A 72,089-nucleotide genomic window follows, 5' to 3' on the forward strand; every position below is an offset into this window, starting at 1 on the left:
GCTGTGTTTTCTGTCAAAGGGTGAAATAAACATGCTTTTCAGTATCATCACCCAAGGGATTTTACTTTTGACCCTCTGGGTCTGCCTCAAATGACTGCTAAATAATGGAAGAATGAAAAAGAGGAAGCCTGAATAACAGTGAGAACAAACTGTTAGAGTAGGCAGAACTATACTAATAAAAGGGTAATATGCTAATTAGACCAGGTGACTGGACATCTTCCGGATGTCTGACTTCCTTCCAGGCAGTTAGGGGGCGACCAGGCCGGTGGGGGGCATTTGGGGGGTGGCCAGGCCGGCAGGGGGGCAGTTAGGGTGTGATCAGGCAGGCAGGCAGGTGAGCGGTTAGGAGTCAGTGGTCCCGGATTGTGAGATGAATGTCTGACTTCCGGTTTAGGATCGGGCCTAAACCAGCAGTTGGACATCCCCCAAGGGGTCCCTGATTGGAGAGGGTGCAGGCCAGGCTGAGGGACCCCCCCCCCAATGCATGAATTTCGTGCACTGGGCCTCTAGTAGGAAGATAAGAGCTGGGAGAGGCTGGGAGAGGCAGCTGGGGCTTGGAGGAAATAAGTGTGTGACAAACTGAAAATAGACAATGGAGGTGGCAGTCCCCTATGTGAGCAGGAAAGATTCAGAGCCCTCCAGCATGTGGTCTAACCCAGTGGTCGGCAAACTCATTAGTCAACAGAGCCAAATATCAACAGTACAAGGATTGAAATTTCTTTTGAGAGCCAAATTTTTTAAATTTAAACTTCTTCTAACGACACTTCTTCAAAATAGACTCGCCCAGGCCATGGTATTTTGTGGAAGAGCCACACTCAAGGGGCCAAAGAGCCACATGTGGCTCGCGAGCCGCAGTTTGCCGACCACGGGTCTAATCAATGGCATAGCACCTAGGTAAAAGAGCCTCAGAGCTCAAAGATACATTTTTCTGAGACATGAGGGAGTGGGTAACTAGCTCCTTGCCGAGGGGCACTCCAGTCTAGGGATATAAATATCCCAAACCTCACCCAAGTGGGGCACTCAGTTAGGTCTCGGCCAGCTGAGTTGTCCACCCGGGTCCTCTCTGAGTGTATAGCTTTCCTACAAATAAATCCTCACCTGCTTTTGCTGTTATTTGGTGTCTCTTGTTTGAATCTATTCCTACCAGCAAGACGAGAACTACGGGGCACAGAGTACTATCTCTGGCCAGGGGTGATCTCCAGCCTGAGACCTCATCCACCACTGACAAAACTATACCCTAAAAGAAACAATAGTTTTCCTAGTTTATCTCCAATGGGGATAAAGGCTTAATTTTGCAATATCAGTTGCTGTTCTGTTAAGCAACTACACTATAAAAACGTTATCTTTCTAGATATCTGCACACATCTCTACCCACAGCACCCTCCCAACACTAAGGCAAAGGAAAAGTATATTGATTTTCCTGGAAACTTACAGACCTTTAAGTCGACTAGCTGGAAATCTGTTTTTCAAATGGGAATCTATGTCCTGCTTAGGTAGCTGAAGTTGACAGAAGAGCTTTAATTGATAAGACATTCAAATACAAAAGCACTCGGCCAAAATCAAATACAGGGGCACCTTCTTAGGGCTGCTCTGAGATGAATGGCAATTATTTACACTCTACATTACTGCTCGGACACACAAAATAAGGCCAGACAAGAAGAGCAATGCTATCCATGGAGAAATGAGAATTACAGCATTCTAGATGGATAGATTTTTATTATCCTTGTTTTCAGATAAGTAAATTGTGAATGGAGGGCAGTGGAAAGCCTATGCCCTATTTTCTTGTCCAACTTCAATATCTTGTGCTAGAATTTCAAGGACACTTGAAATCCTCTTGCATTCCTCCTTTTGCCCATTATATTCCTTGTCTCCAGTGGGCATTTTCAGCTCTGCCAAGAGTGTCTGTGAATCTGTGCTCTGTTTGTCAGGACCAGCGGTTTGCTAATTATCCTAACTCCCCCTGCTGGTGGGTTTAACTACAACCCAAACTAAAAACCCTCTCATTTGAACAGCAACTGTTAAAAAACATTTTTCAAGTGAATCCACGTAGTAAAAGAGCAGGTCAGGAGAAGCAGAAAAACTTAAAAAGATGGTGAATATTACAAGAGAATGTAACTCACTATAATATACATAAATTGCAGGTTTGATATTATTTCTAAAATGAGCTTTTGTGATTAGATTTGTGAACCATAAAATAGATCTGTTGGTCTAATTTTTCCCTTATTCTCTTTTTTGTTCCCACATCCCTTCTCATTTGTGGTTTGTGATATTTCCCTTTGTCTCTAAGCTCTAGACTTCTACTTAATAAGTACCAATAAAGATTGGATGTTATCCTTAAACAGTGGTAGCATTCCCCACCTGCTAATTGCTTTATTTGTACTCACTGTTTCCGCCCTCTCATCAACAGGGCTTTAGCATAAAGGGCAATGAAGTAGAATGTGATGAGGCGAACAGGAGCCAGCCAAGTGAATGCTTCTATAATTACACGGTAGCCTGGAGTAGCTCTTCTCAAATCAAATTATGAGCCTGGATTACCTAAAACTCTCAGGACACAGCCCAGGTTTTCACTTGTCTGTATGTTACTGTTGACAAGCAGCCCTCTTTCTTCTTGCCTTTATTCTTCACAGAGATTTTCAAAGCTCCAGTTCCAATAATATTCTCAAAGCAATGAAACATGGTGCAGAAGGTTGTTTTCTTAGATGGCTCACCTGACCCTGTGTATTTTATAACTTATTTTTAAAAATTTAAAGAGAAATAAATGTTTCTCATGTTTATAACCACCCCTTCATTTGCATATCAAAGTTTAATCCTGGCTGAGTTGATTCATGATTCTTTGGCAAATATTTATGCCTTGTCAACATCCCAACCACCCATAAGGCAACTGGAACAAAAGTCACTAGGTCTGGGCAATGTTTGGGTCCTTGTTTGAACACCTGACTGTCCCTTGGGAAATGTACAATGCACCGGAAATAACAGTAATAAGAGGAGTAGACTCAAGGTCAGGCCAGCTGGAATAGGTACTCAAAGCTTCAGCTGACTAGCTGTGTGGCCTTATACCAGCCACTTAAATTCTCATTTTCTCCATCTGCAACCCAAGGACATTGAACTAAATATCTCTAAGGCCCCCTCTAGGTCTGTGGTTTCATATATTCATAAGTACTATATGGGTAATATGCACAGGAGACAGTACATATTTAGCTGCAGTAGCTAAGCAAAGCAAGATAACAATCCATTTCTCAAATGGTTTAAATGCTATTAAATCAAGATCTGGTATGTCCAAGATCAGGTCAACACATGAACAAAATGTGGTAAGGCTTGGCTGGTCAATGGCTCCTGGAGAGAGCGCTGAGGTTTAAGGTTTAGTTCCGCGAGGCTCTGTATTGGGTTAGTCCAGTGGTCGGCACAATCATTAGTTAACAGAGCCAAATATCAACAGTACAACTATTGAAATTTCTTTTGAGAGCCAAATTTTTTAAACTTAAACTTCTTCTAATGCCAATCCTTCAAAATAGACTCGCCCAGGCCGTGGTATTTTGTGGAAGAGCCACACTCAAGGGGCCAAAGAGCCGCATGTGGCTCGCGAGCTGCAGTTTCCCAACCACGGGGTTAGTCCAACAAAGCTTCAGTTTCCAACACTTAAATTATGGCTCAAACAGAAAAAAATTCAAATCACCTCATTCCTATCCGTAATGTTCAGTGAATTTTACTCTATATTCTTGAAAAAAAAAATATGGGACTGAATAATTATGAAATAAGTATTCTCTGTGCCATATTACTCTGTACTGAAGAATACTCTATTGGTTTACAAATATGTATTTAAAGCAGGCATCCTGGTGGGAAAGACAAGTAAGAATATAACCAACACAAAGGTAAGGACATTTTTCAGAAATGGTCTTCATAGCAATATGTTCTGATATTACACGCCAATTTGTTAAGGTGACTCTTAGCTATCACCAAAAAGATGATGACATTTTTATCTTCATGGCTAAAATCTTAATTTGGAAAGTCACATCAAACTAAACAGAAAATATCATTTGCATGTCCATTTTTTTAAAAAAGTATGTTTTTAATACCAACACCTTTTTGAAATCATCCATTAGTTTAAAAGTCACAAAATATTCTGAGTTTTAATTGATTTCATTTGAAAACTAAAAGACTTAGTTAATGATGCAAATTTAATTAAGGTTTCCATATTATTATTCTTAAATTAAAAATTATAAACATAAATGCTAGCACCTTCTGAGTACTTTCCATGTTTACTTAAAACACAAGCTATATCCACAAGACTAAAACACCCAACCAGTAAGCTCTCAACAGAGCCACTCAATGCATGAAATGACAGTGGCCCCAACATGGACATGGACCTTGTCCTGAACCACGGTTGCCTCCTTTGTGAAGTTAACTGAGATGGATGGGCAAAAGAACACCCCTCAGGAATGCATTAGGTAAGCAGATTACAAAGAATTTAGAACTTCCAAGTGCTCAAATTATACACAGATAGGGTAACAGGAATTTGATTTCTGGTATTTCAAGTCAAACCTGAAACCCCGTTCCAGAACTTTCCTGAAACATTTGAAGAACTTTTAAACCTACTTTGCAAACTTGAAAGGCTAAGGTCAGCCCATTTGGGGTTTGCTCTTAACTACTGCTTTTCTCTTTTACTTGTAGTTGAAGCAGGCAGAAAAAATAAATGTTACCAAAAGTTAAGTATATAGTATTTGTCATTTCCAATTATAATATCCTCTCCTTTCTATATCATTTACTTGCCATCAACAACACTACATTTAACTTGTTGGTCTCATAAAGGTGGAAATTATGTGTATATGGATATGTGTATATGGATATGTAATATATATTTTATATATGTACAATATGTATTTTACATACACACATACATATACAGCAGAGAAAAGGAAGTATTACTTGGTTTTTAAGCTATTTTAAAAAAAACAATTTACTGTTTTTTGAGCCTCCATTTTTTAAAATGTTTTTATTAATTTCAGAGAGAGGAAGGGAGAGAGAGAGAGGGATAGAAACATCAATGATGAGAAAGAATCATCTCTATACACCTATACACCACCTACTGGGGATTGAGCCTACAGTCCATGTGCCTCCATTTTTTATTCAGCAACTTACTCTCAAAACTTTCTCCTAAGTAAGCCTATAAGATATTCTTGAACAGAATAATGGTTACACACCCAGTATCTGAAGCCAGGCTATGGTTGCAATCCTAGTTCTACTTTTCCTTATTGATAACCTTAGAAAATTGCTTAACCTCACTGTGCCTCAGTCTCCTCACCCATAAAATGGAGATAATAATGGCATCTATTTCATTGTTGTGAGGATTAAAAGCATTTATATGTACTAGTAAAACAAATTTAGAATAGTGCCTAGCATATAAGAAGTAGTAGTTATTATATTTTATTTGAATTAGAATTAAAAGAGCCATAATGGCTAATAGGGCTAATATATTAGACTAGAGGCCCGGTGCATGAAATTCATGCACTGGAGGGGAGAAGGTCCTCAGCCCAGCCTGCCCCCTCTCACAGTCCAGGAGCCCTCAGGGGCGGGAGGAGACCTGGCGATCAGGGGAAGGCGATGTGCCATCACACCTCTGCTGCTGCCACTGCCGGCAGCACAAACCTCAGCCAGGCCTGGTTACCTGAGCCTCAGGCAACCCTGGGTGGCTGGGGGCCTGGGGGAACTGAGGGATCCGGACAGAGGCACACGGGGTGGCCCAGCCTGCCTGCCACCCCGGCGGGGCTGAGGGGACTGGGCGCCGCCATCTTGTGGTTATGGGCACAGCCATCTTTGAGGGGAAGCAGTCAATTCGCATATTCCCTCTTTATTAGATAGGATAGCACCATTATAGAGTATTTTGGAGTTACGCCTAGATTTGAATGCAGGGCTCTGAAACTTACTACCTGTATGACCTTTACTCTCTTTATAGTTCCTTAATATGTAAAGTAGAAAGAGTAATACCTATCACCTAAAATAAATGTAATTATATTTGTAAAGGGCCTGGTATGTTGTAGTTTATAAATATTATTTTCCTGATACCCTCCTCTAAATTGGTATTATTTGGGCAGAACAGCTCTAAGAAGAACCAGAAACAAAGCAGAGAGACATTTTTAGCTCTTTCTATATTTCAAAATGTAAAACACCAGTCCCTCAATGTCCTCACTTCCGTTACTGTCACTGTCAGTCTTGAATGAAAATGTGATGTTCTGTTTGACAGAGACCCTTAAAATGCCTGAGCATCTCTCAAAAGGCACAAAACTAGGAGAACTCTCAGGACCCTCTCACACTCAGAGAGCTGTATGTGGTCCCAGCAGGCTGTGGTCATAGAGAGCCCATTTGTATGTACTTGCCTAGATGGTGGACCACAATCCAGTCTGCCTCTTGTTGTCCCTATCAAAAAGCAATCACTGTTGCCCAGCTGGTGTGGCTCAATGTTGAGCATTGACCCATGAGCCAGGAGGTCACTATTCGATTCCCCATCAGGGCACATGCCTGGGTTGCAGGCTCAGTAGGGGGCATGCAGGAGGCAGTCATGGATGATTCTCTCTCATCATTGATGTTTCTATCTCTCTTTCCCTCTCTCTTTCTCTCTCTGAAATCAATAAAAATATATCTTTTAAAAAAAGCAATCACTGTTGGCCAATGTTCCAATAATCTCGTGATCTGGCATCTATAACTTCATCAAAAAAAAACTGATCTCAAATAGCTGGGGGTTCCCAGGATAACCTCCTTATATTGAAAATTCCTCAGAGTTACATTTCTAATAGGTGGTAGAAGAAATTTTCATGCCTCATGAAACAGAAGTGCAGTCTCTTTCAATACCTTCCAGGCCATGTTCATATCATGAGATACACAACATCAGGGCATATCTGAGCAGAGTGGAAAATTTTGGAAGTATAGATTGCAGGATCAGCGTTCCTAAAATTGGGACCTGACTTCAGAAGGGCAGGATGGGGTCCAAAATACTTTGTCAGCAGCCTCAGTTCTTTTCTGAAGTTATCCTCTCTCGTGAGATAACCTTTTACTATCAACCTTGTATTTGATGGTTTAAGAATTTTAGCCAAATTGGTCCCTTACCAGCTTCTGAACATAAAGACTTTCTGGACATCCATAACTTTGTGTGAATAGGTATCATAATTATAATCCAAAAATAGGAAAGACCACATATCCATTCAACCATTATAACCTGTATGCCAGATAAATTGGGGGAGGGAAGAGTGGAGAAGAGATGCATAGATGAGAAATACTGATTTCATCCAACTCTGAGGTAATATATACTCAAAGGGGAGAGAAGCCCCCCCACCAAAAAAAAAAGATGCCCAAATTATGTGATACACCATGATACTGTACCAAAAGCAGTGGTTTGTTGCCACAGACTCACTCCTCATCAGTGACTGAGATCTGGGTCCAGTTACTTGGTTTTTTAAGCCTCAGTGTCTATAATATGAGGATAGTACTACTTTATTTTGAGGAGTATAAGGATTAACTAGACAACATGTAGAGTGCTTAGCACAATAACTACCATGGGATTGATAGTCAATGAAGATTTGTCTTCTTCACTCCTTGGATATTCTTCAATGATATTATGAGCTTTCTATTTAGTGTCTACTGTTAGCATAGCCTATCTAAAAGTATTTATTTAATCTTTCACCAGATTTCAAAAATTAATGTCATGTATTAAGCTAGGATGCCAATTTCAGTAAATACCAAAGTTTTGACATTTAGTACTCCTAGGCCTCAAATAAAGTTCAGGTAGCAAGGATTTGATTTTTCCCTAATGCATAAATTAGAGGAGTAAGACATCCATAATATAGGCATTGGGCACCATTTGTCTAAATTAGTACAATATCTTTTTCACTGAATAGCATTTTATCATTGTTACGAAAGACATATTTCCACTGTGGGTTTTGACTACATCAACTTTCACCTCTTCTAGGACTTATTATTGCATTTGAATAAGAAATATTATTAGACTCAAGGAGAGCGACTAGCTGTTCTCATACCTGCCTGACCATCATCTTATTCCTTCACTACACAAACTCATCTCTGAGTAGGCTTCAATGTTTTAGATAGAATTAAACAGAGTAGAAAGAATTGAAAAAAAAAGTGATTAGGTCCATTTTTCAGGTCCATTTCAACCCTGCAATGTTGTGATTTTAAAGTTATAAAATCCAATTTTCCAAACTATCACTTCCTCCTCCTCCCACCAGATTCCTTCTATTCTTTTCAACAAGTACCAAAATGAGAATGCACACACATCCCCATACACCTGCTTCCACAAAGCCTTATCCAGAATAGAAAGTAAACCTCTTTACTTTCTCATTACTTAAGACTGTGATTTATAAAAATTCTTCCTGATCTTTAGCCACTTTCCTTGTACAGCACCCAAGCCCAGCACTGAGCATGTAATTAGCACACCATAAATACCTGTTAATTGATTGACAATGTTAATATTATTCATTCTTTTCATTTCACATACTTGTTCAGTGTTTTACCTGTTGTCTATTTATCCTCTACGCCTACCTCCATTGTTGTTTTCTCTAAAACTACAAGCTGCAAAGTGTAGGAGCCACGTTTCTTTGACTCACTGTGGATAATGGGCTGTAGAGAGATGCTTAAACGGGCTTTTCAATTGATTGATTAATAGAACGATTGATGGATGGATAGAGGAAAGGATGAATGCATTACAGCACTCTCCATTTGCTATTTCAACAGACTAAATTTACCAAAGGGGTCCCGTTCTGCCCTTGCCCCCTGAACAAAGCAGCAGAGGTAGGTGAGTGAGAGGGTCAAGGAACAGCCGTCCCTACCGCACACAATAGAGGAGGGTGTCTTGCAGTGGATACAGCTTCTTCTTCCACTAATTACTGCAAAACATCTTTTGAGGCAAGGTGGTTATTTTCTATTATTTCTTGGTCATTTTCTTAGGATATCTTGTATTTTTTTAAGTTATAAAGGGGGGGGGGGGGGACTAACAAGCACTCTACTTCTTTTTAACCCCACACTTTTTACCTTTGAGTCGCAGTAAGTGCAACTAATTCCCGTCGTTGATAACTTACTTGATTTTCTAGCATACATTCCGTCTATAAATGGACTTTCATAAATCTAAAAGAAGGACTAAAGAGATACACAAAATTTCAAATCTTTAAACTGCAAGATTTAATTTAGAATGCATGCTAATTTCAAGTCCAAAATAAGGGTATTGGATTCAAGTATATGAATTTTTTTCCCCAATTGTTTTAACCAGATAGAGGAGCAGAGAGGACTAGACCCATGGAAGCAGGCAAAAGATCTCCAGGTTTTCATGAATCCTGGCTAGAGATACAGAGACATGTCTCTGCTTATGTTTATTTCTACCAGGGCTACACATAACATGCAAGAAAGATGAGTTCCCCAGGAGCTACATCCTGTGGGCATTCCTGGGGCACTAACTAACTAAAAATCCATTACTCTTTTTTGCCACTCAAGAAAATATATCAGAATCTCATAAGCGAATACACTAGCATAGAGTCAAACATTTTACAATTATTTATTCATTTACTTATTCAATCCTCATCAAATCCTCAATGTTCATTATGTAGGTGAGACCAGCCACGGTGGTGCCTGTGCCCTTCCCTTTCCCGTTGGGACCATCATAGTAATAAGTGAATTGTTTATTCATTCATTTATTCAAAAATATGTATTGAGGACCTACTACTTGCAAGGTATGATTCTAGGCCCTGCAAATACATAGGTGAAAAGATATACAATTTCTCTGCTCTCATGAAGCTTCTATTCACATACTTTGGCCCATTCTTTGCTAGTAATTAATTGGATACAGTGCACAACTGGTTCACTCATTCTTCCTCTTTGGCTTCTTAACAGTGTCCTATGGGCTGTCTAGAGAACAGACAGAAGTAGGATCTGAGCTAATGGGGAGATATAACTCATTCCTCAACAAATCTTCAACGTCCACTATGTATGTGAGACTGGCCAAGATGGTGCCTCTGCCTTTCTCCTTAGCATGGGGACCATCATAATAATATGGTTCTATAATCACTCTAGAAATCTTCATTCGCTGTCATGGTAATTGAGACATTTATGAATCCTAATGAAGCTTAGTATGCCATTGTAGAAGAATAACTCACAATAGATTTATGTTAGATTATAAATTTTTTAAATCATTTTACAAAACATACTATGCAGTATAATAGTTTTAAGACAGAGTTTTGTTGCATAGACAAATATGGCTAGAATATATAGCAACATGTTGGCAATGGATAGCTCTGGGTAGGCTTGCGGGTGTTGTGCATGTGTGAATACATGTGTGCATGTACTTTTCAATGTTTTCTAATTTTTCTACAATAAAAGTATTTATTGAATTTTCTAATCAGTGGAAGAAAAAATGTTGTTGCTCCCAAAGACTATCCTATCTAATAAAGAGGGAATATGCTAATTGACCATCACACCCTCACAAGATGGTAGCACCCATGGCCACAAGATGGTGGTGCCCAGTCCCCTCAGCCCCACCTCATCCAGCCTCAGTTCCCCAGTCCCCTCAGCCCCGTAGGAGATGGCAGTTGGGGATGATCAGGCTGGCAGGGGAATAGTTAGGCATCACTCAGGCTGGCAGGCAGAGTGGTTAGGGGCAATCAGGCAGGCAGGCAGGCAAGTGGTTAGGAGCCAGCAGTCCTAGATTGTGAGAGGGATGTCTGACTGCCCATTTAGGCTCCATCCCCCTGAGGGGACCCAGATTGGAGAGGGTGGAGGCTGGGCTGAGGGACACCCCCCACCCCCCATACACGAATTTCATGCACTGGGCCTCTAGTATCAAATATTACTGCAACAGAGGAGGCCATCTCCTTGTCCAGGTAACTTATGAGGTGAAGGTATTTTGTAACGTATGAGGTGATAATTATATTTGGCCTTGCCATGCTTGGAAGAAAGCCCTGAAGTTTTTCTTATCAAATTTCACTTAGACCTATTAACCAGCAGTAACCTACTGACCATAATTTTTTAAACCCTGCTATTAGGTGTAGCCCATGGGTGGTACATCATCACTTATCAATAGTTGGTAATTTTTACAATAGCACTTATTCTACTGAAATAAATTATACATTTTTTTTCACTAACATCATCAAAAGAAACTTATCACAATGGTATCAAACACAAGAACTTTCAACAAGTAAATTTTTAAAGGGTATGGTAGATTTCTAAGTCAGCCAAGGTACTATCCTTGCTTGAGAAATATACATTGAAAAGAGTCTGCTAAAACAAACACAAGGACATGGCATACCCTCTTTCCTTTTAGTCTGTCTCTTCCAAACTTAATCACCCCCTTCCTCTTGGAGAAAGTGCAAGGCCATTCACCAGTGGAGAGAAAATAAATGATTGTGTAAACTCAAAGACTCAGCTTACCACAAATTGGCAAATAGAGTTAATAGCTAATTGTCGTCAAAGACTTCAGTCTTGTCACTTTTCCATGTTCTGGTCAGCATTTTAAAAAAGGAACCAACTCTAATTAGTAAAATAATTTTTCAGGTTCTTATAAAGCTGATTCTCTATAAAGCTCTTGGCAAAGCTTGCTTTTGTTTTGTGTTGTGGTGTTGTTTTTTTAAGTAAACGTAATTCCCTTATTCCTGTATAAGAGCTAAAAGCACTTGCACACTTAACCCACCTCCTAACCAGGAAAATATCTTTTTAAAGGTTTTTGTAAAGCCCAAATCTAGGAGCTCTGAGTCTCTGCTGCCATCCATCTTTGCTGAATGGCAAAAAGAGCCTAGACTTCCCAGATTGAAAGTTGTATTGGAGAGCTAGTATGAGATGATCATGCGAATTATCTCATGATATAATAATAGAATCTGAGAGTATATATATATATAAATATAGCTAGTACAGAGTCAAAATTATAGAGATACATATAGATAGTTCCAATTAACTACTGGTTCCATTTAGAAAAGAATCTCCTCCTGAGAAAAGAGAGTTTGAGTGTATCTCCCTGTTCCTCACTCCTTTACCTTTGAGCTTTTGGGGGGCCAGAAATGCTAACCTTAATTAATGGAAGATCCAGTAGACCCCAGGCAAGGGTTTGGGTCCCAGGCCCGGGTCTCCTCCTGTGCCTCTCCCTGGAGTAACGAGCAAGCAGGCTTCATTACTGGCAGCTGAGGGGAAGGGTCACTGGGAATGGATTTGCAGGGCCCTCATTGAGCGATCACTCCATGCTGAGAGGAGCTGGCCGTGTTCTCGGACACCTGGTCATTAACATTGCTAATTAGCAGCCATTAATCAGGGCGCTTGCTTTTTTTTGTTGTTGTTGCATGTCACCGGCTCAGAGGGACCAAGTGAATAAGAAGATTGTTTCATTACCTCCACAAGAGGTGGAATGAAAGCAGTTCCCATCAGCTCAAGATGAGATGGATTAAGGGAAAGGTTAGACAACAATTTGAGATGAGCTGGGGCGGGCGGGGTTGTTGGAGGGGCCAGGGAAAATCAGTCACCTATAATTAATGAAATCTACTGCAACCTAATTCTAATCATCGTGTAAGCAGTCCAACAACCAAATTTTTGTATTAAGAGCTTTATTTTCTTCTGTTAGTGCAGGGACTTATCTTTAAGTCATTTTAATTGTTTGAAACTTAGTATTTTTAAGTTTGATATTTTCTGCCTTCTCATTATAAATTCATTTTTTCCTTTAAAAGATTATGACATAACAAAATTTTAAGTAGTTAAAGCTAAAGCACTTTTAGAATATCTTCACATACTTACTTAAATGGATACATTCCAACCAACAGTCAAAGGATAATGAAAAAAATAATTCTACAGTTTTTAGAATAGAAATAATAAAAATAAGTGGTTTATTGTTACTCCTAACTGCCCCTAAAAGGCAAGAGGGAATGAAAAGGCTCTATATTGATTTGTATATAATGACACTGTGAAGAATAATGTCATTAAAAAGGGCTAAAGATTGTGTGTTTGTGTGTGTGTGTGTAAATTGGTTTTTGTTGTTGTTAATTCAAATGCAATGTGATAAACATGTTTCAATGGAGTGTTTTCTATTCTGGAATGTGGGGTGTTATGTGTGTACAGCACATTATATTTACCTTACTTTCTAGAAAATGGAAATCTTGGTAACGGATTGTATGTCCAAGTGTTCTTGACATCGTCAGCATATTTTATCTAGAAAAAATATTGTGAGGATACTTATTTAATTAGCAGTTAGTTAGCTGCTATGAATTCATTCGTTTATTTATTAAAATGTGCTCACCCAAGAGCATGCAAAGCAGATCTCTTCGACTTTGGTGGGAAGTTCTCTTTATTAAGCAGTGAGCACTTCAGCTTTTGGCTGTTTCTGCTCTAGTCTCTCTGTAGTGGGTTACAAAATGTGGTTTGCAGTGGCACTAAGTGACTAGGAAGCAGAGATTGCCTAAGTATTTATTAGTGTTGTGGCTTCATTTGGACATGCGTAATAAATACACATCTGCACATGTAATATGTACCCCTGCACTTTCAAAGCAAAATTATTCATTTAATATGCCCTACATTTCCAAACAATAAAAAGCTAAACCTTTTTTTTTTTATGTACTAATTTGCTCTGTTTGCAAAGAACTATGAAGTTGTTGGGGAAAGGAAGCAAGAATGTAAAATTAATCTGAGGAGTATTTCAATTGTGTTGGAAATCCATAATATGATTTCTAGGACTTCATGGGAAAGTTGAACGCTCAAGGGGAAGTTACACAAAGAACAGCTGAGAAAAAGTTGCATTCTGGCACAGAATCATGCAAATGGGGCACATTCTTCAGTTTTCTCATGACGGATTGCTTCTGAAACCACTGAGCCAAGCTGCAGCAATGCTAATGAGGGAGATGCATCAATGAACAGTGTCATCCCAGGGGCTTCCAAAGGGGATGGGGGGTGAGGAGGGGGCCGGAGGGAGTGGAGGAGGAAGGAAGAAAGGAAGAAAAAAGTGGTGGGGGGAGGGGAGGAGAAAAAGAAAGAGAAGCAAGAGCAGTTGAACTTTGAATTTTTAAGGCTAGACCATTCAAAAACAAAACTAACTTAGCAGGTAGCTATGGAAGGTACAAAATGAACAGCATTATAATTATATCCTGTTAAAAAAACAATTTAGGATGGGGGATGGAAAACTTTTTAAACTGCCTGTTGGACTAAAAATGATATTAAAGTTGAGAGCTAAATGCTTCTACCCAGAGACTAGCTTGTGGTTTCTTTATTGAGGACACTAGGCTATCGTGGAAAAGACTGGGGGACCATCGATGCCAGGAAACAAAAACTAGCAGTTTCAGTCTTAACTTCTTTGTGGTTGCAGATTTCTCATTTGAATATTTTTTTTTTCATTTCTGTAAATGCATACTTTTGTAGCTCATTTACTACAAACGAAAGACAGTTTGCCTGTCATTCTAATTGTGTTTTAAAAGACTTTTTCTCTTTAACCACATACACACAAAGATTAGTTTTTTAAAAAGAATGTTTCTCTTGAGATTAACAAATGATTACTTTTGTGGAGATCTGTGAGATTTCCTTCTTGAATTGCTAAAACCACTCACTCACTTCCACCCCACCTAGTGAATGCAAAATTAATTTATTTTCCATTTGCTTTCCATTCTGGGCTTCCAATACAAATTTCTCATGGAAATCTAATCAATTGCTATTTATTGAGCGCTTATTATACGTAAGACACTTGAAAGTATTCTTAGAAAGAAACCGCTAGAAAATACTTAGCACCGTTAAGTTTCAGACCTTTTAAAGTGGTACAAATTTTCCAAACATTATGAATCAACTCCCTTTATGAGAACACCTCAGTGAGAACAGCCAATTTGGTATGATGTGAATTGTGTGGTATACTTCCAAAATGTCCCACTGAAACTTATTCAGTGCTGGTTCAATCAAAAGTGTAGTTAAAATGTATTTTTTATTTCAGTATCTTACTTTATGACCATTGGGTTTTTAAAATATAAACAGCTAACTGTGCATTCTCCCCTCCCCCCGCGACTTGCTAGCTATTTCAGCCCCTTTCACTAGGTAAAAACATAAAATAACTTAAATGGAAAAAATAATGAGTGGTAAAATTTAAATTCTTTAATCAATGAGGGGTATATAAGGAGCTCTGCTCTAACCCATCAATACAGACTGAGGCTAAAATCAGGTCCCTTTCATTCTTTTCCTCTATTTCAACCAATAGGATCTGTAAGATTCAGAATTAAAGCTCCCCAACTCACTCTATTGTGTATTACAGTTCATATGGTATAGTTTCCAAGACCACCCACAGTTCTGAGACTGCCTAATGGAAGATTGTATCGGCTGCTGTACCTAATGACAACTAGATGAGTTAAGAATGAAGTGTTAGCATTCATAATACTTGTGGGCATGAAACAGATTATTCACATCATTTCAAAGATAACCTCTGTAGCAAAATGCATTCATTCGTGTAACACATTTCTAACTAATCAAGTACATTATCTATTGAAAGTGGCTTTAAAATTTTAAATTTCTCAGATAAAAATTGAAAATATATTGCATTAGAGGACCTGTTAACATGTATTTAGACAATTTTAAATTACATATTCATGGAAACTGCAAAGCATGTTTCTGGCATCTCACAGTGTCATTTAACAGCATAATTATGAAGTGTTATTAATTGGTAGTTCACTATTGTCCATCACACACCTGAGATTCCACAGTGTCTCAGGAAACTTTCCCTCTGAAAAATCTCTAAAGGCAGAGAGAACACATTTGAACCACAAGACATCTGGGAGTAAAGGCTGTTCTGGCTCCCCTGCCTTCCTTTCCAAGAAGGGACATTTATTTGAGGTCTCCTGTTTTATTTATTAATTCTCTATGATATGCTCCACAATATAGCCACATTCATTTTAATATAAAATTTAAATTAGAGTTTAGTTTGCTAGCTTGCTCCCTTGCTTGCTTTTGAGTCTGAGAGTAAAAGTGATACTCCGTGTTAATCCCCCCAGAATATGTTATCCTGAGTAAAAGGGTGCTGCGATCACTGAGCCTTCCTTTGAGCTAAATGACCCTGGTGTGAAGCCCTGCTGCAGACCCTAAGTTTCTTAGCTGCTTGGGTCCTCAGCTTCCTCGTGTGTAAAATGAGGGGGGGTAGACTAGGTGTGTTCATCTTTCAAGCCTTTTCACTATTAGTATGCTATAATAATTCAGGTAACACATTTTGTTTTTTCAATGGAGAGGAATAACTACTAAGAGATTAATGTAGATTAATTATGTGAATCTTTTCTAATAAGAGGATTTTAAGAGTTTATGACCTCCATGTGTGAAATCCTATATAATGAAAGCCTAATATGCTAAGTGTCTGACTATTCTTCGACCTTTCGACCAGTCGCTATGACGCGCACTGACCACCAGGAGGCAGGCGCTCCTACCAGTAAGTTAGCTTGCTGCTGGGGTTCAGCCAATCGGGACTGGGCGAGACTGGCTGGACACGCCCTGGAGCCCTCCCGCGGTCCCTCCCCAGCCCTGATTGTGCACCGGGCCTCTAGTATAAAAATAAAACCTACTTACTGTTTTGGCACATTTTATCCCTAAACTCTTTAAAAACAAAACCTGGGTGGGGGGCGGGGGGAAAAATATCCTGTTTGTATTACCTCTTGTTTTTGCTTGTTCAATAAAACTGTGTTTAACTGGATAACCCTTTTTTAGTCAAATCTTTCTCTTGGAGCATAATTCCAAGAAGAAGATGCAGAAAGAAACCAAAAGTCTTTATGACAAGTTTTTTTTTTTCATCATTTAAAAACATCTAAATTATGTACACAGTTATTCATGAGACTCATTGTCCAACATACCACACATCTTTAACTATGGCATTTTGGTTTCAAGCTCAGGCTCTGGAATCAACTCTGGGTTGAAATCATACCTCCACCATTTAGTTATGGACTTATTCATCCTTCCTAAGTCTCAGTGCTCTCCTCTTTAAGGATAATAATAATACCACATAGAGTTGAGGGGGCATTAAATGAGATAAGTCAAGTGCTCAGTGTTTGGCCCAAGGTAAGTGCCCCTCTAATGTTATTGATTATTAATACCATTACTAGATGGTGGGAATTGATATTTCCCTTCACATTAACGGCCCATTGTCAAGTTAAGATAGATATGTGGAGCATACCAGAGATTCTATAATAGTAAATTAACCCAAACCACTTAGCCAAATGTTGTCCAAATTACCCTCCAAAAATACCTTCTTTGACCAAAAACAAAATGCCTCCATCTTCCTACTCTTCTCCTGTGCATGACCCCAACCTCCATGCCACTATCATGGTGCTCAGCCTGTATAGACAGTCCTCTCTGCTGGTGTGGCCCCTGCACATTCAGAATCAGTCCCTGTGGATCATCACCAGGTTACTTCCTGTCCTAGCTGACACACCTGACCCACCATCAGCACCCTCAGGCTCAGTCTGGCCAGGTTCACCCTCACCTCGCTTATAAATCCCCTCCCTCATTCCCCTCAGGGGAGTCTCTTTCTTCCCAGATTTCAGTTTGGCACTCTTCGCCCCTTCATTAGCTCCCTATTTCATTCAGTATCAAATCTAAACTCCTTCACGTGGCCTTCCAAGCCCTTCTTTCTTTCTCAGCCTCATTTCCTTCTCTGCCCTCCACCCCACTACCCAACCTCCAGCCATATTGATCTACTGAAAGTTCTCAAAACTCATCATTATTCATCTCACCTCCTTCATGGGTTCTCTCTTTTTTCTAGGATGCTCTTTCTCCCTCTACTTGAATCTCCTCCTTCAGACTCCCCATAGCTAACTTCTGTTTAGCCTTAAGTTCTCAGCGTATACTATATGGGAGCCTTTCCTGACTGTGGAATATTTAATTAGGGACCTGCTCAGATGTTCCATGACAGTCCAGTCCTTACCTTGTCAGTTTTATCAAATATCATTGTGATAGGCTTATGTGCTTATTTCTCTGACTCCAAACAATAAATTCCCTGACAGCAGCAGTGGGTTTACCACTATGCCCCCAGCCTGGAGCCCGGAGCACAGAGCCTTTCCCATATTAAGTACTTAGTAAATATTTGTTACATAGATTTAATTTATATCTATCTTCATTTAGTCAACTTTGATGCCCAACCTAAAACATGTACTAGTATATTAATAACAAAAGTCATTTTTGCCTGGCTGATGTGGCTCAGTGGTTGAGCATTGACCTATGATCCAGGAGGTCACAGTTCAATTCCAGGCTGAGGGCTTGATCCCCAGTAAAGGGCATGCAGCAGTCAGCCGATCAATGATTCTCTCTCACCATTGATGTTTCTATTTCTCCCTCTCCCTTCCTCTCTCTGAAATTAATTATATATATATATATATATATATATATATATATATATATACATATATATATATGTCATTTTTAATAAATTGCATCAACATTAGAAACTGCCATTAACTAGCCAACCACAGAAGTTGATATAGACCTAATGAAACACATCGACACTCACCTTCTTGCCATACTGTCCTGGAGAACATTGCAGAGGGATCCTGGAAGAGCTACTGAATTTTTATTGAATAAAAATTTGCTAGTTTATTTATGCATCTTCAAGGCTGTTCCTTCTATCCTAGAGGCTAAAGAACATGAGGGAAGAGTGTTTGGGGAGATAAAGAGCCCAGAACCATTAGGGAAAAACAGGGAAGATTTATATATTGAGGTGTTAATTGGTTGTGTAGAAGAATTTGGGACATGTACCTTTTTTAAATGTTCTGTTTATGATTAAGAAAAGTGAGGAGGTTTTCCAAACCATGTATCTCTTTAGTGTGTGGGAGTGGGGGTGAGATGGGCAGTTTTCTTCATGTGTCTTAGCACTCATACTAATCATTTAAGAGCTTTCATCTCTGTTTTACTAGAAATAGATATTCCATATTCATCAAGCACCAACATAAGAAATAAATAGCATTCTAGAAGCAAACATTCATGGTGAACTTTAGACCCCCTGAGCCCTCGGCCATACAATGGCTGGTGTTTCCCCAAGTATAGGACATGCACCAGCCATGGGCATACCACTGGAGATGATCAGTATGCAGGTGGCACACTGGCATGGCATTGAATACCAGTGGTCCACAAAGTGGGTGTGGAAGTCATTATTTTCCATTTTCTTTCACTCCTTCTGATTAGAGTAAGAACAAAGTCTCAGCTAATCTTTGACACATTTCCTATACTTTACAACACCTTTAACATAAAATGATTTAATAACAATTGTTTTCATTTGTTTACTTTATTATGTTCTCTATATGGCATATCAGATTTGTTTACCATTTATTTCAGTCATAGTGTGATATTTTCATAGTAAATAGTTTTCCTTGCAACTAGATTACATTTAAAAGGTAAGTCCATGTAAAATATATTATTTTAAAAAACAATGTAGGTACAGGAAGTATGTGGCCATGATAAAAAATAACAAAACATGACAATGGCCATGAATCGTTAAATTTCGGTAAACAATTAAAAATTAGTCCAAAATTATAGATCAAAATTACAAATTAGACTTAGGTCTCCATAATAGTTTAGGTATTTTCTGACCCTCAAAATGCCAGGTTTTCTTTAAATCAGCAATAAAAGCGTTTCATTAATTTTATAAGCATTTCTTAAGGGCATTTTCTAAAACATAGAATCTCCCATACTTTCATTCCTGACCCTTTCTTTCTCAAAACCATGAAATGATTGTTACATAGACTATAGCACTCATGGGTCAACCAAAGGGGGGGGGGGGGGGGTGCGGCAGGAGGGAGGGAAGAAAGAATAAAAAGGATCCTTTAGTCCCATAATTACCAAAGAAATAAGCAGAACCTTGAGAAAACAAGCTGGTGTTCAAGAAAATAATTTTCATTGCCAGCACCTAACCGCTGGCCTCTTTCTTAAGAAGAGGATGAGGCCCACAGGGTAATAAAAGGCCCTATAGAACCGCATAAAAGTTCCACATGTGCTACCCCCTGAGTGGCCTTCAAGGGGGTAAGGGCTGGAGGGGGCGCAGGGGAGCAGGGCTAAGAGCAAGACAAAAAGAAATCCTGCTTCTGGAGAAGCAGTTCATCTTACACACAAAAAACTAATGAACGTGACAGGTTCGCGTTCGCAGAAGATGTTATCGGTGAAAAACAACCAAAATAATAATCCTAATAGTAGTAATAAGATGAGCCCTAGCAGTTGGGGTTTCTGCAATTACAGTGTGAATTGCATGAAAGGATTATATGAAGTGCTCTTGGCTTGGAGGGGGAAGTAAGAGCTTCAGCTTGCGAGTTGCAAGCAGCTGCTTTGGGGCCGTGCACCTGCCGGGTCCAAGGCTGTTTTCACCTCGAGAGGAAAACAGGCCCCTTCTCTTTCATTTCCTAGCCCCCAATCCGAAAACCACCTCTAAGAAGCGGGAGGAAAATAGAGAAGAGAGAAAGGCAGAAAAAAAAAAAATAAGACTAAAAAAGTTCGTCCATAACAGCAAGAGTGGCTCCAGACTTAGCCAGACAATCGTGGGGTTGGAAAGGCGGGGAAAGGTAGGGGTGGGAGGAGGGCGACAAGTGGGAGGGGATGACTTCATTTTAATGCAGCCACAGGCAGAGCGAGATCTGATATTGGCAAAGTTTCAAGGAAAATGGGGGGCGAGGGCGGGAGGAGAAGAAAGGACTCTTTTACTGTTTCAGGCGGCTAAGTCTTCCCGAGGAGCATAAGCTCAGCGCGACATTCTGGGAATAGCAATGAGGCACACACAACAATCAAAACACACTAAATCTGCTGGATGATTCAAACACATCATGCATCTGCACCCACCAAACAGGACTTCAATTCAATAACCTTGCAGATTGGAACAGGAAAAGAAGGGGGGGGTGAGGATTTTTAATTAGTAACTCCAAATACAAGCGGTTCTGTAAAAATTAGGTGTTTGCACTACACTTTATTCTAAAGTGAGTGGTAAGCGTGTGCTGCTAAAATACACGAACAAATCCTCTCTAACACCGCCTGGAGGTTGTTTCCTTCAGTACCAAGTAGTAGGAAGCTGCTTCAACGAGGCCTTTACCGGAGAGTTGAGAAGAATCTGCCTGGGGCTTTTTCACACACATACACACAAATACATGCATATACACAGACCTTTTACAGTAGTACAGGAAAACTATACAGTTTATTAAAACAAAACAAAGCTCACACACACACACACACACACACACACACACACACACACACACGAAAAAGAATAAAAGCCCGTGTCTCCAATCAGGTCATTGTGCAAACTACAATTCTATTGCCAAACATTTTTACCTACAAGGATTTCTATTTCTATGGCAGGGATAAATTATTTCACTACACAATTATTACGTGGTCTTTGAGTGTATGATCTATCATATATGTTTGTAATCCACGCTGTAGAATTGCACACAGTGAGCTGTGAATGATGTGCTTGAGTGCCCTGGAAAAGGCCTTTTTTTGTTGTTAAGAGAGATCCAAATTCAGTTATTTTCAGACTGACTTCCAAATAAGCTTGGCCTGGCCTCTGCTTGCTTTAAAAAAAAAAATCAAAAGAAAATAATTCATATTGAAGAGTGGGAAAGTGTTTGTGAGGCTCTCTCTTTGGACCCTTTAGAAACACTTCTCTCTTTTATTGAAAATTTATCCTACCTTCAACCTAAGCAGAAATTTGGAGAAATAAGAACAAGTTTTTGAAACTTCCTAGACTATACTACACAGAGAAGAGAGAGAGAGAGAGAGAGAGAGAGAGAGAGAGAGAGAGAGAGAGAGAGACTCCAAATGTATTAGTTATCTGACAAAATATAAATAAAATCTACTTGGACTATAAGCATTTTTTTCAACATGAGTCTCTATGGTTAATGCAAAAACTATTTAGTAGAACAAGAAAGACAAATTTTCAAATTATTAAGACATAAAAATTAACTCAATCATTCTTTAGAGCCTAAACGTATAAATGAATCACAGAAAGGAGGTAAGAAGTCAAGAGTAGAAGCATGAACACAAGATGTCTCAGCACGTTCATATTTTCAAAGAATCATTTGAGCAATTGGGGAGGTTCAAGCCATGGCAGCAGTTACACTTTTTAAAAAGCATACAACATTGAGTCAAAAAACAGAGTTCAAAAGGAACTCAAACCAGAGTCACTGGAATACCCATTGGTCCTAGTGAAAATATGGCCCTCCCCGCCATGATTGCCCCACAAGGGAGGCGACCGGCGGCGGTGGGGGGTGGGTCCAGCAAGCAGGCAGCGCCAGGCCGGCCAAGGCAGGTGCCAGCAGGGGCCCCCTGATTGCCCCACCGATCACCCCACAGATTGGCCCTGATTGCTGGCCAGGCCTAGGGACCCTACTCATACATGAATTTCATGCACCGGGCCTCTAGTATGAAATAAAAGATGGACAAGTTTATTAATCATGTAAGTGGGAATTGCCTGGACTTGTGGTAACCTGTGAAAGTGGAAAAGTGTAGAGACTGTCCATAGCATCCCTTAGTCAGTTCCCCTCTGAACAATGTGTCCCACTGTAGAATGAAGCCAGATTCAGGATGAGTTCTTCCCTAATGGGAATGAGGAAGGGATTTGAACCCGGGAGGCAGGAATCCTGAGTCTCAATCTTAACTCAGTATACCTTTGAGGTAATAACTTGCTTTCTCTGACCTCAGTGTTTTCATCTGTGAAATGGGGGAGTTGCATCATTAGTAAGTCTCAGAAATGTCATCCAGTTCTAAAATCCTGTGATTCTGTGGGTAGAACCAGACAAGACCAATAATATATTTTGTACCAAGAAATAGACAAGCTTATTTATCTTTCTCTCCCCCTACCATAATTAAAATCCTCCAAAAGTTGAATCCCCAACTTTGATGGAAGCTCTTCAATTAGGCTGAGTAATCTCACAAGAGTCTAACAGAATAAAAGTGAATTGTCAGTTATAGAGCCCCTGGAAGTTCTGACCACTCACTCATCTTTAAAGCCCCAGGTGAGGTGGGGGTTCAGGATCTCAGTGGAGAAAGAGGAGGATACTTGTTTATCCCACTCACAAACTCAATCCACATCCTACAGTGAGACACTGCTATTAATGGGAGTGTGTCTTAGGTGCCAGGAGAAAAATATGAAACACTATAGTGCTACCTTACCTCCCACCCAGTCAGATTTCATCTGTTCTTCAAGCTTCTGCTTTACTTCAAAAAGGTTTTGGAGACCATTTCACATTAATCTTTGTTCTTTACAAATTGGTACCATAGAGAGTTTGGCACTCATCTAACATTAATTATGCCTTGTGACATCTCCTATTTTTATTTAACTTTTAAAGCAGCATTTCCTCAAGTATGATACTACTTCGGTGTCCCTCGATATTATTCTGTGGTCAGAATCTATATAGGCTGCATTCAACAAAGTTGAACACATTTTACAGCAAAATGTCCAGAACAATTAATTAATGAACTGATGTGCATTGTGACATTCCAGTGATCTAGAGATAGCACTTGGCCTGTATCAGAAAATACTGTCCAATTTCTATAACAGGTTTCACTTAAGTAAGAATTAAGATTCAGGACAGGAGGGAAGATGGCTGCCAACAGGAAGGCAGGCCGCAAGATAGTGTGTGAGTGAGAGAACGAAAGGAGGATGCGTGGGTGTGCGTGGAGTGTCTATTTGTGAGTGAGGGACAGCTATATTCCAAGGGACTGTTGTGGACTGCCGGACTGGGCTCCGCTGATGGGGCAGCCCCTACTGTTGCTGAAATCTCTCCCAGAGCGGCCGGCTCTGCCGTAGAGACTGCGCCATCTTGAAGGAGAGAGTGGCTGTGATTGGAAGCCTAGCCTTACCATCAACCGGGAAGAACTCGGATACCTCTCAGGACCCTACAACCATAACACCCAGGGGCCAGCTGCGAACCCATGAACACCGGGTCTCAAGCAGTGTGAATACGCAGACACGGACAAGCCCTGCGCCTTCTCACGGAAAGGTCAGATATCACCTAGAGAAAGATGAGATCTGTGATCCAGGTTGGAGGGAGAAATGCACACAGCGGGATCTAGAGTTTCAAAGGAAGTCTGCACCCCACAAAATCCGCAGTGGTTGGGGTCAGCGTAGCCCACGAATGTGGAAGGGGGTCCACAGGGCTGCTGGCAGAAGGGAACTCTAGAAATCAACCCACAGCTGGGCTGGGCACAAAAAGGCAGCCTGAAGCTGTACCAGTAAACCGGATGTGCTGTGCCAGGGGAAAAAGACGTGCACAAACACGTGCAGTGCTGGGGGGGTGGGGGGGGGGTGAGTCGCGAGTCCGCACACTTATTCTGGCTTTTTTTTTTTCTCTTTAAATCCTAGCTTTTGATTACTAAGCCCAGTACATAGGATCACCCAATTAAAAACACTCTCAGAGACTGCAGGAGAAAGTTGGTTTTGTGGAACCTGGGGATCAGAGCAGGGAGAAATGATCAGAAAACAAGCTCTGGGGCAGTCCATTCCCCCAACCCAGTATTAAGCACGGCAGGGAAAACAAAAACTAAATACTGGGTAGAAAGGACTTATAGCCCTGGATGTCAATACAGACACACTGCCACCCAGGGATTGAATCACAAATAGACTATTGTGTAAATACAACTAAAGGCAGGCTGAGAAACAAAGAAATACCGCCTGCTTGAAAACAGGATTGTGGCTACGACACAGAGAAGCAGTGGAACGCAGGGAACTTCAATACTGTCCTGACTACCTGACAGGAAACAGGCATGCCAAACAGAACAATAGAGGAAGTGAATGACCTGAACTACTGCACATTTTTATTTTTTACCTTTTACTTAAGAAACTAATTTTTTTCTTTTTTTCTCACTTGATTTTACCTTTTTAATTATTATATTTTTATTTTTAATTAATATTATTACTACTATTATTTTACCTTTTTTAAGTTTCATTTTATTTTTTCTTTATTTTATTTCATTTTATTTTGGGATTAGTGTCCTACATTCTATTTTCATTTTTCCTTTAGCATCATTTTACTCTATCTCAACTTTACCTTTACGCCAACACTCTCTTCCTTACTTTTCCCCTTTTGTTATTCTGTTTCTCTTACCCTATTCCTAGATTTTTCCCTATTCTTTCTTTTTACCCCCTGTTAAAAACTCATTCTAACTATATATCTAATTTCTGCTCCCCTGCTCCAAGTCCATACACACTTCTCTCTTCTCTATCTTCACTATACAATTCTTTTTCTCTCTTCCCTTTTTATTTCTTTTTGTTTTATGTTTTTTGTTTTATTTTGTTTTGTTTTGCCCTTATTTCTCTCTGTCCTATTATTGTTTGTTTGTTTGATTGTTCATTAGTTTGGGTTTTTTTGTTTATTTGTTTGTGTGATTGTTTCTCTCTCTTTTTTTTTTCTTCTGTTTTTCTTCTCCTCTCTTGTTATTAGTTATTGTTTGTAGTTTGCATTAATCTCTGGGTGTTTGTTGTTTGCATTTTTTTGGATTAGTTGTTGTTCTATTGGAGTTTTATTCCCATATAAACAGTTTTCCCCCTTCTTTTTTTATTCTCTTTCTTTTCTCTCTTACTTTTTTTCCTTTTCTCGATATCATTTTTGTACTCTTTTTTTTTAATCCCCTATTTCTCTTTTCTCTGCTGGTCACTTTTATTTGGGGTTATTAGTATCAAGAATACACTTGTTTTCAGTGCCTTATGCCTTGTGCCTTGTTGTGTTGTATTTTGTGCCTTTAGGTCAATGCAGGAGAGAGAGAGGTACATAACCAGACACCCAGAGAGGAGAGATCATGAGGAGACAAAGAAACAGCCCACATACGAAAGAAAAGGAGGCATCACCAGACAAGGAGGTAAACAAAATGGAGGCAAGCAATATGTCAGAGAAAGAATTCAGAGAAATGGTCATAAGGTCACTGAAAAGGTTGGAAGACAAACTCAACAATATGTGTAAGAACCAAGAGGAAATGAAAAAGAACCAAGAAGAAATAAAAAATGACATCACTGCAATAAAGAACTCAATAGAAAGCATCAACAGTAGAATAGAAGAAGCGGAGGACCACATCACTGAGCTAGAAGACAAAGTAGGAAAAAATACCCAAGCAGAGCAGCATCTAGAAAAAAAACTTAAAAAAAGGAGAGCCTAAAGGAACTCTGGGACAACACAAAATGAAACAACATCCTCATAATAGGGGTGCCAGAAGGAGAGGAAACTGAGCAAGGAATAGAAAACCTGTTTGAAGAAATAATGACAGAAAACTTCCCTGATATAGGGAAGAAAAAACTCACACAAGTCCAAGAAGCTCACAGAGTCCCAAACAAAATGAACCTCAAAAGACTGACGCCAAGGCACATTATAATTAAATTGGCAAACACCAACAACAAAGTAAGAATCTTAAAAGCGACCAGAGAGATACAGAAAGTTACCTACAAAGGATCCCCCATCAGACTAGCAACTGGTTTCTCAACAGAAACACATCAGGGCAGAAGGGAATGGGATGAAATATACAAAGTCATGCAAAGGAAGGGTCTGAATCCAAGAATAATGTACCCAGCCAGGCTATCAATCAAAATTGAGGGTGAAATTAGGAGCTTCACAGACAAAAAAGGACTAAGGGTGTTTATTACCACCAAACCAGCAATGCAAGAAATGCTTAAGGGTCTGCTGTAAAAAGAAGAAATAGGAAGCAAAGAAGGAACACAGGCATAAAGAATAAAAATGGTGACAAACAAGTACCTATCAATAATAACTTTAAATGTAAATGGATTAAATGCCCCAAGCAAAAGACATAGGATAGCTGAGTATATAAGAAAACATGACCCTTATATCTGCTCTCTACAGGAAACCCACCACAGAACAAAGGACTCACACAGACTGATGGTAAAGGGATGGAAAAAGGTTTTTCAGGCAAATGGAAATGAAAAAAAAAAGCTGGGGTAGCAATACTTATATCTGACAAATTAGATCTCAAAGTGAAGGAGATAAAAAGAGATAAGGAAGACCACTTCATAATACTAAAGGGAGCAATTTAACAAGAAGATATAACTCTGGTAAACATATATACACCCAATACAGTAGCACCCAAATACATAAAAAAACTTCTGGAGGATATCAAGGGAGAGATTGACAGCAATACAGTCATAGTAGGGAACTTTAATACCCCACTAACACCACTGGAAAAATCCTCTAAACAAAAAATCCGCAAAGATACATCAATCCTGAATGACTCACTAGACCAGATGGAATTAATTGACATCTTCAGAACATTTCACCCCAAAGCCACAGAATATACATTCTTCTCAAGTACACATGGGTCATTTTCAAAGATAGACCGTATATTGGGTCACAGGCAAAGTCTCTTCAAATTCAAGAAGATAGAAATCATATAAAGCATTTTCTCAGATCACAGTGGCATAAAATTGGAAATCAACTACAATAAAAACAATCCAAAAAAATCAAACACATGGAGACTAAACAGCATGATATTAAACAATGACTGGGTTACCAGAGAGATCAAAGAAGAAATAAAAAAACATCATGGCAACAAATGACAATGAAAACACAACAATCCAAAATCTATGAGACATAACGAAAGCTGTCTTGAGAGGGAAGTTCATAGCTCTACAAGCCTACTGCAAAAAACAAGAAACAATGGTAATAAATTACCTAACCCTACAACTCAGAGTTAGAAAGAGAGCAACAAGAAAAGCCCAGTGTAAGCAGAAGGAAGGAAATAATAAAGATCAGAGTAGAGATAAATGACATAGAGACCAAAAAAACAATACAAAAGATCAACAAAACCAAGAGCTGGTTCTTTGAAAGGATAAACAAGATTGATGAACCTCTAGCCAGGCTCACCAAAAAGCAAAGAGAGAGGACCCAAATAAACAAAATCTGAAATGAAAGAGGAGAAATAACAACAGACCCCATAGAAATACAAAGGATTGTTTAAAAAAATACTATAAACAACTCTATTCCAACAAACTGGACAACCTGGAGGAAATGGACATATTCCTAGAAAAATACAACCTTCCGAAACTTAATCAGGAAGAATCTAAACATCTCAATAGGCCAATAACTATGGAAGAAATTGGAAGCAGTCATCAAAAAGCTTCCAGCAAACAAAAGCCCCGGGCCAGATGGCTTCACAGGGGAGTTTTGCCAAACATTCAAGGAAGAACTAAAACCTATCCTATCTCAGACTATTCCAAAAAATTCAAGAAGAAGGCACACTTCCAAGCTCTTTCTATGAAGCCAGCATCACCCTAATACCAAAACCAGATAAAGACAACACAATGAAAGAGAATTACAGACCAATATCCCTCATGAACATAGATGCCAAAATCCTCAACAAAATTCTAGCAAATTGGCTCCAGCAGTACATCAGAAAGATCATACACCATGACCAAGTAGGATTTATCCCAGGAATGCAAGGATGGTACAATATCCACAAATCAATAAACATGATACATCACATAAACAAATTGAGAGATAAAAATTACATAGTAATATCAATTGATGCAGAAAAAGCATTTGACAAAATCCAACACCCTTTCTTGATAAAAACTCTCAACAAGGTGGGAATAGAAGGATCATACCTCAACATAATAAAAGCCATATATGATAAACCCACAGCTAACATCATACTCAATGGGCAAAAACTAAAACCATTTCCCCTAAGAACAGGAACAAAACAGGGATGCCCACTCTCACCATTCTTGTTTGACATAGTACTGGAAGTATTAGCCATTGCAATTAGATAAGAAGAAGAGATAAAAGGCATCCAAATTGGAAAAGAAGAAGTAAAGCTATCCTTATTTGCAGATGACATGATATTGTACATAAAAAAACCAAAAGACTCCATCAAAAAACTGTTAGACTTAATAAATTAATTCAGCAATGTAGCAGGATATAAAATTAACACCGAGAAATCTATGGCATTTCTATACACCAATAGTGAACTTACAGAAAGAGAGACTAAAAAAGCAATCCCATTTACCATTGCACCAAAAAAATTAAGATACCTAGAAGACTCTATAGGCAGCAAAATTGCAGACATATGTCATAGCAATATCTTTACATACACAGATCCTAGGGCAAGAGAGACTAAGGAGAAAATAAACAAATGGGACTACATCAAAATAAAAAGCTTCTGCACAGCAAAAGAAACCATCAACAAAACAACAAGAAAGCCCACTGCATGGGAGAACATATTTGCAAATTTTATCTCTGATAAGGTTTTAATCTCCAACATTTACAGGGAACTCATACAAGTTAACAAAAGGAAGAGAAACAATCCAATCAAAAAATGGGCAAAGGACCTAAATAGATACTTTTCGAAAGAGGACATTCAGAAAGCCAAGAGACATATGAAAACATGCTATGCTCAAAGTCACTAATCATCTGAGAGATGCAAATCAAAACAACAATGAGGTACCACCTCACACCTAACAGAATGGCTATCATCAACAAGTCAACAAATGACAAGTGCTGGAGAGGATGCAAAGAAAAAGGAACCCTTCTGGTGCAGCCATTGTTGAAAACAGTATGGCATTTCCTCAAAAACTTAAAAATGGAACTGCCATTTGACCCAGTAATATCACTTCTAGGAATATATCCCAAGAAAACAGAAACACCAGTCAGAAAGGATATATGCACCCCTATGTTCATAGCAGCACAATTTACAATAGCTAAGATTTGGAAACAGCATAAATACCCATCAGCAGATGAGTGGATTATAAAACTATGGTACATCTACACAATGGAATACTACGCTGCTATAAAAAAGAAGGAATTCTTACCATTTGCAGCAGCATGGATGGAACTGGAGAGCATTATGCGAAGTGAAATAAGCCAGTCAGTGAAAGAAAAATACCACATGATCTCACTCATTTATGGATAATAAAGAACATTATAACCTGATGAACAAAAAGATAGATACAGAGGCAGAGAAGCATCAAACAGACTGCCAAATTACAACCGGAAGGATGGGGAAGGTTGGGGTCGGGGGGTCGGGGGGTAAGAGATCAACCGAAGGACTTGTATGCATGCATATAAGCATAACCAATGGATGCAAGACACTGGGGGCGGGGGGGGAGGGTGAGGGCATGTGCCGGGGGGTAGGTGAGGTCAGGGGAAGGTCAATGGGGGGAAAAAGGAGACATATGTACTACTAGTTGTAATACTTTAAACAATAAAATAAAATTTAAAAAAAAGAATTAAGATTCAGCCTGGCTGATGTTGCTCAGTGGTTGGACATCAACCCATGAATCAACAGGTCATAGTTTGATTCCTGGTCAGGGCACATGCCCAGGTTTTCGGTCCCAATTCTCAGTAGGGGGTGTTCAGGAAGCAGCTAATCAATGATTCTCTCTCATCATTGATGTTTCTATCTCTCTCTCACTCTCCCTTCCTCTCTCTGAAATAAATAAAAACATCTTTTTTTAAAAAAAAGAATTAAGATTCAGCCCTGGCCCAGTGGCTCAGTTGATTGTAGCAGTGCCCATATATCAAAAGGTTGCAGATTCGATTCCCGGTCAGGACACTTACCTAGGTTGCAGGTTCAATCCCGGTGGGAGTGCATAAGGGAATCAAACAACGGATGTTCCTCTCACACTGATGGTTCTCTCCCTCTCTTCCTATTTTCTTTTCTCTCTAAAACCAATAATCATATCCTCAGGTGTGTATAAAAAAAAGTATTAAGATTAAAAAGTTCACTTGTTTATAACAGCTAATCATACCAAAGATGATGAGTACAGTGACAATGATATGCACAGGATAATATGAATGTCAATGGAGAAATACCTACCTGGTGGGAGAAGAGTGATCAGGAAGATAGAAAGTTTTCTCCATGGGGTGATATCAGAAGTGCGGATGGGCCCTAACCAGTTTGGCTCAGTGGATAGAGCGTCAGCCCTCGGATGAAGAGTCCTGGGTTTGATTCCTGTCCAGGGCACACACCTAGGTTGCAGGCTCGATCTGGGGCAAGCAGGAGGCAACCAACTGATGTGTCTCTCTCACATCAATGTTTCTCTCTGTTTCTCCCCTTCCCTTCCACTCTCTCTAAAAGCAATAGGGAAAATATCCTCAGGTGAGGATTAACCAAAAAAAAGTTAGGATGGGAGGGATCTATCAAATTAGTGCCCATGTATAATGACTCACAATTTATAGTTTTTCTCATAAATTAGTACAATACCTACTTTTACATATCCCCTTGAGCACTTGCAATATATTAGATATCTTGAATTCATTTGTGCTTTACTTAGCCTTTCTAAGCATCTATATTTCCTTTAGAATTTTCCCATATATTTTTCCTATCTGTGAAATGTTTCCATCCCAACCTCAGATGATAGTGAAAGGCAATTGGACCTGCTGTATATGTATTTTTTTTTTTCAGAAATTCCTAAGGGCAAAATTCATTATGCAATATCCATCAAATTCTCAAGGAAAAAATATGATAATATTTCCAAAACAATGAGATTTAAACATATGAAAGGCTTGTGAGCAACACAAATCACATAAAGGAACTTTTGTTTGTTCACGGTAAAGGTGTGATTTGGAATTCCTCAGTAGAGTACCAACAGAGAGACCCTGACCCCTATAAGGAGGCTATCCTGACAAAGACAAGGTAGTTCAGTACAATTAAAATCCTTAAAGAGCCCTAGCTGGTTTGGCTCAGTGGATAGAGCACCGGACTGCAGACTAAAGAGCCCCAAGTTCAATTCCGGCTGGGGGCACCTGCTGGGGTTGCGGGCTCGATCCCCCCCAGTAGGGGGCATGCAGGAGGCAGCCAATCAATGATTCTCTCTCATCATTGATGTTTCTATCTCTCTATCCCTCTCCCTTCCTCTCTGAAATCAATAAAAATATACATTTTTTTAAAATCCTTAAAGACACTGCCACTGAAGGTAGGACCAATGTTCACCTTGTTGGCTAATGGGTGTTGCTAATCTTTCAACCTATGCGTAAGATACCTCACTGAACACATTTTGACCATAGACCATCCAAAGCCATTTGATAATAACCTGTAGCTTATTGAAATTCTATAATACTTATACTATTATCACTTTCCAGACATATATAAACATAATGAGTTGCCTACATCAGACATGCCTCTGATTGCTCCTTTAAAATAAAAATTTAACACCACCTCCCTTTCTCCAGTGACATGGTAGATTCATGACATAACCTCCTCCCCCATTCATACCTAGCTGTGCAGACAAATTTTCTTTGTAATTTTAAAATCAAGTAAGGGAACTTGGTGGTGGGAGGATGGGACAGAGGAGGGGAGGAGTGGTGTGTGGGAAACAGCAATAGCTTCTATGCATGTGGAAGACCCCGTTCATCCTGCAGTGAATAGAGCACTGAACTAGAAGTCAAATAGCTCGAGTCCTGGCCCAGCTCCACCTCTTACTAACTATGTGACATTTTCCTTGTCTTCACATGGAATAATAACGTCCTTCTAGTGTCACCCTCATGGTGCTTTAGAGGTTTAAATGAGTCGAACCAGGTGAAAGCACTGTGGAAAGTCTAAAGTGCCAAGTGCAGTATCAAGGCCTCTCTTCACTTTGTATGCTATTTGGTCAACAGCTCAACTCGGGGCCCAGAGTCAGACCAACCTGAATTAGAATCTGGCTTCAGCCTCCTAGCAGCTGTATGACCGTAGGCAATTTCACTCTCTAAGATTCATGTTCATCTCCTATAAAGTGGAAAGTACTAGCCCTCAAAGAGCTGTGAGGATTTAATGAGATCATAAACGTCACACCCTGACAGTGTCTGACATGGAAGTTTCTCAGTGAACGCTGGCTCATATCACTAGTGAAGAGTTACTGCCATATGGATCATCTTATTGCTACCGTGTGGGAGCATGAGACTCATCAAGTGTGTTTGGCAGCCCCATTACATATAAAATTTATATGTCACTTCCTCATTAGAGGCTTTCCTCACTCCCCCCACCCTTCCCCAAGTTCATTCATCTCTTTCCCACACTTCCTCTATTTCAATATTCTATCATATTTATTAAACACCATCTTGTAATTTACTTGTTTATATGTTTCCTCTCCTAGACTATCAGAAACTTGATGGCAGGAGTCTGTCCTGTTTATCTCAGAATCTCCCATGCCTAAGATAGTGCTACCTCATCATGGGCACTGAATAAATGCTTATGGAATTGAGTACATGCATATGTAATGTTCTGCTGCAAGGCAGTCCTCAAATAAGTAAGTGATGGAGACATATTTATAAAGATAACATGATACCAGGAAAGAGCAAATTGCTCAGGATCTAGGACAGCCTTAACTCGGGCATTGTCTCCTGCTCACTTCATAGTGTGGACTTATGCAGATCTGGTGCCTCTGCAATGCAGTTCAAGCAAACATTCATAACTCATTCATTTTACTGACCCTGTAAGGCCAATAAAAATGAAGTAAGACAATGGTGGAAGTAAATTTTTTAAATTCAGTTAGCTTTGCCTTTCTTTAGATTTTGTGTCCCTAGTACAATGTCACAAAATTCTGACCTCCAAATCAAAGAGAACAAATATAAACTGCCCCAGAATCAGGGGATTAAAGTAGGGGCTAGTTCTAGATGAAGTTGATGGTTTCCCACATAATGTGATTTACAGATAGAATTACAAGACCCTACCCTCTCAATAGTTTTCTTCCACAAATCTTTCTCTTCAGCCAAACTAGCCTGAAATTCTTCATTTGTAAGTTTGTGTATATGTGTGTATATTTGAGGAGTGGGTAAGGGTGGCCTGGACATGGCATCTTCAGAAAACCTTTACAAAAATGCCTACCTTTTCACTTGCCTTTTTCATTAGCATATTTGCATCATCCGTGGAAATGTGCCTTTATGTTATGCAAATTATCATTATCAGATCAGCTTTGGGTACCAAAGAATGTAGTTTGGCCATAGGAAAGAATAATTGAAAAGATTTTAAACTTGGGCCTCACATCACTTTGGAATTATAACAATGTGCAGCTTAAAGAAGGTATACTAGGGAGAAGTGACTTACTTAGAGCCCTGGACCCTGGGCAGCTGGGGAGGAATCGTAATGATGGAAGTCAAATGTCAATATTCACTCCTGTTGTCCCTGGAATCTGCTCATTATTCTTTTTGTTATTGTTGTTTTCAAGTAAGGTGTATAGAGTCCTGCGCATGTGCTAGCAATAGGCCAAGTTTGGAATATAGTGGTGTGAATGCAGATGTAGTATCTCCTTTTATGGAGCATACAATCCTAATGTTAGAGACAGATATTTAAACAAGCATACTGATTAATACTTAATTTTAAAAGTAAGAGAGAGCTAAAAGGAAAAACAACCAATTTTGAGAAAATAATGGGGCACAGGACCCTACCTCTCGGGTTGAGTGTAAAAGTGGATTCACTTTGAATTAAAATTTTAATCTTGAAAGTCTCTCATTTGCATGGGCTCCTTCCAAGGCTGTGAAGATAGGGGAGCTCTGCAATGTGTTCATACGGCTATATGGTTTTTATAAAATTTGCAAAAGTAAGATATTTTAACTGTAATCAGTTAAGACCACTGTCTCTTTCCACTCTGGTTTCCCTGTCATATTTGCCCTTGTGTTCTGTGGAGCTGGATGGCCATAGGCATTTTGGGGATCTAGTTCGAGGGAAATTGAGATGAAAGTACATTTCACTTGAGTTTGGTGGGAACATATTACAAAGTGTAGTTAAGTTACCGCAGGCGTCACCAATCTAAAAAAGGTTTTCATGAACATTCTTCCCAGCCTTTTTACCAACTCACACAGTGGATGACACAATGGTGCAGGCTTAGAGCTGTCCAATGATATGACTGTGTCCTTCATTGCCCAACACCAGAAGTATAAAGGTAGTGGGGGAGAAACCAGGTTTGAAATGCACGGGGCAAATGGAGCATTCACCCTGTGGGAAAATAACACTACTAAACATTTGCATGGCATTCTTAATAAAAAAAAGTTGTGAAGCTAAAATATACTTCTTAAACTGTCATCATAAAAATGCAAACTTTGGTTACTATGGTAGAGGAAAACGGAATTATCTTTTTTATTCTCACTTTGGAAAATATTATAATACCATTATCATATGAAGGAACAATCAAAAGATATGTAGTCATGTCAATTATATCTTAATTTTTAAAAAAAGATATGTAGCCAGAGAATGTAGGGGGGCGGACTATTAAAGCAGTGTTTATGGTACCAGTCTTTAGGATGCCTCCTCTTATTTTAAATAAATATTCATTTTTTAGTATAAGTTTATATTTGTGATTTCTTCTTCCTTTTAGAGAGACCCCTAAATTATACAAGCATCAGGCCCCATAAAACCTGCCCTGGTCATGGCTTCTCTGTGGAGATGACATTTCAGCGGAACCCCAAGGAAAGTGAAGGAAACATCCACAAGAATATAAATCTGGGGCCATGGAAAGAGCATGTGAAAGGTCTGGAGGTGGGAATGAGCTTGGAGAGCTCACACAGAAGACCACAAGTCCCATTTATTTCTAACAACACTTGTGTAATTATTAAAATAATGCATGTTGATTGTAGTAAATCTGAAAAGATCAGAGAGGCACAAAGAAAAACAAAAGAACAACCATATGTGCCCCAATTGTTTACTAGAAAAATATGATTGCTCCAGTTATACAACAAGGGTTCTGGACAAGGTAGGGTAGCTCTAGAATGATCAAAACCTGGCAGAGTTTTAAAGCATTGTACAAATAAAAAGAATCTGCTAAGTGAAATAAGGCAGACAAAGAAAGACAAGTACTGTAGGATTTCACTTAAATGTGGAATCTCAGAAACAAAACAAAACAGAAGTAGACTCATAGATGCAGAGAACAAACTGATGGTGGTCAAAGGGAAGGGGGTGGAGAGAAGGGTAAAAACGCTGAAGGTATTAAGAGTATAAACCTCTAATTATAAAACAAATTATTCACAGGAAATTGTCAATAATGTAATGATGCTAGATGGTTACTAGGCTTATCATGGTGTTCATTTCATAAGGCGTATATATAGGTGTTGAGTCACTGTGCTGTACACCTGAAACTTACATGATGTTGTATGTCAACTATACTTAATAACAAATTAATTAATTAAAATTAAAAATCTGGCTGCTCTCATCATCACTATCATCATCATTATCAATGCCCAATCAGAATATCAAATTTAAAATACCCTCTTGTAAGTCTTTTGCTAAGATCATCTAGTTATGAAAATCTACATAGCACCCGTGGCAGTAAAGACAGAGGTGAAGAGGGGTCCCTTAGGATTCCTAGTGAAGCGAGTACTTACTTTGTCCTACTGCCCAGCACTCTCCCTTACTCTAGAAACAGCCCTTCAGCTTTTACAGAACCAACCCCACCACTGTTTCAACCACACTAATAGAAAGTAGCAATCACAGTTCCTCTCCCCAACTCCCAATCTCAGCTGATAGTTTGGGAATGGGTACATGACCCATTTGGACCAATCTGAATTCTACCCCCACGGTTTTCTAACTGGAGCCCCAAGAGAATTGGCCCCCTCTGTAGTGGTAAAAATGGGAGATGGGGGACTGGGAGAAGTCAAAGGTCATGTTTCAAATCAAATAGAAGTTAGTCTAAGAAAATAAGGCTGAGAAGGTAGGAGAGGAGCAGAGAAGGATGAAGAGTGTCCTGATGACCATCCTGAGAGTCCCTGTTTCTAGGCGTCTCTGAGACCTAGCTGCCATAACAGCTTTTCCTGCTGACTGTCTAGGTGAGATGGAAAATAATCCCCCTCTTGTCTAAGTTAGTTCAAGTTGTGTGTCTGCTACTTGGAACCACATTATCCCTCAATATGCTACTCTTGAATGCCTCTGGTGGCTCTTTATCAAGTATAAGTCACCAGGCTGGATTTAGGGTTACTAATAAAGAAGAAAGAGACAAGAACTAACATACACTGAGTGTCTACTGCATTTCAAGGACTACATGCAAATTATTTAAGTTCTTCCTTACAGATACTCTAGGACCGTAGTCGGCAAACTGCGGCTCGCGAGCCACATGCGGCTGTTTGGCCCCTTGAGTGTGGCTCTTCCACAAAATACCACAGCCTGGGCGAGTCTATTTTGAAGTAGTGGCGTTAGAAGAAATTTAAGTTTTAAAAATTTGGCTCTCAAAAGAAATTTCAATCGTTGTACTGCTGATATTTGGCTCTGTTGACTGATGAGTTTGCCAACCAAACTGCTCTAGGAAGTAGTTATTGCTTGTAGGAAGTTGGGTTTTAGTGTGTTGAGTAATTTGTTCAAACTCTCACAAGAAGTCACAGAGGCAAAATTTTAATTTAAATCTAACTGCATATCCCATTCTTATTCCTCTGCTACATGTTGTCCATTATGGGGTCTTATAATACAATTCAGAAAAGAGATACTTATACAAATAATATAATGAGGCATGCGCTGATGCAAACAAGGAAAGAGGAAGCACTGAGTATGAACTGACCCAACGGGAATCTTGAAGCACTATTACTGCTTTTAAATCCTGTCCTTACCATGAACCTGTCATAGTTACTAGATAAGAGCTCCTTACTTAATCAAAGCTCCTTACTTAAATATGTTCATATCTGTAAGCTGGAGGTAGAAAATAAAATCTTCAAAGACTTAGCAATTTTATTGGGAGAGGAGTAATGTTTAACCAAGTCTATAATAAAATGCAGAAGGATCGGCAAAATACAGCCATCCAAAAACAGGCCAGGGAAAATGGGTCTAAACCATAGCAGAAATTACTTAAGTCCTTTATATGGGAAAATGGTTGGCTAATAGTGAGGGCTGTTAAACAATGAAATGGGTTACCAGGGCAAGCTAAGGAATCTCCTCATCTGCAGGCCTTTAAAATAGTAAAAAATTCTTGTCCTGAATGGCTTTACGTGTGGTCTTCCTTGAGGAGTGGTGGGGTCAGGGAGCTACAGAGGAAGGGATGACCCCTCCAAATCCTTTCCCAAAGCCTGGGATTCTCCCTACCTGACCATCATCACCTTGAGGAAGGGGTTCTTTGCCATTTGACAATCTGCACCCCCCGCTTTTAGTTCTTGCCTACCTTAGTAATGCACTAATTCACAACTGCTGTAGAAATGATTGAAATATTTAGACATAATGGAGAAAGTTTAATAGGGTCCAGTGGGAAACGCAGGTGTTTAGATCAGCTTAAAAATAATAACCACCTCCCCTGCTGGGGGCTTTCTATTCACCATCAGCTCTGCTTTTATTCTTAACCATAAAAGCTACCTCAGACAGGAAATTGTTCACGTGATTGGTCTTTACAAGTGCTGTTGGGTTTAAACTGAGGGCTATAGAGGTCATTAGTGGGCAGCCATGTGATTAACCTTTGCTAGCCCGTTGCTTTTCACACTTTGTTAACAGCTCCCATTATTGCCCCTCTGAGTCTTGAGGAAGCCGTTTATTGACAGTATTAAAAATACATAGCTACAAATTCTTAAGAGCCTCGTGTTTAAACACACACACGCACACACACACACACACACACACACACACACACACACACACACAATAAAACCCTCCCAACATCTTATAGCCAGCCGACTGGGGAAATGGGAAACCTCTAATTTGCCATATAGGTTTATCAGGAACTGCATTAAGTAACACGGCATTTACCTCAATGGTGGTCCCTGACTCCACTCCTTTCTTTCATATTGATATATGTTATGGTGACACCTGAGAATTTTAAAATTTGAAGCAGGAGCTATAAAATCTCTGGAAGTATTTGAGGCTTGGACTCTGTTACTTTTTAGGAAATTAGTTTGTACATAAGTTTGGGGAGAAGAGAGAGAAAGAGGTTGATAAGAAAAATGTCCCTCTTAAGGAAAAGTAAAACCCACATAAAACGACCAAGAGTTTCAGAAAGAATTTTTATGTGTGAATCAGGACTTTATTCTAATATGAATATATAATGGTTGTTTAGTTTTCACCCTCACTCTTAGCTATAAAATATCTTGGGAGGCATTTCTAAGAATTGTTTGTGTAAGAAAGACCATATTGATGTTTCCCAACCAGTGATATGTATGCCTAAAACCTACTTAAAGGGTTGCATTCTTCAAATGATCCTTAGTCCATGACCCCTCCCACTGCCCCAGTGACCTTCATGCGAGAGTTTAATGGCCTTTCTATGACCCCCACCCCAGCATAAGATTTTTCCCAAGAACTTTTCTTGTACTTTCAGAATTCTAGTGAAGAATTTAACTTCAGCCTCAGAAGTGTCTAAAGCTTCCCCCTTCCTAGGTCAGAATTCATATTCAAGGAGGGAATAGGCCCAAATGATCATTCAAGAGATTTATCCCCTTGTGGTATATATATATATATATACATACATATATAGATTGATTATAGATATATATCAAATAAATGCATATTTCACATTGCACATATACACAATGAATACCTACAGAAGTAAATATATATTATGTATAATAAATGAGTGGAAAAGAAAACCACTAGAATTCCATATAAAATTTCTGTGCTAAAAAGATTAAGAGAAAAAAAAACAATGTATAAAAGGAGAGATGATTCTCCTTCAATTACTTTGACTTTTCTTTGTATGTTTTCTATTTTGATGCTATTGATCTAACTTATTCATTAAATTAATTAATGTTCTTATTAAAAGAAGATAAACATAGTAAATGGGACTATTACCTTCTCCCACAACTATCTGTTATATGTTATAATGGCCTCTGATTTTTGTGTGAATTGTATTATATAGCAAGACTTTAGTTCCCACACATACTACTATACTATGGTCAACAAATCCAAACAAACAAAGAAGGTTCAATTTCCTTTTAAAAATTTCTTTATAACATTTAAAACTGACAAGCCACATATTCCTCTATTTCATGATGGAAGGGTGGCGGGGAAATTATTGCTAGGATAAGACTTTGTATTTTATGTCAAATTGTACCTGGAAGCTTATTTTAAAAGTAGAATTATAACCCGCCCACCCCCCAAAAGCAGGGATTTGAGATGAAAATGCCAAAATAACTTTAATTATCAGCTTGTTGGGGGTGTGACATTTAAATATCAGTCAGTGGAAAACTTCACATTGTTAATGTGTCACTCAAAAAATGTGAAATTTGTGTTATACCATTACTATTTATTTGTATATTCTTAGTCTCCAAAGAACATGCTTGGTAGATAAGAGCCCAAATCACTACAGCAAGTAGTCCAACATTTTCAAACTTCTTTTAAAATCAGAGTTAATTCAAATAATTGTAGGCTTCTTAATGTAAACCTTGGTTCTACATATTGCCAATATTTGAAATTGGACTGAATCATATATAATATTTCAATATAGAAAAATAACGAATTTGAATTTTACTCAGAATCTTTTCATATAATATGTGGCACTGGGGTAAAAATATGCAGTAGCCTCTAACATCAAACAACTATTTCTTGCCCTAGACTTGCTGTAGACAATAATTGGTTTTCTCAGCTCCCTCTCTCAAGCTGCATGAGAAAAGAAACCATGGAAACTGGGCCACCATAAAGCGATGCTTTCTAACCTCAGCTAAGCACTCACTGAGCCTCAGAAATGGCTTTACACACCCCTTGTTGACTAATTATTGTAGGGAACCATAGTGGCTGTTTGAAATACTCTTCATCCTTAAGGGCCCACCCCTTGACTTCCTTTACCTTAACCTGACTCATGGGAGATGACCATCTGGCCTGCTTCACTGAAGAAGGTCAGCCAGCATGAGTCCCTTGCACTATCCTTGATCAAACTAGATCTGGGTCTTGACCTGCCTGGCTTGCCTTGCTGGGTTAGCACATGAAGCTGGCTTAAGTTCTCTCCACCTATGCTACCTTCATCAGGCAGCCCTGACTTGACAGTTCACCATTTTTAAGGCCTCTATGTCACTGTGTGGTCCCAGCTAACCTTGATCCAAAATCCATCATGATTCTTTTTTAAAAAATATATTTTATTAATTTTTTACAGAGAGAAAGGGAAAGCGATAGAGAGTTAGAAACATAGATGAGAGAGAAACATCGATCAGCTGCCTCCTGCATACCCCCTACTGGGGATATGCCTGCAACCAAGGTACATGCCCTTGACCAGAATCGAACCTGGGACCCTTCAGTCCACAGGCTGACGCTCTATCCACTGAGCCAAACTGGTTAGGGCCCATTATGATTCTTAACCATTGGCAGAAGAGATAGATTCTTTCTATCTCTTCTGCCAATGGCCCCATCCCTGTCTCTGAGAACATGGCCATTGCTCCCTTTATCCTTATAAATTTCCTTTGAGGCCACTCCACAATTTACACTGCTTGAAAGCTTTATCCTTGGTCTTCTTCCCTAGTTCTCTCTCTTTGACAGTCTGTCTTTTCTGTCTTCTTTGGCAATCTCATCAAATCCATTCTTATCTTTAAGCAACTAATTCCTAAATCCCTAAACTCACATTTCTAATTTTCAGAAATATTGATGACTTCCTCAAACTAAAATCCTCTGCCCCCAAACTACCCCTTCTTCTCTACATCCTCATTTCAATAGATTTAGTCATTAATGGCCCAGAGGCATGAGTGTTTCTTCTCTCTCCATAGCCAATAAATTGTCATGACACTTAATGAAATCCAAGCTCCTTTCCATGGCCTAAAACTCTCTGAGTAATCTCTGATCTCATACCTCTATACCCTTCTGTGGCTCACCATGAATTAGCCTTGTTTCTGCTTCTCAAACCAATCAAGTTTGGGTTTTTTATGCATTATCTTCCTTCCTCCTAGAACTTTCTACTCTCCTTTTGCAGATCATTCCAGGATGGCTCCTTGTCCAAAATATCTCTTCATCAAAGAGATTGTGTCAGAAAACATATTATATTACACTATTCATATTTTCCCTATAAATTTTTATGACTGATGTTAATCAGTTAGGATTTTAAAATTATGAGTAGTTCAACTACAGTAGCAGTGATAGGCAGGCAGGAGGAAAAGACAGGCTTGGGAATGTGATGACAATTATACAAGTAGCAAGGGTGAAGGAGTTATGGATTATCCCCAGATATCTGACATGGGAACCAGATGTATGATGGCTGTCTTAAGTAGAATAAAAAAAATACAAGACAAAGAACCGATTTGGAGAAGAAACAATGGGTTCAGTTTAGGATGTGCTGAAGTTGTGTTGTCTACAGTACAGACTGAGAGATTTCCATGAGGCAACTGGGCATACAGGAGAAAGCTCATGAAAACGCATTTGAAACTACATGAGTAGAAGACAGAGGGTATGAAGAATAAGAGCAGAAGAGGAGCCCCAGAGACCAGTGGAAAACACCAACATGAAAGAGAAGAGAAACTCATGATATAAGAGGACAGTAGGTAAGAAGGAAATTGTGGGAGACAAGTAGGAGTTTCAAGAATAATAGGGAAATCAATGGTATCAAAGAACAGTTATGTTTCCTAAGATAAGAACTTTAACGTGCCATTGGATTTGGCAATTACGTCATTAATGAATTTCAGTGGTGGCAGTTTTAGAGGCAAGGTGGAGGCAGAAGTCAGGTCACACAATGCTGAAGAATATAGGAACCAATGTAAGGGAAAAAAAGAGATTTCAAGCTGTGAAGGGGAAAGAGAAAAAGACAATAGTTAAAGGAAAATATAGACTAGAGGTAGGGTCTTTCTTTTTGATTAGAAAGTCTTAATTGCATTGGTATGGTGATAAGAAAAAAAGGCAAATTGGGACAGACAGAGGCTTCCAAAGTCTCCCTGACTGATACTGGTTTGTTATTTCCAGCCTTATCACTCACTCCACCTCATCCCAAATATCCCCAAACTGGAGCTTGGAGGTTGGAGGTTGGAGGTTGGAGGTTGGAGGTTGGAGGAAGGCCCTAGAAGGAGAGGAGGTAGATATGAAACTTAGAATCCCTGCCTCCTCATTATGCCTCAAGCAGCTCCAAATACCTAAACCGCAATTATGGATGATTCAACTATTACTCCAGGTGTGGTGCCACATGTTTACCCCACCCAGACTGAATGTTGCTTGGGATTCAGAGGGTGTATAAGAAAAATCGTGTGTTACTTGAAATATAAAAGACTCCATATGTGTTAAAATGATTAAGTTTCATCATCTCCAAAAGCTCTCTATATTCTAAACAAACATGTACCTATGCATTGAAGATTCTTAGTATGCCATAAATAAATTTCAAACTTTCAACTATAAAGTTATTTAATGTCCATTAATATCATTCCTAATTTGGGAAGAAAAAAGAAAGAAAAACTCGCCTTTCTGAAGAATTCAAAATTTTTCTTGTCACATGATACCCAAGCTTCTCAGAAAAGCATTGCAATCTTTTTTCTTATATATATAACCCTCTTTTATAATCTTTTTTTTTATCTTGAGACTTCATGATCTGAGCATATTTAATTAGCTCCCACATAATAGCTACAGACATGGCACCTGAAGCAGGTCAATTGGCTATGTGACCTTGAGCAAGTAATTTTATTTCTCATAATGTAAATATCCTACCCAATCTACTTTCAGTTCAGTTGCATCATGAAATCAAATCTTATCACTTATTTTACTGCGGAGGAGACATACTGCAAGCCTACTGGAACAATCTTTTGGGATATGTAGGAGGACTGCCATTTCAGTTTCTAAGTTATACCAGAAACATCAAGCTGTGGAAGGAGCTTACAGCGTCATTCTACATGAGGGAAAGATCAAATAATGTTACTGCAAATTGCAGTTGTAATTCATTCTTCCATATAAATTATCTCTGTTGTACTAGCAAGTTCAGCAAGACCTTGGGTTATCAGCCAAATAAATGCCACTTCAGTAAGTTATTGCTGCCTGGGGCCAGCTTTAACTTGCATCGTCAACTTTTCTCTTGTCTAAAGTTCTACTGTAAGTTTTGCATTCATAAACCATGTTCCCCTTGCCTTTATTGCTTGCCCTCTTATGACTTTTCCCCTCCTCTTGGTTGCTAAAGAGAGCCCGATTGTATATACTAACACCAGAGAACTTCATCTACTGATGTAAAGAGTTCCATTCAAATTGTCAAAGTGCAAAAGCCCACTGAACATTTCCTTACTATGTGAAAATAGTTTCTTGCATCTTTGCACCACAATTCTGGGAATTCAATTTAAAAGAGATGTGTTCAAAAGTATATGACTTTGGCTCCCATATATGATCATGAGACAATAAAGGAACAGTAAATTTTGTGACAACTTTTGAAACTTGTGGTTCTATACAAAATTTCACCAACTTTCCATCACTTGAACTTAATTCAAAATGGAGTCAGAAAATGTGGTACTTGTCTAAATTAAAATAAATATTTCAACAGTCTTTTTTTCACCCTTTAAATTGATGGTTAAGTGTATAACAAAAGGAGAAGACAATAAACTATATATACATACTTGTCTGAAAAAGCCCCCCAAAATGCCACCCACATGCACAGAATACCACACACAGTCGCTTTATGAAGAAAAGTCAGATGCCATATAGGGTAACTATTGAATATTGATGACATTTTTCCCTACCTCATACAAATTACCCCTGCTAACATGCACCCAGCTTGTTTTTTCCCTGTGTTTCCCTCCGTTTATATTGTCAAGTGCAGATTAAAGACACATCCTAGGAGCATTCTCCGTAAGAACATTTCTCTCAGAGCTACTTAAACATGGCCTTTTACATATATCCTCTGCATCATTGGCCTTTGATAATCAGTAAAGTATCTTTGCTTGAAGAAAAATGAGTAGAATAAGCCTCTTCTAAGGAAAAAAAATCAACATGTGTAAGTAGGTAATGCAGGTTAAGAGTACAAAGCCCAGAAACCTAATACAATTCTCCTTAAGGACATACCATTCTACTGTAACATGAGAATGACTGGCATCGCCCTAATACATCTCCTATGCATCTGAAGAGATTCGAGAACAACCTTCAGTAACTTGCTGGAACTGATGCTTTTAAAGGCATTATCCCAGTGCCTCATGTTAAAAAGAGAAACCTGATTAATCCCAAAAGGCAGATTATACTGATTTGAGGAGGAGATGCTTGTCCTTATTTCGAATAAGAGTCCGCCTGATGTTTGAGAATTGGTAACTCATCAGAGAAATAAAATTACACTGTGAAGTTCTGAATTCTCCACTTCCCTCCTTTGCTAAACTCGTGTTCTCCTTCCAAACCCATACTAAGCATTTATTCATTAATTTAACAATTATTTATTGAGTAACTCACATGTGCCAGGTGCTGTTCCAGGCACTGAAAATACAATAATAAACAAACCAGACAGAAATTCCTACTTACATCCTTCATCTCTCAGACTTGTGGACCAAGCTAAAGTAGAGCTGTTTTCTTGCTCCCAAATCTTGTTGATCTGATCTTTTACTTAGGACAAGGGTCAGTTGTCTAAGAAAGAAAGCCCTCTTATTTATTAGAGTAAACAAAGGTCATTGACAATCCTACACCCATTCACCTCACAATTATTGATGACCGTGCCCTAGATGCCAGGATACAGACTTCAAACCAGGGGACAGCAAGATGAAAGCCACACAGTCCTTGCTTGGCTTAGCATGGATTATATATTTTTGTAATGTCTTTTATGTGAACAGATTAACAATTGATAGTTTTTATTTTTTATATTTATCTTTATTGTTGAAATTATTACAGATGTCCACTTTGTTTTTGTTGTTATTTTCCCCATTGACCCCCTCCTCCCCGCACCCACCCCTCCCAATCTTTTGTCACACTATTGTCTGTATCCATGGGCTATGCATATAAGTTCCCCGGTTCATCTCTCCCCCACACACACTCCACACCCCCACCTTCCCTCTGAAAGTCATCAGTCTGTTCATGGTTAATTGATAGTTTTTAAATTGAATTTGAATGTTTGAGGTCTCCTGATAGCCGAGAGTTGGTTGCTTTTCTTTTTTCCCAGGCCAAGTATTTCTCCTGATACACTTAAGTATAGACTCTAGGGATAATGGCCATTTCTCGAAAGTATGCTACTGACCAACTTGAAAAGGGTAAGCTGGACTTGGACGTGCATCTGAGTATTCTCACTCCATTCTCCATAGTCACAACTCCTGCTATGTTTTCAATTAGCTACAGTAACTGAAATTAATATTGCATTACACTTTTTTATTGTTCTTTAATTTAACCAACAATAATGATCAAGGCATAAAATAGCCCAAGTCCTTTGTTTAGGATCTGATGAATAGAACCACATGCCTGACCTCAACCCTTTGGGGAATGGACATTCAGAAAGTATTTACATGGCCCCTCAATTTGTTTATTATTTGCCTGCTGCTTTTTTAGTCTATGTGGCTTTGTTTACTCTACTCACTACATGTGGGGAGTGAAGATGGAGTCAGGGTTTTGCTGTACTTCTGGAATTATGGTATTTGAAAATGTTGCCCCATTTGTCAACCATTATGCCTCTTTTCTGCTAAGCATTCCAGAAGCCTCTGGTCATAGTGTACACAAAAATTAACAATTTTTTCTAGTTGTGTGTGTGTACATCTGTGTGTGTGTGTGTGTGTGTGTTAATGAACAGATAAACATCTATGTTGAAGTGTTGATATCAAGATATCCCACCTAGAGTGGGAAGTTGACAATTTATAATCCAAATGTCTGTGGGAGGCATGTCTGGTAGTGGATCTCTGTCATTCCTCACCAGGTGAACATACTATGGCTTTGAGCCAAACACTCCTGAGAGCAAATCCTGGCTTTACCTCTTAGCAGTGTGTGACTGGGCAAGTTACTTATTAACATTTCTGAGCCTGTCTGCTCATCTACACAATAAAAATAATGTGGCTGACCTTGCTGGCTGGTTTTGAAGATTAGAGATGGTATATGTGGTGAACAGAGCATGGAATCTCTATGAAAGGCATGCAATAACTGGCAGGCATCATTAGCATTAGCATTATTATTTCTCCTCCATTCTTTCCCTTGTACTCATCACCTGAACTCTCTCATTTCCCTTTCTTTTATTTTTCTTCTTTTTTTTAAATATATTTTATTGATTTTTTACAGAAAGGAAGGGAGAGGGATAGAGTGCTATAAACATCGATGAGAGAGAAACATCGACCAGCTGCCTCCTGCACACTCCCCCACCGGGGATGTGCCTGCAACCAATGTACATGCCCTTGACCGGAATCGAACCTGGGACCCTTCAGTCCGCAGACCAACGCTCTATCCACTGAGCCAAACCAGTTTCGGCTCCCTTTCTTTTTTCTTCTTGCTTTTTCATTCTCCTTTTCCCTACTCTCACCTGCCAGTCCCTATGCTCTCTGATTGGTGTCCAACGACATTGCCCAGGCCCACCAGCAACCCTCAGAGACAAAGGTGTTGTAAATTCTTGTTCTCCACGATCAGCCAAAGAAAAAACAGCCAGAGAAAATGCCATCTAGAAATTTCGTGTTGTGTAGAAAGATGTCCAATGCACTCAATCTATGCCGTGTAGCTAAAATTACCTTATTGCCTGAAAATGCTGAGTGTCTTTTTTGCAGGTAATATCAAGCCCCAGAAATTTAACATTTCTTCATTCATTTATTTATTTTCAAAATGTATTAAAGATACATAATGGATCCTATGCTAATATGGAAGCTCTGACAGGTTTATTATCTATTTTTGTATCAACTTACTCTACAGATATTTGTTGAATAAATAGCAAGTGAATGATGAACAAGCCAAAGTTTCCAGTTGTAAAGACACTGAAAAGAAAAAGTAAAATTTGTATTCATGTATGTAGGTCATGTGTACATACTAAAGCTTTTTTATTTTTCCAGTTAAAATGAGTAAGCACCCTCATGTGTCAGGTTCTAAACTAGATGTTAACATACAAAGATAAAATAAAGATAAGACATGGTCCCTGCTCTTCATTCAATAAAAAATATTTTTAAAAAAAAACTCCAGATTGAATCCAAAATTATAGCTGCAAGGGGGTATGGGAAACACCATTTTTAGTTATATAGCTTCTGTAGATCAGGAAGACATACCAGAAGGAGTTGAAACAGATGGAGCAAGCAAATCCACACAATTTGCCACAAGGGACAACAATGCATACGGATTGGTGTTTGTGAAGAGGTTAGTAAACACCTCTTAGTAAATACTGGTTTGCCCTGACGCCATTGGTCAGTATTCATTGTGCCCTAACACTGGGTCTTAAAAATACTGAGTTCAGCCTGGGAGCCCAGCCCCGTAACCAGACACCTCCCAAAGCCTGAGTCTGGATCTTGCTTCCAGCAGGTCACCCTTCCTGTATGATGGACCTTGCTCGCTCACAACCTGGATACATCCAGAAAGAGAGAGGTTCCTGCCCAGCAAATTAAAGCCCAAGGTAGAGTGGTGGGTGCTGAATTTGAGTATTTTGGGAGTACTATGAAAATCCAGAAGAGGGGCAACTAATTCTGCCTGGAAGGGTTAAGTATGACTTCATGTTTTGTCATCCCTGAAAATAGTCTAGTATGCAGAATAGACTATCACTCTATTTGGCTTTCTTTCTTAACAAGTAACCCATCATAAAAATTTCAGTGCTAAAAGCTGCTTGTATGACATACAAACTCAGTTATATGCAAAGTTAGCTGATTGAGAATCTGGCCCCAAAGCATTAAGCCTGACCAGAAAGGAGGATCCCTCTTGATTCTTTGTCATTTTAAAATTAAATTTGTTTAAATATAATTTGTCTAGTTATGAAAGTAATGTATAGTAATTAAAGAAAATTTGGAAAATATTGAAACCCATAAAGAAAATACAATTATCTTTCATCTCATCATCTAGCATTTAGCCACTGTTAACCACTGGGACCATTTCCTTTCAAGCAAATACTAACCAAAAGAAAGCCAGTATAGTAGTATTATCACACAAAATTGACGTTAAGGTAAAAAGAATTATTAGAAATAAGAATGGTCATTACACAATAATAAAAGCCTCAATTCACAAGTAAAATATAACAATTTTGAACTCTTGGGAATGTGTTATAGCTTGAAAAATATATGAATACAAAATTCAGATATCTGTTAAGAGAACATTTTTGTTCACACACTTTAATATGCTTCTCTCAGTAATTGACAGATCAAGCCAACAAAGAACAGTAAGGATATTGATGTGAACAACACAAATAAAGAACAAATTATGTATCCAACTACTTGTTGAACTCACAAGGGTTATTTACAAAAATTAACCATGAATTAGGCTTTAAGTAAGTCTAATAAATTTAAAGACTCTATACACCACATCTTCAGGCCACAATGTAATAAATATAACTTCTCAAAAAGAGATAAATAAAAATCTATTTCATTTGGAAATTTTAAAATAACTTTAAATAATTCATGACAAAATAATGGAAATTAGATTATTATATAATATTTCAAAATAATTATATATGCATCAGGTTTGACTCAATGGAAAGAGTGTCAGACTAGGGACTGAAGGGTCCCAGGTTCAATTCCAGTCAAGGGCATGTACCTCAGTTGCAGGCCCCACCCCAGGGGTTGCAGGCCTTGGCTGGGGTGTGTGTGAGGGCAACCAATTGATGTGTCTTTCTCACATCAATGTTTCTCTCTCTGTCTCTCTCTCCCTTCCACTCTCTCTAAAAATCAATGGAAAAATATCCTCAGGTGAGGATTAAAAAGATAAATAATTATATATGCAAAATCAACATATCAAAACTTGAGGGATTCAGTTAAAGCATTTTTTTATAGAACCATAGATTTAAATGTGTAAAGTAGAACCAGGGGCTCAAAATTAATTAATAAAATACATATCATAAAATTAGAAAATATTTAGAATTAAAGCCAAAGTGGAGACAATGAAAAGACTTAATAAGAGTGGAAGTTTTCTTATAATGTTAAATCAAGAAAAAAAAGTAAGAACTAAACAATATTAAGAGACTGTAACTTCATATGCTACAGAAATTTAAAAGGTAATAAATTAATAGTATGGATAATTCTATGCTAATATATTTAAAAACTTAGATGAACTAGATAAATCCTACAAATTTACACTAAAGCAAGAGTAAATGAAAAAAAAAGAGTAAATGGAGAATTTTAAAAAATTAAAAATAAAAGAAAATCTGAATAGGTCTATAAAAGTATAAAGGTATGTTTACCCTAAAAATGCAAGGTTGGTTTAATATTAGAAAATATTACAGATAATTCTCATATTAATAAGAAAAAAGTTAAAAATCTCTGTAGATGTAGAAAAGTCATTTGAATGATGTAGAAAAAAAATTTTTGAAATAAATGCAAATTTACTCATGAATTTTTTTTAAAACTTTAGAGTAACTAGGGTTTTTTCTTTCCTAAGGGAGGGTAATCATAAGCATCAACTTCAAATGTCATACTTAATGGTGAAATGTTGAAAATATCCCTTTGAGGAAGAATATCCCGTGTTCATGGATTGGTAGAATCAACATCATTAAAATGTCCATACTACCCAAAGCAATCTATAGATTCAATGCAATCCCCATTAAGATACCAACAGCATATTTCACAGACCTACAACAAACTCTCCAAACATTCATATGGAATAACAAAAGACCCTGAATAGCCGCAGCAATCCTGAGAAAGAAGAACAAAGTTGGAGGATCACAATACCAGATATCAAGTTATATTACAAAGTCACTGTTCTCAAAACCTCCTGATACTGGCACAAGAACAGACATGTAGACCAATGGAACAGAACAGAGAACCCAGAAATCAACCCAAACCATTATGCTCAATTAATATTTGACAAAGGAGGCAAGAGCATACAATGGAGTCAAAACAGTCTCTTCAATAAATGGTGTTGGGAAAATTGGACAGATACATGCAGAAAAATGAAACTAGACCACCAACTTACATCATACACAAAAATATACTCAAAATGGATAAAGAACTTAAATGTAAGATGGGAAACCATAAAAATCTTAGAAGAAGCTATAGGCAGCAAAAATATCAGACATACTAGTATGTCATAGCAATATCTTTACTGATACAGCTCCTAGGACAATGGAAACTAAGGAGAAACTAAACAAATGGGACTACATCAAAATAAAAAGCTTTTGCACAGCAAAAGAAACCATCAACAAAACAATAAGAAAGCCCACTGCATGGAAGAACATACTTGCCAATGTTATATCCGATAAGGTTTTAATCTCCAAAATTTATAGGGAACTCATACAACTTAACAAAAGGAAGATAAACAATCCAATCAAAAAGTTGGCAAAGGACCTAAATAGACACTTTTCCTAAGAAGACATACAGAAGGCCAAGAGACATATGAAAACATGCTCAAAATCACTAATCATTGAGAGATGCAGATCAAAACTATAATGAGGTACCATCTTACACCTGTCAGAATGGCTATCATCAACAAATCAACAAATGACAAGTGGAGATAAAGGAACCCTCATGCACTGCTGGTGGGAATGCAGACTGGTGCAGCCACTGTGGAGAATGGTATGGAGTTTGCTCAAAAAATTAAAAATGGAACTCCCATTTGACCCAGTGATCCCACTTCCAGGAATATATCCCAAGAAACCAGAAATGCCAATCAGAAAGAACATATGCACCCCTATGTTCATAGCAGCACAATTTACAATAGCTAAGATTTGGAAATAGCCTAAGTGCCCATCAGCAGATGAGTAGATTAAAAAATGGTGGTACATCTACATAATGGAATACTACACTGCTGTAAAAAAAGAAGGAGCTCTTACTATTTGCAACAGCATGGATGGACCTGGAGAGCATTACGCTAAGCGAAATAAACCAGTTGGAGAAAAATAAATATCACATGATCTCACTCATTGGTGGAATACAATGATCAACATAAACTGATGAACAAAAATAGAGCCAGAGTCATAGAAGCATTGAACAGACCATCCAACCTAAGAGGGAAGGCAGGGGAGAAGGGGTGATAAGAGATCAACCAAAGAACTTGTATGCATGCATACGAGCATAACCAATGGACACAGACAGTAGAGGGGTGAGGGCATGTGCTGGGGAGCGGCTGGGGAGAGGTCAATGGGGGGAAAAGGAGACATATGTAATACTTTAAACATATTAAAGTAAAAGGACTTAAATTTTAAAAAAAGAAGAAAAAGGAAACTTAAAAATAAATTAATTAAATTAAATTAAATGGGTCTGGGAGAGGCCACGTGCCCCTGGGTCCGGGTGAGGCCAAGCGCCCCTGGATCCGGGTGAGGCTGGGTCCCGGGTCCAGGTGAAGCCACGCGCACCTGGGTCCAGGTGAGGCCACGCACCCCCTGGGTCCGGGTGAGGCCACGTGCCCCTGGGTCCGGCCGAGACCAAACCAGAGGGAGTCGGACCTGCATTACCACCATTTGTCCACCATCCAGAGCTGAGGGGTCAGTGCCGACATGTACACATGAGGAACCGGTGGACATTGATATTGGGTCTCAAAAGAACTGTTGGTCCAGAAAGAAACTCACTACAGACTGATTCATTTTCCTGTCAGCATAACTATTATTGCTCGTCTCACATTCAGTTCATATAAGTATATCTCTAGTGACACATGATTTCGCTCATCTAGGGGAAATGATGAACAACATAGACTGATGAACAACAACAGAACCAGAAACAAGTAGGCATCGATCGGACTATCGGCCTCAAAGGGAGGATAGGGGAGGGTGGGGGGAGGGGGGAGAGATCAACCAAAGGTCTTGTGTGCATGCATATGAGCCTAACCAATGGTTAAGTTCAACAGGGGGTTGGGGCATCCGTGGGGAGGGGTGTGGAATGGAAATGGGGGGATGAGGACAAATATGTGACATCTCAATCAATAAAGAAATTTAAAAAAATAAAAAAATAAAAATAAATAAAAAAAATTAAATTAAAACCTGAAAAAAAATTCCTTTGAAATATCTTCCTGCCTTTATTATATCTCTTATTATGAATTACAATATTCTATTTACATGTTGGGGATAAAAAATAAATAAAATAAAAAAAAGTCATCTGTTTGGTGCTTGGAGACAAACTTAACACATCTCTTGATACTTTAGAATTACTACAGCATAATATACAATTATCCCAGGCAAACATACAAACTAATTCTTTGAATGTCTGGCAGCAATTTAAAAAGGACATGTAAGGATTTAACCCTTTTCATTGGGTAGAGGGCCTCCTGGGAGGGCACCTGAGCATTCTATATGGGTCCCTCTTACCCTTTAGGCCAAGAGAGACCCTCTTCTCACAATTCAATTGCTCACAACTGTTGCATGAGCTCTCTGTTCATGTTGAGGTTGAAGTCTCGTGATGATTGGTGCCATGGATCTGTCTCTCACCCAGTAGGGCCCTCCCTGGAGAAGAAACCCGGGTTCCAAAAGATATGTGATCAGTGCTGGGGCCCCACCAGCAGGCGAGGGGATCCCAAGGCAGGTGCTGGGCATGGAGGCCACGGGGGCATAGGCTACCAAGGAGACAAAACTGAACCTCACGTCACCCTTCTTGGCCCTGGAGGATGGCTGGTTAGCCAGAGACGGGTAAGATTCCTCAAGGAAGGAACAACCTAAGACAGGCACAGTCGCAGAGGGGCCATCCGGAGAGAATTTGGGGATCAACAGAGGTGGGGCACAGACCCTCACCCCCCTAACATTGCAGGGGCCTGAATCCTAGCCCCTTCTGAGGGAGGTCTCCTGCCCCCATGGCTGCTTTGTGCTTCCCATGCCCAGCTCAGATCAGGACCCAGGTGACCGACAGAGACTTGGCCGACAGCAGCTGCCCTCTCACTCCAACAAGAATTGTTTGAGTTGCCTTGTACCCATGGTGTGGGGAAGTGGGTCTACGATATCTAAATCCAGCCTACCACCAGGAATGCTCAGGACCTACTCAAGAAGGCAAATAATCCCTTCCACCAATATTTACAGGGTAAAACAAGATTATTGTTAGAGTAATAAATTTGACAGTAAAATAGTAGTCAAGTTTTCAGGCAAATTTAAATTGGCTAGTTGAAACAAGTGAATATTCTAGAAAAATTAATTGTACCGGATAAAAAGGTGTTCCTAAAGTGTCAACTAAAATTTTTATTGGTACTTCATCTCATGATAAAATTGTGCACCATATAATGAACCTAAAACAGTAATATTATAGTGCAAAAAATTAAAATTTAAAAGCCATCAAGACTACATTATAAAATTTTCAAAAGCCTCCTAACATTTAAATCAAAAAAGGAGGGGATAGTAGAGGAATATCATGTAAGGAAAAATATCCTGTAAGTAAATTACATCTAGAAAATTAATACTTTAGAAAATTAATTGTAAGGCTAAAAGCAAGACACCCATGAAAAACACACAAGGTGACAAAACAAGCCAGAGGAAAATCACTTGGGCAAAAATTGAAAAAGGATCCCCAGTCAAATTTATAGAAAATATTCCTTTATTAACCTTTGGTCGAGAATATGTTTGTATATTTTCAGAAAACAACTCCGAGACCATGTGGATTCCAGCAAGAGAGGAATCGACAGGACTACTCCAGCCATGAAGACAGAAGAGAAGCAGTCCAGAGACGGAAGACGCTGATGAGGCCTTCCCATACTAGCAGTTAGCAGCTGTGCATCACTGCAGATTGCCCAGGTCCAAACCGGACAGAGTCGGACCTGCATTACCACCATTTGTCCACCATCCAGAACTGAAATGTCAGTGCTGACATGTACACATAAGGAACTGTTGGACATTGAAATTGGGTCTCAAAAGAACTGTTGGCCCAGAAAGAAACTCACTACACACTGATTCATTTGCCTGTCACCATAACCATTATAGCTTGTCTCATTTTCGGTTCTTATAAGTGTATTTCTAATAGCACATGATCTCACTCATCTAGGGGAAATAATGAACAACATAGACTGATGAACAAGAACAGACCCAGAAACAAGGAGGCATGGATCAGACTGTCGGGCCTTGGGGGGAGGGTAGGGAAAGGTGGGGGTAAAGGGGGAGATCAACCAAAGGACTTGTGTGCAGGCATATGAGCCTAACCAGCAGTTAAGGACAACAGGGGGGTGGGGGCATGTGTGGGGAGGGGTGTGGGATGGGAATGGGGGGACAAGGACAAATATGTAATACCTTAATCAATAAAGAAATTTTTAAAAAAAGAAGAAAAAGGAAACTTAAAAATAAATTAATTAAATTAAATTAAAACCTGAAAAAAAATCCTTTGAAATATCTTCCTGCCTTTATTATATCTCTTATTATGAATTACAATATTCTATTTACATGTTTGTCTCTCCTGTCTCACCTCCTCCACCCTGTCCCAATGCTTAGAATAGTTCCTGGCATAAAGCAGGTGTGCCATTCACGTTTGTTGAAGGAATGAATGGATGAATGAGGCAGAGTTCCCTACTGCTAAAATACAGGTTGCATAAAGGTCACCAGGTAAGTTCTGATTCCCCGGCGGTATCCATTAGCACTCAAGGACTTTTTTAATGGAATTTGAGTACTGCAAATGTGTTGCCCTGTGATATTTAAGACGTTCCAGATGGCTCTTGTACCTTCCCAACTTTACTGTGTAAACATCATATCCCCAATTTGTTTTCACTTACTTAACTTTTCTGAGAATCAGTTCTTTCCTCTGTAAGTGGAAATAATAATAATAGTGGGTTTGCCTCACAGGGTTGTTGTGAGAATTTAATAAATATTCATGAAACTGCTTAGTGCTTATCAACTAGTATGTATATAGTAAATGTTGGCTATTGTACTATGGTTGTAATTATTAGTAACATTAGGGTTATTTCATTAGGGTTATGGTATCTGGTATAGTACTTTGTACATAAAAGCAACTTCTCAAAAAATGTTTGCTAAATGAATGAATGAGTGGTCTATGATGCTGAAATACACTGGTGGCCTTTATTCAATCTGCATTCACTTTCATTCACTAATTCATTCATTCAGCAAAAATGAATTGTATGTCTGCTGCATGTCGGATGCTATACTAAGCACTGGGAATACAGAGATGGTTAATGATAAGACATGGTTCTAGCCTTTGAGGAGCTCATAGCATATCTGAAATCACTCAGCAGCATGAATTTATTTTAATTTGAAAAATCTACATTGGCAGCTCTCTATTTTTATACCTACCTTTTACAAGCAAGGTACTTTGACCTTAGTCAAGACAGAGTCAGCATGGACAAAATCCAACCCAAAGCAGAGCACAGATGTTCTTATAAAGACTTGAGCCCAGGACTAGGATGAACTCACTTTGCTACAGTGGTTGGTCTTAAAGGGCAGCCTAGAGAATCAAGGACATATTCAAAGAGCGTCCTGAGCTAAGGCATAGTTTAGAAAATTATTGGCAACTGAAGGTCCCACCTCAAGGCTAGACCATGGCCATGGGGAATGGTATGTAGAGTCCCAACTAGAAGTAACCAGTAGGAGACATGTCCCATGCATCAACACTTCCCCCAATATGTGAGAGAATGAATTTAAGAGAAGAGATGATATGAGAAAGGTGATATACGGCAGTATCCTTCACTAGGAAAGAGATATGCCAGAGATGGGAAGGGTGGTCTCAGCCCCAAGCCCTAGAAAAGTTTCACATACTTGTAAATTACCAGACAGACTGAGGAAATTAGTATAATATCATATTGTCTTATATCGGTTAAAATAAAAATAGTAATGCCCTATAGGAGATAGATTTTTGCCACATTTTATAGTTGCTTACAGACATTTGAGAGCCCTTGTAATGTTTGAAAAACTTTCTGCCTTATGAATGTCAAGTTCTCAAGTTAGAAACAAGTCTCCTCAACTCCTTAGCTGCTAAGATGGACCCATAAGACCTAGGATCCACCAATCAAGTGTTGCCATATAATACTTGTATTCAAAAGTAAACAATGTGAAGAAGAAGAAGGCCTGTGAAATTTCTATTCTAGAGAACATGTGGCTAATCTGTCCAAGTCTTAAGAGAGCAAAAGGGCAACGTTTCTGGTGTCTAGTCCCTTCTGTGTTTGTTGTGCAATGGAGTTGAGGTATGGAATGACAGGAGTCATACTTTTTCCAGCAAAGGTTCTTGTAGCATAGTTAGCCATTATTTCTAGTTGTGTAGTATTCAAGCCAGAGTCTCTGACCCACCAGGAAATTGGGGAGTTTTTCTGCTTAACCCAACCTGGATTCTATAAACCAACAATACTGATAGATTCAATGAGTTATACCAATATCTCAACCCTGAGGATGGATTCGGGAGTTACATGGACACCCAGGACCAACATCTGAGTCACTAAATGCCAGGTCTCATTGATGGTAAAGGAGACAGAGCATACGGTTGCTCTAGCACCTGTGGCTGGATTACCAAATATTCTTTCTATGAAACATGGCTTAATTCAGGGGTTTACATATTGCCTACTATTTTCTCCTCTCAAGAATACTCAGGAATCAGAGCTGGCCTGCAGTTTGCTGGGTGAAAGATGTAGGAAGGGAGAAGAAAATCAGAAGCTGGGGAAATGAGGCCAAGTGTAACGGCCTCTACCCTACCTTTCAGAGGCATCCCCATTTCCTCCCATCTGAACTCTACTAACATTCTAAGAGTTTTCCCTATAACCAGGTATTTTTTTAAAGTGGGGGGGGGCGGGGAGAGAGACAACAAAAAGAAGGAAAGTATATTTTTCTCATTTATTACCAGAAAACTGCCCTTACTGCTTTTAAAGAATGTGTGTTTTGCTTCCTACTTATTCCTGTGGCTGCTATGAACTTTCAAGATACTACATTTGATATAAGAAACATAATTTCATTTCTTCACCTTAATATCAAAAGCCTAACTGTGCATCATTCTGTGATAGGGAGGCTAAAGGCTCCTCTTCCTGGAGTAATCCCTGAGCTAGGCAGCAGGGCATAGAGATAAAGAAGACCCAGCTTCTGACTCAGGGAGCTGGATTGAGTGGGAGACACACAGATGTACCCCAGTGGAATGAAAGCATAACCAATACAAATACAAAGTGTTAGGGAAGCCATCCTTGCCTTCTCCACAAGTGGAAAGGGCAAAGGCTTTACAGAAAGAAGTGACACTTTGGTCTTTATGTAATGAATGGAACTTGGATGATAAAATGAAGACATCCCAGGAAGAGGAAGCAACATAAACAGAGGCGCGGAAGTGCTGACTTGCAAGCCCTGTTCAGGGAACATTGAATACTTGATGAGGAGAGTATAGTGGTGTGTAACAGAGGAATGGGGTGGTGGGGAGGACAGGCTGTTCTCTGGGCTTCTTCCTCAGTTAGAAAGAAGCCAGGTATGACAACACTTGATTGAAAGATTATGGCATAGAGTCACTAAAAAGTTGAAACAGAGTAAAAAAACAAACAAAATAAAAATCCAGACACTTCACCCCAATATCCCATCCACTGAACTCTTCATAAACCTCATACATTCCAAATATTGCTTGGTAAAATATGATTTTTAAAAGAGGATATTCTTTGATAGAACTTAATCAAAGTATTTTATTCAGTTAAAAATTAGCATAAAGATAATGGTGAGGAACTCACAGAAGGCTGAAGTGCTACTGAACTGTAAAGAGAAAAGGGTCATAAAAGGGAAATATTCAAACTTGAAACATTGAGTCTATACTTCGGACCCTGAAATGGCTAAATTTTCAGGATACTCCAATTTCCTCTTGACTGGTTCACACACTTCTAGTTCCTTCCCTATCTCACCCTAAGCCCTCTTTGCCTCCCAGAAAGTGGGAAATGTCCCTCTTAGAGAGATCGAATGAAACAGGGAGAGAAACTATATATTTTAGTCTGAATCCCCCATCAACTCAGAAAGGAGGCAGCATTGACCTAACTTAGCACCATATACCTCACCTTTCAGCTGGTACCTTTGTGTACCCCTGGCTGATGCCAGCAACTCTGCCCCACGTCTCCCCCTCAGCTCTCCCAGGCTTCTTAGAACTCAGATTCCCAAGACAAAGCACAATTGAGGCCCAGTTAGTGCTCAAGTTTACTGAGAATTAAACCATAGGCAGATACCATCAAAACACATTTCACTTGTGACCTTTCACAGCCAACGAATGGGAAGGATTTTCCTTTGCCGGGATTGAATTTAAAACGACTTCCCAGGAGCGAAAGGTCAGCCCATGGAATCATGATATCCAGTTAAACACAGCTAAATAGAACGTTTTAGCATGACAATAAATGGAGTTATATTTAGCTGATTTGGGAAACTATCTGGCCGAGGGAAAGGGAGGAGTACAGAGATTCTTCATCTACCACCCCTCCTCCTCCAGCTGGAAAAAGTAATGGAGTAGTGTAGGCAAGCACAAAGGTGAAGAATTTTCCTAAGTCTGTCCATGTCTCTGCTTTCCCAACATTTACCATGTTCTGAGTAGGACGTGGTGGTTGAACTGCATAAAGGCTATATTGTCTTCTTGACACACACATGAAATTCCTATTAGCATGACTGGAGCAAGATGGGCTCCAGAGGGAGAACATACCCTCAAATAACTTTCTAGGGAGCTTTGATTTCTAGATATGTATGAGGTGAAAGCACATTAGCCAAACTGGCTTTGATAACAAATGCATTCTTTTTCAACAAGGAAAGACTGGAGGCGAAAAAAATAGTTGGCACCCGTCTGCCCTTAACTTGAAATGCCCCATGCCATTTTGAAATAGCCTTATACTTTGCTGTTGTTAACTAACAGATGGTTTTGTTAGCTGATGACTGTTTCTCTAAATAACTCCTGACAATAAAGGGCTGTGATACATGAGAGCAAAATGGGGACCATAAGTGGTAGCCTTTTACCTCCAGAATCTTACCTTGTCGTCCATCCTGAAATTTGATGTGTGTAATTGCAGCCACTGGGAAGGTGTGGAGTGCTATAGCATCACAGATCTGCCAAGAGTTAGAAGAGATTATAGATGTATATTGTTTTCTTAGACGGGAAAAAAAATATATTTAATTGAAACCAATTTAGAAATCAGGATCCCTGTAAGTTTAGAGTGAGAAGGTTTTCAATGAAATACTGTTTCATTCTGGCTGAGAGACCCATAATGTTTCTCTCCCAGGCTGAGTGTGCCATTTGATAGGGAATCCACTGTTTGTACTTGTTCCCCAAGACTCTATCTACTACACAATAAACTAGTACTCTGGGTAAATATAATCCATAGGGATTTAGCAAAAACCACCAGCCCTTGTGGATTTTATCTAAACATTGTTTCACTTACAGTGACCAATCCCTCAACTTCTAAGATCTTTTTAAGGTAAACCAGCCTTCTTTTGTTTTATCTTTTTTAAAATCTAACCTAATCTGGCTATCTATAACTCCATTTCTTATCTTTTATTCTGTCTTTAGACAATCCAAAATAGGATAACCCAACTTATTTAGGTACAATATGGGTCCCTTTCAAATTTCTTGCTAAGGAAAACATCTGACCAAATAACATTACTAAACTCACAGATACTCGGGCTTCAAGCTCTTGGCTCCTAACGGTCTATATTGGCCCAGCCACTTTGAGTCTACCCTCAACCTAGGAAGACCTTGATACCATATAAGGGAGAATAGGCCTTTACACAAATCAACAAACATGTCTTACTTAGAACTTGGTAAATGTTAGGAAAATGATCATCTTATCTCTCCAAGTTTCCTCTTTTCTCCTTATATATTGCTGACCTCTCATTGTTCTCCTAATACCTTACCTGGCCTCTGCAGTGTGACATGCGGGTCTGTGAAGCCCAGAATCCAAAGCTCCATTTCCTGATTAATAATTTAATTTCTCACCCTTGGTTCAAAGGGTTCCATAATGATTTTAGACTGCCACTAAAATGAACCACCCCAATCTGTACTCTTCCACCATCCAGGTCTGTGACCACCCATTATCTCTCAACCCCACTCTGCTCTAGATTCCCCTAAAACTATATATTATTCCCAAAAATGCATGGCTGCAAAAGGCCTAGATGACCATAGATTATTGAAATATTTCCTTTTAGGTACAGCTAGAATATTGTTGTCACAACTCCATCATTAAGAAGGGGAGATAATGGTGAATTGAACTATAGCAATGGCAGTAGGAAGAAAAATCATCATATTCAAATTATATTTTTGATAAGACTTGATAACTGATTGACAAAAAGAGATTTTTAAAAAGGAAAGTTCAGGATGACTTTCAGATTTCTGACTTAGAAAAGGTGTTGGATGCTGGATGTGATAAAAGATTAGGGGCAAAGAGTTTGAGATTTGAAAATGATTGAAACAAGGGCTATATATGCACAGGTCTCCTTTAATCCCATTATTTATCAAGACTTATGTGAAATCTCTGTACAAATGTCCAGGACTAAAATATCTTTTATTTGAATAAATGTCAAAAAAGTAGAGTAGGGAAACCTTTATCAAATCACAAAACTTTGAAACACAGTTCCCTTGTCTACAAGTGGTGATAACAATATTTATTCAGCACATTGGTGAAAATAGAACACGCATTTTACAAACCACCTAATACAATGCCTGGCACGTTATACTCAACAAATGATAGGTGCTATTGTACCTATGATTTGGAAAGGCTTACTTCACATGATCCAAGGATTGAGTCAGGCAATTTGAAAACCAATAACTGAACCAACAATAAAGTACTGAAAAATGCAGAGGGCACCCAACTTAGACTGTGTGATCTCATGGATTCACTGCTATTATTTACTGTTTACCTAGCATTTTAGTCCAGTACATTTCAAGGTCAGTCATTATCATTTATCGAACACAGGAAATGAGACTAGCACTTCACGGATGGGAAAAACACAGCAGCACCCTTGCTGGTAGGAGTCATATAGTTCAACTCAAACAAGTTCAAACACTAGATGGCCTGAAGCCATTGTCTGTGAGCAAATCTCTATACCAAGACATCAAAGAAAACAACCTGAAAGTACCTCTGGCTTTCTCCCGTATGTAGACACAGGCTGAGTAGTTTTGTTGTATATACAGGATATGCAACCTCAAGAAAACCTTGGGCTCAGAGTGGTAAATTGTACAAACCTTTCCCTCAAAGAAAGCCTTATGTTCTCTCTTTTTGAAAATGACAAATTATGAGTAATCTATCTTTTTCACATAAAATAAATAGTTCTGAGAATACCTATAAATACATAAAACCAGCAGAAAAACTAAATGTGCCTCAAAAAGAAAACCCACACACACACAAAAAAAAAAAAATCTCTTTTGTTAATAAAAAGGACACACATTTTCCCCAAACCCTGTTACTGATTGAAATCTTCTCTAAAAGAACTTGTCATGTCATCATGCAAAAAATTTTCAGAATCATCTACCATGGTTACAGTATAAGCTACTGGCAGCCCACATGCCCACCCACAAAGATGTGTGTATCAGTCAGGATTATTTGGTTGCAGGTAACAGAACTGGATCCTGGTTAACTCAAAGTAATAATAAAATTAATAATAATAATAAAGTAGATTCCAGAATCTAATGAAAAAGTGAACACTTGGGCCTAGGATCAAAGATGCTCTAAGGAAACAAGCAATGTGGACCCTGAGAAGACAGAGTCATTTGATGTGAGTCCCAAGAGAGAATGCATCTGCTGAAATGGACTCCCCATGGTTAACTGAGGACTCCAATTTTATGAATAATAACAGTCTAGTGGCCATTTGCCTTCATATCACAATGCTGATTTGACATTGTGAAAGGAGAGAGGGAAGGAAGGAGGATTGGGTAGGAAGAGCCTCAGACTGCAATGTAGCTTGAGAAAGTCCCAGCCATGCCAATGGGGAGCCCCAGAGCAAAGGCTGCCCATTAGAGGAGTCCTGTATTGGGCAGAAGTGACCTGGCTCTACAGAACCCCTGCTGTGCTATTACTGGCAATGAGCAGTCTTAGAAGACTTGGAATTGAAAGTTGTGGTGGTTCCCAAAGTTGCAACATCTGGAAGCTGGTTTTCTCTTAATGGGCGATCTGAGAGCACACTTCCATGGCCTTAGAAAATAAAAGGCTCCCTGTTTCTAATGATGATTAGATCAAATTCAATATCAGCACTAAATTTTCTCTCCTCATTTTTACCATGGATTCTGTACACTTTCCTCCTTGAATACAGTTCATTCCTTTCTTCTCATTCAAATACAGGCATGGATTTAAAGTTAACAGATGTCAACTTTGAAAATTAAACATAGAAATGGCTTTTCTATGTGCCAAGACCATCAAAAACTACTGTCACCCCATCATTTTTCAAATATCCCCCACTTAAGTGCTACACTTTCAGTAAGTGTCTATATCTAGCTTATAAACCAAAGCTGGCATTCTTTCGCTTCCATACCAAATTCTGGGATACCTCTCCTCTAAATTAGTCTGAAAGAAAATGTGCAAATAATTATGATACATAGAGTATACATTTATAGATATTTAGTTGTAAAATATGCAAAGTATGTAATAATCACAGAATACTAAACATACTAGTAAATGGTGAAAAGTGCTAAGGGAGTACCAAGTTCCAAGACAGGAGGTCCAAGACAGGAGAGGTGACTTCCAATGAGGAGGACTGGGAGAGAGTTTCAAGGAAAATATGTCATTTAATCTGGGTCTTCAAAGATGAATAGAATTTGTACATGCGAAGATGGTAAATGATACTGACAGATGGAAGACAAAAAAACATAGAGCCTAGAAAGCACAGCCTTGTAAAACACAGTAACAAAATCTTAGGGCAGCGATTTTCAACCTTTTTCATATCATGGTATATATAAACTAACTAGAGGCCCGTTGCATGAAGGCCTTCCTTCCCCTGGCTTCCGGCACTGGTTTTCCTCCAGCACCCGGGACCCAGGCCTTCCACCTTTGCTCCGGCCGGAGTCTGCCACCTTAGCTGCAGACTCCAGCCAGAGTCTTCCCTCTTCTCTTCGCTGCAGACTCTGGCCAGAGTCTGCCATCTTCATCTTCACTGCGGCTGGAGTGCAGCTCCTGTAGATCCCTTCTTCCCCCACCCTCCCTCTCATAGCAGGCGTCCTTTCCTGCCCGGCCACTCTGTGCCTAAAGTGGCTGGGCTGCGGGGCCACCTCCATCTTTGTCCTTCTAATTTGCATATTCCCTCCTGATTGGCTGGTGGGCATCGTGGAGGTATGGTCAACTTGCATCTTTCTCTTTTATTACTGTAGATTAATAAAATTCTGTGGCATACCAAAAAAATGTATTGTACTTTTTGCCAATCTGACAAAAAGGTAAAATTTTGATTCATTCACACTGGACAGCTATTGTATGGCTGTTGTGTTTTTTGTTTGTTTGTTTTTTGGGGTTTTTTTGGCAATCTAAGGGAAAAGAGGTCAGTGCCCCTGACTAAATAGTCAAGCATTGCATGTTTTAAAAAATCTTGCGGCACAAGGGTTTAAAATCGCTGCCTTAGAGCATAATCGTTTTTCATGACAGCAGGGACTTATTAACTGACAAATTTCAGGCAGCTCTTGGGACCTACATTTTAAATCTAAAATACTATTGGCTTGCTAATCACAAGTAGATATACTATTATTGATAATGTTTGATGGTAGAAAAATTCACTTGAGTATAAATCTCATCTTTTTCTCTTGGCCATGAGGACATTCTGCCTTGAGGATACGTTTTATTAGCATATACAGCATATGTTAAAACACAGAACTGAAGACATCCATGAAGTGTAGCTATTGCGTGACAGAGTGTTTAAAAATAAGTTTAAGAGCATGTCATTAGTTCAAGTGGTGTCTCTGACACCAAATAGCTGCTCTTTGACTGATCTAAGAATAAACTCATTCCGTACAGTGTTCCATTAGTGATTTTAATTGCATGCTAAGCTTTATAATTTGTTGCTGTCATTAGGTTCATGTACTGTGCTAATATTTATTATGCATATTATATAACACCTTATTAAGTTTATTTCCCGCTTTCTATAAATGTTTCATCTGACTTGCATGTAAGGAGCTAACTTTCATATCTACTAAAACTAGTGCTTGAGGCAGTGCCCTCAGCCGTCCCAGATCTGTCTCTTGCTTCAACAGTGTTTGGAGGGAACAGACCCAGGGACGCCCCTTCTTCCAGACTCCAGCCACTCTATTGCATCTCATCCAGTCACCACCTTCAGAACCACCTCCAGGACCAGCCAACACACCGGATTTTTTTTCTGCCTTAACTCCTTATTGCCAAACAACCATGAACTCCCAAATTCATCAGAATTAATCCACTGAGGTGGAGGCTGCGGTCAACTGCCTGGCCAGCGTGCATCTGTGGGCCTCCCATACCTACCTCTCTCTGGGCTTTTATTTCGATCATGATGATGTGGCTCTGGAGGGTGTGGGCCACTTCTCCACAAGTTGGCAGAGAAGAAGCACAAGGGCGCTGAGCATCTATCTCTTAAAGTTGCAAAACAAGCGAGGTGACTGCATTCTCTCCCAGGACGTGCTGAAGCCTCCCCAAGATGAGTGGGCAAAACTCATGACACCATGGAAGCCGTCCTGGCCTTGGAAGGAACCAGACCCAGGCCCTTGTGGAGCTGCAGGCCCAGGGTTCTCCCCGCTCAGACCCTCAGCTCTGTGACTTCCTGGGTGAGCAGGTGAAACTCATCAAGAAGATGGGCGACACCTGACTAACATCCATAGGCTGGCCGGCCCCCAGGCTGGGCTGGACCAGTATCTCTTTGAAAGGATTCCCCTCAAGCACGACTAGGAGCCTTTGGAGCCCAGAAGCCTTTGAGAGGCCCCTCTGCATTTCCCTGGTGTCTGGCTTTCACCTGAGCCTCTTCCTGAAACTACTAGCCATTCTTTTAACCACCCTGAAGCCCTCTCCAAATGAAACAATAAAGCTTTTGCATTAAAAAAAAAAAAAGTAGTGCTTCAGTTAAAGGTCCTCTTAGTATTCTAAACAGAGTTTTTAAATTTTTTTCCTTTGTTTTAGAGAGAAGGAAGAAAGAGGGAGAGAGAAAGAGAAACTTTGATGTAAAAGAGAAACATCACTTGGTTGCCTCCTGCATGCACCCACACTGGGGATCACACCGGCAACCTGGGCATGTGCCCTGACCAGGAGTCGAACCCATAACTCTTCAGTGCACAAGATGATGCTCCAATTAACTGAGCCACACTGGCCAGGGCTAAAAAGGGTTTTAAATTGTTTATAGAAGGAAAAAGGAAATGGTTTGTTTCCTAAGAGGGAAAAAAGTACATATACATCCTATTATACAACATCTGTGCCCTGAAGACCATAAATAATATTAATGGTAATTACTTGATTTGTCTTTTCTATGCCCTCCATGGAGCCATTTCTGACAAATGGTACCAATATATGTATCCTCCTTTAACTCACATCCTATATAATAAAGCCCAGCGACCAAAACAGTGGAACAACCAGAACAACCAGAGACCAGGGATATCAGGCAGGCAAGCAAGTGGTTAGGAGTGATGAGACAGGCAGGCAGAGGTGGTTAGGGGTGATCAGGCAGGCAGGCAGCGTAGTTAGGGGCAATCAGGCAGGCAGGCAAGCGAGCAGTTAGGGGCAATCAGCAGGCATACAGAGTGGTTAGGAGCCATCAGGCAGGCAGGCGAGCCGTTAGGAGCCAGCCATCCCGGATTGCAAAAGGGATGTGCGACTGCCAGTGTAGGCCCGAGCCACAGCAGGATAGGGCCTAAACCAGCAGTTGGATATCCCCTGAAAGGTCCTGGATTGCAAGAGGGTGTAGGCCAGGCTGAGGAACCCTCCCCCTGCTCCCTCCCCGTGCATGAATTTCATGCACCGGGCCTCTAGTTCAATGAATAAAGGGTGCTTCACTTTTAAGTACCTAGCACAGTGTCTCAGATATTAAAGTTGAATGAAAATGTTTAATTAAAAAAAATCTTAATGTAATAATTAAGATTTACTTTCAAAACATTCTCTGCATCACATCATATCTTATTCTCCATAAATCAGGATGGTGGTAGAGACACAAAATCAGAATATACTTACAGAGCAACAGCAAATCCCTCGTCATTATCCTACCTCATAACCTTGCCTCTCCTATCAACTTCCTTTCATTCTTTCTCTACTCCTTTCTAAACTTAACTCTTTGACACAGCAATCCCTGCTGAACATCTGCCATGTAAATATGAAGAATGTGTAAGCACTCAAGAGCATTTCTGTGGGTCTTGTCTTTCTTCTTCCCTTGATTTTTCCCAATTTCTTTCTTGAGAAAAAAAAACATGAATATGTGAGTCCATAGGTCTTATTCTTCCTGCCAAACCAAAAATGTAATAAAAGAAATTTTTTCATTTACTATATGTCAGAGATATAAAGCTTTTTAAGACAATAGTACTATTTTCTTAAAAATATAAGTTAAAGTAGATAAAAAGTCGGTGAAGAAGTATTGTATATTTATGCTCTAAATGTAAATATGTAAATATTTTTGGATGATAGTACACTGATCCCTCTTTCATAATTGAGCTGGTCACTCAAATTATTGTTTCTGTCTTTGTTGACCTTTCGGCAGAAACAGGGTCCAATGAGAGAATTGACTGATCCACACGAGTCTCTCATGGATAAAAATAAAATGTATCACTGCTTTCCTGCTAATAAGTCTGTCGCATGGGATGAGCCTGGGCTCCAGAGGCAGATATACCTGGGTTTAAATCCCAAGTCTTCTGTTTTGTATGTTACCCAACCTCTCTGTGCCTCCCATCCTTGAGGAAATAAGGTAAATAATTCACATTTTATAAGGCTATTGTTAGGGTTAAGTGGGAAAATGTATATGATGCATCTAGTACAAAGCAGGTACTCCATTAAGTCAATGTTTTTATTCCCAGGTTATTTAAATTTTTTTTCTTATTTTCACTCAACATTCTTTAAAATTGCCCTAGAAAAATCTGTTACACACACGTGAGGCAGCAGCATTCCTAGAAAGCTCCTGTCATGTCACTTCATCACAAGTATGTGTAGCAACCCTCAAATCAGTCAGGGAAAGGAGGGCCAATTAAAGCAGGTGTAGGTTTTCTTAGAATACAACTGAGGGAGTGACATGCCTATCATCAAGTGTGTCTTCCAGAAGGTGAGTTTTACATTTTAAAACAAAAGAACCTAAACTCTAAGTTATGAATAAATTACTGCTACTTAAAAGGCTTTTTTTAAGTCATGGGTTTCTTATCACTTCCTATGAATAAAAACACTAGACAACTGGAGAGATGATAGGAAAGAAATGGATTTGATGGTGAACTGGTGGTATTGATTGATGATCTTGTTTCATCTATAGCTGAAGAGCAAAGTCAACAGAGAAGGGGTATGGAAGTACAAGAAGGAAAAGAAGAGCGTCAGCCTGCGGACCAAAGGGTCCCGGGTTCAATTCCAATCAAGGGCACATACTCAGTTGCAGGCTCCTCCCCGGCCCGAGCCTTGGTCAGGGCTCATGCAGGAAGCAACCAATCGATGTGTTTCTCTCACATGGATGTTTCTCTCTTTTCCTCTCTTCCACTCTCCCTAAAAATCAATGGAAAAATATCCTCAGATGAGGATTAACAACAACAACAACAACAACAGAGAATGAGAGATGCATTTGGCATTGCAGTATATCAAGATACCAGTATCTGTAGCTCATTTCTTTTTAAAACTCAATGATAATACAAATTTTAGAAAATAAATACAGTCCTTCCCATCGATGAGCTTATAATGAACAAATTGGTGTTTTCATTAATTCAGAGCCAAGATGTGTTCAGGGGAAGTATAGGTTAATTTCCTGCCCAGATGCTGAACATGTGGTCAGGGAGCAGAGAGTGGGGTACAGAGGAAAGATTTCAAACCTGGAGAGATGGTCAGTTATAAACCTAGAGGGATTTTAAATGTGTCATATAATCCAACATAATTTCTCCAAGAAAAATATTCACATCATGTTCTTTTAAATCTATATTAAGCAGCTGAGGGAAATAAACTCTAGGTTTACTCAAATTGGTGTAAATTGATTGATGGTCTTACCTCATCTCTTTAAAGAAAACGTAATTAGATGATTTCTGAAAAATTAGACTTTAGTTACTAAAATCTTTAAAATGAATCCTGCTAAATATGTTTGTTTTGTCATGGTTTTCTTATGCTACTGTTGTTTAAAAGAAAATCTTTTATTTTTTAAGATGTCCAGGATAATCTGAGAATGACTGAGATCAATCCAATTAAGACGTCATGACAATAGTACATAATATCTTCAAAGAAAAAAAACCCAGATACACCTCACCAAACATCAGGGGTTCATTCTGAGGGTGTAACTGTCTGTGATGGTAAAGAAAAAAAAATACCTGTATTCTCAAGGTCAATGAACCAGAGGTGCAAATATAGTTAACGATGTGTTTTTACAGCAAATCCCTGTTTTCCCTTTCATCCTTAACTCAGACCTTGGTCATTTTGACATTTCCATATTTATGCTAACCTAACAGCTAATGTATGTTCTCAAATGGAATAGCTAAAGAAGAATTTTAGAATAGTTCTACCACAATGCAGCTTTTAAATATACTTTCAACTACTGTTTGATCTTTTTGCAAGAAAAACTTCTTATGAACTCTAAGTATTCTTTCATCTATTCCACTTTAGGTGACATATTCATTTTATTTTTACCTTCATCACACATATCCATCACCAAAAATATATATATGTTTTATTTGTTTTATCCAGTCACAGCATTTCATTTTCAATTTGAGCCGATATGCTCCCTGAGTGTATGTGATGTCAAAAAAGATAGATTTGCATGTCTTACCTAACTTGCAATTAGGGTTATTAGCAGCACTATATCCAGGAAAAATTTTGTGTAAGCTGGTTCTGGGCTCCTTGGCAACAGATAAAAAAAGAAATCCAGGACATTTCCTTCACAACAATCTCCTTCCATCTTATAATCTTTTGTTGAGTCTTTTCATTTTAGATTTTCCTCCCAAGAAAGTAGGTAGACACAACTGCCAGCATCCCTAGGGCCTTTGTTAATACCGAAATGACAAAAGTAGACCATTGAAAGGTGTGCTTGAAGTATGCAATTTCCAGTTCCTTTTGAATGATTCAATACATACACTTTGATTTTGATTCAGACTAAACACAATCAAAAGTATGCCTGTAGAAATTATGAAGTGTATACTTCCCAGTTCCATATTTCCTATTTACATAGAACTGGAAATCAGGTTATTAATATTACACCAAAGAAAATGTAGGAAAGAGGGGATGTCCTTTTTTTTTTTTTAATAACCCCTAAGAACTCCTTTACATTCATGGTGATTTTTCTTTATGCCATTTTACTGTGATGCCAAACCATTATGATCCTCCTTCATCATAATAGAGTACCCAAAGCAACCTGGAGACAGACTTCTGACATGCTACCAGAGGTAATTTTTACTATACAAATAGTCAAGATATGAACATTTAGGGGGAAAGTGGAGATCAGCTTATTGATTCCAAAATAGATTTTGCTGCAGATTCCCAAAACCTAACACATAATTGATGTGCAAATAATTTTTATTAGTGATTAGAAAAACATCCAATAAATGGACACATGGCTAAGTTTTTAGAATCTGCTTTTAAGATAAAAATATTTTTTTGATTAAATAGTTTGTTCTCATATTGAAGATGAAATCAACACTGAATCTTGGGATCCATAGGAGGTCCTAGTAAAAAATGTTTCCTTTAAGCGGATACTTAACATGTTGTTATAAAAGAATCATTCCCAGCTGCTCAGTTGTAACAGGTTGTATTACTAACAGACTTTTATGGTTGAATGTGTTTTAGAGGACTTCAGAGAAGATTTTGACAAGGAAATGGGCAAGAAAGCATGACTACACCAAGTAATCCAGGAGGCCTGAGAAATCGGTGTTGTTAGCATAGGGGCTCCTAACTTTTAACCATTAATGATAGGTTTTAAAGAAATCTCTATTGTGCAATGGCTAGTGAGATCTCCTCTTTGGATGTTTAAGAAAGCTTTAGGAAAATTATCAAAGCCTGGTAGATTTGCAATTAAGTACATATGAGAAAAGGTTGGAGATTGAAGATTTTCATTACCAATTCAATGTCTTTAAGAGTTACTGGATTATTTAATTTTTCCATTAATACTTGAGTTAATTCTGGTGGTTTACATTTTCCTAAAAATTTACTCCGTTCTCCAGAAGCAAGAGGTGTTCAAGGGCAGCAGTTCCCTCGGCCCTTGTGACATTTCCTGTGCTTGTTTCTCCTCCTTCACTTTCCCCACTTTTAGCAGTGACCATCCCTCTTTGTATGATCTGCTTCCCTTATTGGATTCAAAGGCTTTTTAAAGGTACTTGGAAATTAAGACCTGGAAAGGTGAAAAGTTCACGTTAGCTACCTGTTGTTGTATATCCTACATTTACTGACTGGAAACAACAAACATTTGTTATCTCAGTTTCTGTGGGTCAGGAATCCGGGAGTGGCTGAGCTGGCAGTTCTGGCTCAAGGTCTATCATGAGGCTGCATTCCAGGTGTCACATGAGGCTACCAACATCTCCGGCTCGACCAGGAGGGTCTGTTTCCAGCTCACTCACGTGGCTATTGACAGACCTCAGGAGACCTGCTTCCAAACCCATTCATGGGGGTCCCTACACAAGGTGCCTCATGGTAGGACAGCTGGCTTCCCCCAGAGCAAATGATCCAAAAGAGATTCTCCCAGGATGGAAACCACAGTCTTTATATAACCTCCTCTCAGAAGTGACATTCCATCATTACTACAATATTCTGTCCATTAGAAGGGAATTAATTTCAGGCCACATTCATAGGCAGGGGATTACATAAGGGCATGAATACTAGAAGCTAGGGATCATTGGGGGTCCTCTTAGAATATAACATTCCTAAGGATCTTCTGGACCAGGGGTTCCCAAATTTTCACCAACAAGAAACATCCCTTAAGTGTTTTGTGTTTTGAATTTTTCTTCCTGGCAGATTTTATTAAGTAATGGATTGTTTCTTCATTTTATTCATATAAAACTATAATATAAAACTAGAGACATGGTGCACAAAATTTGTGCATGGGGGGTGAGGGGAGGGAGGCTGTCCCTCAGCCCAGCCTGCATCCTCTACAATCCGGGACCCCTTGGGGGATATCCGACTGCCGGGTTAGGGATCGGGCCCAAACCAGCAGTTGGACATCCCTCTCGAAATCCGGGACCGCTGGCTCCTAACCGCTCACCTGTCTTCCTGCCTGATCGCCCCTAACCATTCCCCTGCCTGCCTGATCACCCCCTAACCACCTCTGCCTGCCTGCCTGCCTGCCTGATTGCCCCCAATTGCTCTCCCCTGCCAGCCTAATCCCCCTAACTGCTCTCCCCTGCCGGCCTGATCGCCCCTAA

Source organism: Cnephaeus nilssonii (assembly GCF_951640355.1).
Source record: "Cnephaeus nilssonii genome assembly, chromosome: 3".
Classification (NCBI taxonomy): Eukaryota; Metazoa; Chordata; class Mammalia; order Chiroptera; family Vespertilionidae; genus Cnephaeus; species Cnephaeus nilssonii.